We start from the raw sequence: 72089 nt of genomic DNA on the forward strand, positions 1-72089 counted from the left end.
ACTAAGGGGTTAAAACAAGATTTTTCAACCCTCATGAATTTAACTGATACATTATGAACTTCTTTATAGGTGTCGAGAAAGTTATATGAGAAGCTGTTACATACTGGTAATTCATAAAGCTCCTAGATGAACGAGTTGGTGTCTAATAGCATCAATTAGATAGGTTTGCAGCATCCAAACTCCAAGGACTCTCTCTCTCCTCCCTTTTGTTTTTTTATGCATATTTAATTTAATCGCATTTATATTAATACATCGGAAAGTTCATACTGTACAACAGTTGTATAAAGAGTAAGGTATTGGTGTGGTTGTTAATGACATCCTGATACATGCGGTGTCATTAGAAGCAGTGGAATTTCAAGAAAGATATACAGGGGTTTTCTTGTAGAAATATATATAATTTTTAAAATAATAGAGCAAGGATTGTTGTTCTCATAAATCTCAAACCTTGGTGGATTGAACCATAATCCATAAATCTTCTCTCTAATGAGAGTAGTACCATGTCTCCAAGTAGCAGCTCCTTCGTTAAAAAATGGTATTATTGGTTCAAAGAAGACGTAGCGCAGACCTGTCAAGTGTTAACAGCAAGTTGGCCTTGTTTTGCATCAAGGAAACAAGGTAAATACTGCCACTTTTGTAGCCAAAACAGTTGCAACAGAAGACCGCACTGATGAAAAATGTCTTTGCTAATAAAATAACAAAACATTTGGATACCTGCTGATGGATGAAAAGCACAGTATGATAACATTATATTAACATGCCAGATACTTGGTTACAAAAGCTTGAAATGATTAATTAGAGTACTTAAGTAGTAGCTAAGAAAACATCAACAAGGTTCACATAGTTAAAGGTAAAAACCAAACACATACAAAGGGAGTATCACCAACACTAAGAAATTGGCCCTAGATAATCACTCTCCAAACTGACCAATGCTTGAAACTCCCTTTATACCTCCAGCCACTTCGTTCCAATCACAATGAAACGGATCGCAACATCTTTTTTAATCTTTGACAGCTTGTCATTCAAGAAGACAGGATTCTCCCCAGTCACATACTTGTAATCTGGCATTTTCAGACAAGAGAGATAAGTATTTTCCACAGGTCCACATCTCAAGAAGACCCCATGCTTCAGCACCTTGTGGACAACGCCTTCAAGAATATCTCCTCAGAAAAGCTTGAATGTGACGCAGCTAGGATGGTTCCTTAGAAGCTTGACAGTGTCTCTTGCACATAGCAAGGAACAATCATGATCAAGGGGACCATTTGGATTGGACACCAGTTAACCTTGTCCGTCAACATCTCCAATAATCCAAAACTCTTGCCATAGCTACAAAAATCAAATCAGCCATATGGATCAAGTTATACTAGAGTAATTTAATAGAGCAATAACTTGAAATAATAAATCCAAAGTAGCACATTGGGAATCTATGGGTTTGGTTAGCCTCAAGCCTTAATTAACCCCATCCACAGGCTTGGGTCTTAGGAGGATAAATCGTTCAAAATAACGCAATGCAGAATTCACTTTGGTAGGAACATTTTAAAGCTTCATTCACTAAACAACCAAGAGTACAAAAATTAAAAGTACCAAAGAATCCTATTGCAATATACCAAACAGATGACAATGTCAAATAACTTTTTTGAGAAAAATGATGCTCAGATAGGTTAATGGCAATTAAAAAAATACAGCTGAACACAACAAAGCCATTATCCTAAGTAATTTAGTTGGCTACATTGATCCAATATTTCCATTTAGCTCTATTTAGAGTCCATGTACCCTGTTAAATCATTGATAATGGCAATAAGAAATAGAATACAGAATGAATGCATGCACTAAAATCTAGAGGTTTCTTTGAGGACAAGATGTATAAAATTTGATTTAAACAGTTTTTAATTATGTAAACAAATACTGCTGAGGTAAGGAGTTCTTTATTTAAGTTTCAAAGCATTCAAGAAAACGAGGTGGCTAGAAATACATTAGGACTAAGGCAGAGGCAGTCAGAAAAGATAAAAATCATAAAACAGACAATTGTCTAACAGAACATATAGCCCAAAATAGAGGTCAAGGTCAAATGATAACGATGGTAGGAATAATCCTGTAGGTGACCCAAGAAATTAGAAATTAAGTAATGTTGAGTTGTACCAAAGAAAATCAAGAATTTTCTCACAAGCATAGGCTTGCTCATGTCTTCACTTGTTCCCACAATATGAGTTATACTTGTTTTAAAATCAACTTCAGACACTTCAAAAAGAGGAAATAGTTTAAGCTTGCTACCCTGTCAGCACTCTACAGTTTTAGGTAAACAATTAGTGGACAATTTAGGTTGGAGAAAATAAATACCCCAATAATTTTGACAAGAATTATAAAAATCAACAATGCCACAATTTATGGTAGTTTTCATCATTCTGGGACTGAAATCAGTGATTAACTTACGATCAACATATAAAGTTACAAGAACGCCATAATTCTTAAGAAAGAACTGCAGATTATAGTTCCTAGCTTTTTTCGGTTAAAAAACTCTCTACAAAACTGATGCATCAAAATATTCTTGGCATTACCAGCATCTTATGCTGCAAGCATCCCGTGACAATACACTCAGTACAAAGCATACCAATCTTGGTGAATCTGAAAACTTTGATGTTCCAAGATTTGTACCAATTTACCAACTCCCCTTCCCACCATCCCCCCCACCCCCCAAAAAAAAGGAATAAAAAGAAACACACACACACACACCCCTACATAGAATTGCACTAACGCAAGGCCATGCCGTGCTGACAAGCACACAGTGATACTGTAGCTTGAATTAGAGGTGCACCCAACGTGTGCCACATGCATTATAGCCTATTGATAGTCAGTTAGCTAACTTAGCATTGTTGCTATTAGGTAGAGAAGTGCCAGAGGGGTCCACCAACCACCCATTGATATACATATTGGGACATCATTCTAACTCAAAAGCTTAAGCCAATAGGTTTGCACCCAAGTATACATATCAACTCTTCAGTTTCTATACTTCTTCTCAATACGGGAATCAATCCTCACACATGCACTCACAATAGATCTCCCCTCACATGTGATCCTCTTACCACATCAACCTAGCTTCCCATTGCGTGAGTCTTTTGCAAATCCAGAGCATTAGGAATTCAAGCTTTGCACAAAATGCAGTGATCAACAAATTCACACCAACCGCATCAAGAACAAGACAATCATTCAAACGCAAGTTGAACCATAAGTCTAAAGCCAATTTCTTGGGTTGAGAAGTGCCTCTGGGGTCCACCAACAGCCTATTGATATATTGAGGTACCTATTGATATATATTAGGGTACCACTCTAACCCAAAACCAAAAGCTTAAGCCAAAGGGTTTAGGCCAAACTGTCTAAGTCCATCAACAGCTGACTTCCATTACTTTTTCTCTTGATGTTGAACTCAACCCTCACATGTGCACTAAGAACAGTTGCTGAATTTGGTTTGGTTTGTTATTCCTCTTCTTGTTCTGTATGAGAGAGCCAACAATACTGCCTAGTCCTATTTGTAGCTCTAATCTTTGCTATTTGTGAGAAAGAGCTCTTTGGGTGAATTTGGGGTTGGGTTTTGTGATTGTTTTGGGTCACTATAGCAGTCCCTTTGTTAGTAGAATTTTCTCCTTAATCCCACCCATGGACATATATCTAAAGCTGAACCATGTAAGGTCTCTATGTTCCTGTGCTGTTGCTTGTTCTACTTTTTGAAAACACTCCATAAAATTGATTACATTCACATCACACACACACAAAGAGAGGGGGAGAGAGAGAGAGAGATCACCAGAAGTCCATAAATATCACAACAATGATAAAATTTTGGCCTCTCAGCCAATCCACCACCCCAGCGGCGGATCATATTCAAATTCATATCAACATGAAACTTGATGCCTGTTTTGTAACGTTCCTTTGAAAGACATAGTAACCCATCTGACAATATCCAATTACCACCACAGATAAAAATAGGCTGTATGTTGACCTTGAACAAACTGTAAAGCAAAAATTTATAGACTACATATCATAAAAACAATTCTAGAAGGCATATAAAGAAATATTTTCTACCTGTGGCACCATCAACATGAGGAGATTTTGTTTCAGCAACTGAAAATGGATTTCCTAAGGAAATAAGAAAATTTTTAAATTTAAATTTAAGCAAGTCAAGATATCCTAGTAACAAAAAACAAGATCACATGATAAATTAAAAAAAACTTGACATTTGCATTACTGCATCCAAAACCATTGTTTCTACAGTCTGTAGAATGCATATCCCTCACTTGGATAAGACGGCTGCTTAACAGAATGTAAGTGAAAAACTGATGCAAAATAATAGAGAAAGAAAAATAAATGAAGCTTTTCTGTCAATCTGACTGATGTGAAGGAATATATAATGCAATCCTTCAAAGAAGTCATACACAAGGCTTCACTCTTTATGTCATTGAAAAAGTGGGGGAGGGGGGTGAAGTAAAACTGGCCCATCGGTGCCTTTGTATCACATCTACTTCCTACAACCAGCTAAACAATTTAGGCACCCGGCCCTCCACACTTATGAACCCAGCACTAGCTCCTCCTCTTCCATCTCCTTGACTGCTCTTATGAGACCCTTTGTGATTCCATTGAGGTGCAATCCTTTCTCTTTCATTTCCTCTAGCAGCTTGTCTGCTGTTTCCCAATCTAAAGCCTTTAGACAAAGAGATTGGATCAACTTATTGTACTCATCAACATTAGGTTGAACGCCAAAATCCTTCATCTCAGCCAACAACTTCAAAGCCTTGTCAAACTCTTCAAGTTTAGAATACCCACGAATGAGTGTATGGTAAGTCACAGGGGTCAGTTTGGAATGCTTCTTTTTTGCTTCTGACAAGAGTTTACAAGCCTCCTCCATCTGACCACCATTTGTGTAACCACTCATGATGACAGTATAAGTGTACACATCCGGTTTCAATCCCCTACTCTCCATCAGCTTCTTAATCTGTATAGCTTCTCCCAGATCCCCAGCCTTGGAATATCCACTGATAACTGAATTGAAAACTGCATTTCCAGGGGGCGGACCCTCTGCGATCATCTTAGAAAGCAACTGTTTTGCCCCATCGACATTTTTCATCCTACACAAACCATGAATGATAGTAGAAAATGGCTTAATTGCATATTTCCGTGCTTCTCCTGAAAAATCATCCAACATCTCCAAAGCCAATTTCACAGTTTCATCCTCTCTACAGAGTGAACTGATCAAAAAATTAACAGAAGATCTAGGAGTAATTTGGTTCTTCTCCTTTGCAAATAAATATACCGAATGGGCATCCTTAGCCTTCCTCCCCTTACAAAGCCAAGATATGATCTTACCCACTTTCTCATTCTCAGGCAAACTTCCCTCATCAAGCATCTTTTCGCAAACAGACCAAGCCCAGTCAAACATTGATCGCCTAGATAGTGCTTCAATCGTGAAATAATATGTATCAACATTTGGGACAATCCCAAAATCCCCAAACTTGTTAAATACCTCCAAACTCGCCTTCCCTTTTCCCAATTTCGATAACAAAGCTATCAACTGATTGAGAATCTCCACATTCAACACACCATTCTCTTTCTCACCTATATCCTTAATCAAATCCCACAAAGCATATGCATCTTTCTTCTTAAGTTCACGACAAATTGCCCGCACAAGCGCATCCACCACACAGGTAGTCACCTTAAACTCAGATTTCTTCTTTAAACCCCACTTGAAAAACCTAATCAAATTCTCACCCAAAACAAGTGGGGTTTCCAGAACTTTCACCACAAACTCCTCATGTAGAGTCAAACCCATGTCATCAAGAGCTGACTCTAAAGACCCATCAACACTACTCTGCAATAAAGACAACACATTCTCCAACTGCTCCACATTAATCTCATAAACCTCCTCCTCTTCATCCCCATTTTACTCCCCAGTGGCAAAAGTATCAAACTGGGCATCACCAGATTGGTCTGAGACCCCAAAAATCTCATCCCAATCCCCAGGGACAAAACTATTATCAATACCAAATAAACCTTGCTCAGAAACCCCATGAATCTCAGAATTCTCCAACTGGGTATCACCATTTTCAACAAAACCCACTGAGGACTCCTCAAAATCAGTGGGGTTTGTTGAGGTCTGAGAGTAGAACCTGGGGTTTTGGCAAATAAATAATCTTTTGGGAAAACCCGAATTTGTTGAGAAAACAGGAAATTCAGACTCAGTTTGTGTTTGAGTTTTAGAAGATGAAGAAGCAGCAGGCACCTTGTGTTTCAACTTTTGAGTTGCATAGAGCCTCCTCCATACTGCTCCACCTTGTCTGGACGACACAGCAGCTCTTGCCACCACCACCGACCTCCACATCCTCTCTCTCTCTCTCTCTCTCTCTAAGAAAGATGATCGAGTATCAGTGTTTACACTTTACCCTACAAAGCTCATTTTCCAGCTTTGAGAAACTATATAATGTTTCCGGAATACCAGATCAGCATCCAGTTGGTGTTTCATGCTCCAATAAAAATTCGACACCTGTATAAAAATGACAAATCAGTAAACTAGCGCATTTAAATCAAACATGATCGATGTGTTTCGTCCAGTTGTCTTTATCTCTGTTCATGTGTCTTCTTCGAAGCTCCACCTCTTACTCACATGTTCGATGTCTTGCCATATGGTGTATATGGGTTATAGTGTTTGTATTTTTTAATTGAGTTTTGAGCCATGAACAGAGATAAACACAAAGCGGCAAAAATAGCAAATTAGCTATAGTTTTCAAACAATATAATTAGTAGTTACGGTTTATAAACTATATTTTTTACTAGCATCTCGAGTCCAAAAGACTCGATTTAGGGCTTAAAAATCGAGTCTTTTAGAGTCGATTTTCATAGTCTGCTGATGTGGCATTTTTTTCACGTGGCATCTACCTGAAAATCGAGTCTCTAAAACTCGATTTATAATGTTTCAAAATCCCCAGAATCCTATCAGTATTAGAAGAAAGATAGAGAAAAAAAAAAAAAAAACACACCCACAGCACAGCAGCCACCACCTGAAATCCAACAACGCCAAACCCAAACAGACCGGAAAAAAAAAAAAAAAAAAAACACACACAACCACAGCACAGCAGCCACCACCACCACCACCTAAAATCCAACAACACCAAACCCAAACAGATCGGATCCGCCACCAGAGAAAAAAAAAAAAAAAAAAAAACTCACTGACGACAATCGCGATCCACGGCTGAACCCATTCCACAGCCACCTACTCTGATTGGATCCGGCGCGTCCAAGTCGCGCGACCCAGGCCGCAACCATGGATCTGAGCTTGCTCGCTTTGGGTTTTTTTTTTTTTTTTGTGCGCTGAGTTTTGCTCAGATCTTCCTACGGTGGTGGATGAATTTTGATGTGGGATAGGCAAAATGGTGAGTTTTGGTGGTTGTTGTGCATTTCTGGGAATGGATGTTAAGAGACTTAGAGTAAACTTTTTTTGGTTTGTAAATCGAGTCTTAGATACTCGATTTTCAAGTAGGCTCCACGTGAAAAAAATACCACATCAGACGTGAAAATCGACACTCAAAGACTCGATTTTTAAGCCCAAAATCGAGTCTTTTAAACTCGAGATGCTAGTAAAAAATATAATTTATAAACCGTAACTACTAATTATATTGTTTGGAAACTATAGCTAATTTGCTATTTTCGCCACACAAAGCAAAGGGAAACATGTAATAAAGTGAGGGCCCATTACATATATGAGTAGTTGAAGTGAAGTGGGAAACACTAGAGTTAATTCAGGAGTTGGTTTTATTCTTGTTTGGTCGTAGGGTTCGGCTTGTAAACTGGAAATTCCATAAACACCCAACAATAAAAATTTTCAACTTGGGTTCAATTCTCAAATAAACAGTCTGAGGTTTACACTTAACAATAGGGAGCATTCCTATCAAAAAAAAAAAAAAAACAATAGGGAGCATATAATATGCAATTTGGAAAGAATCATAATATATACTAGCCTCTAACCACTGGTACTTAGAGGCTAGTATTCCGTAATTATTATCTATTTTTGTCAATTTTGTTTATGTATATGAGGATATTAATTTTTTTTTTTTTGTATAGAAAAGGCTTTATGTTATTAATTGGTTGAAAATTTATAAAACGTGGGTTTTTATTTTTTCCTCTTTTCTTTAAATATAAAAGTAAAAAATTTTGGAAAAAATTAAAAATTACTTCTAAATAATATCTAAATAATAGGCAAAATTTTAGGAATAAAAATACTTAAAACAATTTTTTTAAAAAAAAAGGAAACCAATGTTGAAGGACTCACCACCCTCAAAAAAAAAAAAAAAAACTTTGATGCAAATTTATTAACTGAGGACACGTAACACTTGATGCAAATTCAAAATGCATGGTTTGTTTGGAGTCTTTTTTGTCTTTTGGTAAGTTATTTTGGATCAAATTAAATTTTTACCAATTTTTTAAAATTTTAAAATGAAGTAACATTTTAAACTATCAAACATAAGATATATTTAAGGGTGTAGGTTTTTACCCCTAAAAGTTCTCCAGTATCATTCTTGCTTTAGCAAATTTGCGTATATAACAATTGCTTACAAAATCATCAAATGTGCAATGAAAGGCACAAAAAAGGACAATATTAAATTTCATAAGGTAGGATATTTACAAAAAAAGGTTTTTTAACAAGTACTTGATAGATTAACTATCATTTCGCTCACTTGAATTCATCCAATGTGTCTGCTATGCAATCTAACCAAATTGTTGATATCTCAATCTAAAAAAAATACAAAAAAAATAGAGAGTAGGGCTTAAATGTAAGAAAAACAACAAACAAAAATAATAAGAGGAAGAGAGGGCACTACTTAGAACACATACAATAAAATAATGAGTCAAACCCAATAACCACAAAAAAAAAAAAAAAATCAATATATATCATACCTATTCTTTAAAATTTAGTCATTAATTAGAGAAAATACTTAAACACCCATCAAACTGACCAAATAAAAAAAAGATAAGATAAGATAAGATAATGATATGGAAATAATAATGATAAGAAAGTGTAGTCCTTTTAGAATGTAAACCATGATAAAATAATAAATTTTTTTTGGAGATAAAAACAACCCTTTTTTAAAAATAAAGCAATAATTATCCTAGCATTTGAAATTGAGAACCTCATATGACCCGAAATCTACCGCATAAATTTAATTTCTCATTGGTAAACCAACACATGGAGAAGAAAATTAACACATAATCTAATAATCCAAGACTTTTTTTTGCTAAACGATAATCCAAGACTTAAAAAAAATCATTACTTATTAGCCACTTTGAAGTTTGAACAACAAAACCTAGAAACAAAAGCTCAAAACTATCAAAAAAAATTGAAGCTTTCACAACTGCCACACCCAAAATCAGACTTGCAAACCATAATAATTTAAGCTAAGGTGAAAAATGCTAGCTTTAGAGTTAAAAATGAACCAAAACTATCAAAAAAAAAAAACTCAAGCTTTCACAACTGTCACGCCCAAAATCAGACTTGCAAACCATAACAATTTAAGCTAAGACGAAAAATGCTAGCTTTGGAGTTAAAAACAAACCTATTCGATGTGGCCCTGTGGGAAATAGAAGACACGTTTGTTTTGAGCTTTTTCCTAACCTGAAGCATGTCTTTTTGAGAGAATCCCTTGCACCCAAAATCAGTTTACTCTCTCTCCTTCTCACGCTGATCTCTTCTGCCTACACATCAGTATGGTAATTCTTGTTATTGGCATTGTTATTATGACAAATAATGTAGAGAAGAACGAAGCCGAATTGTACTAACCTCAAAGCCTACACATCAGTGAAGAGTCATAAAAAATGAAACATCTTTTAATAGCGTCTTGTGAAGGCCTGTAAAACAATAGATCAGAAAATATTCCGTAAGTTTCGAAATAAAAATAAGCAAAACATGGCCAAATAGAGAGAGAAATTGAAGTGAGAAATGTAGAAATAAAAAAATGAGATCAGAGAGAGAGAGAGAGAGGGCTGAAATTTGATCTAAGAAAGAGCTTACCTCAAATCTATCTGTTGTTGTTGTTGTTGTTGTTGTTTGTAGTGAATTTGAAGTAAAGACGTGGGGGAAAGGAGTTTGAAAACACAGAATTGAGAGAATTGGAGAATTGAAGAAGAAGCAATTTTAGTTTGAAAACCAACGTGAGTGTATTGGGAGTGTGGTCTTGTTTTGTAGATAGTGTTTTACGTGGAAATTACAGAAGCATTTTTATCAAATTTTGCCCCTACTTAAATATAGGTTGTAGGGGTATTTTGGTACAAAAAAAAATCTGGTCCAAACAGGAGCAGTCCCTTAAATAATAGTATAGACTAGTCTTATCACACACGTTCCGCACGTGCAATAAGGCTCTTTTTTTTTTTTTAGTTGAATATAATTTTTCAATTTGAATTTATCTATTATTAATGAGGTTATACAGGAATGAATTTTTATAAAACTAAAATTTAGGATTTGAAATGAAGTAAACTGCTGGGTTTAGTGTATGCTAATTTTTAGGAAAAAAAAATTGTATCAAAGGTACGTGAGATATGTTTAGATAGAGAGTATGTTTATTTTTAAAGAAAAAAGTTTATCCGGTGGTTTTTTTTTCTTGTTTTTGAATTTTTTTGAATTACAATTTTAATCCTTTTTTTTTTAAGAATAAAGATTATTTAATTAGATTATGGATATTTTTGACATTTTTTTGAAGTCATAACTAATTTTTTAAATCCTCTTAATATATAGATATATATATATATATATTAAATAAGTAATTAGGCAAGTATCATATTGCAATGTACTAAGATACAATTTGTATAATATGATCCATCTAGTCTAATAAGAGCTTGTCACCTCAATTATTAATTAAAAAATAAAACTCAATATCAAGAGCCTTAGTAGCTAATTCAAGAGCCTTAGTAGCTCAATTAGCAGCACTGGCATTTTCATAACATCTAAGATTCAAATCTCCTCTTCCACATTATAACTATCTAATTATCAAAAATAAAAATTCAACTCAATTGTTCCTTAGCTAATTAATATCATTTTTTGCCAAATAGCAAAATTTTAGGAAAATTTTAAGAGAAACACATCCGGTCAAACTTATTTGGTTATGTAGCACTTTTTTGGAACTCCAATTTGTCAAACTCCAGTTAAACTCAAGTTCCCAAAAAAGTGCTACATAATTAAATAAGTTTGGTCACATGCGTTTTGTGATATTCTACACCTCTAACCCTAATGATTAAGTATGTCTATATCATTTCATTAATGATAATCAAGTATTTTTTTTAAGTAAATTAAAATTTAGAAATAAAAGAGGACACTTAAATTATGTAGAAGGCAAATAAGGGTGCCATTACAGAAAATTTTAATGAGTTGGGACTTGGTACAATCAGGCCAAAAAAAAAAAAATTAAAGACCACTTTGCAAATAAAATTTGAAGTGTCCAGCCATGAAACCTCTTGCTTCCCATCATGACACCATCAGCCTTCCCTCACACCACCTCCTACTTCCCCATGCTTGAAGGCTCCCACCATATGACACCTAATTCACTTGCTGCCACCTCCTACTTGCCCATGCAACCATCTAATTTTGCAATCTATTGCTGCCCAATTCGTCCAGAATCTTACACTATAGCAGCCAACATTTTTGATAGCTTACATGAATTGAATAGAAAAGAAAAGAGGCAAGTATTGTACTAGGCAGCACCTATTACTACCAATCGATATTGAGTTGAAATTGAGCAAATGATAGTTCCACGATTTGATTATTCCTTAATGAATAAGTGTACTTACTATTATTTCAATGAATTAAATGGCTGCAACTTCAATTGCTAGAGCCCTAAAGTGAACTTTGATTGGCATATGCTTCAAAACAATGAACATGAATTACAGTTGATTTCTAATTTCTGTTTCGAGCTTTTACACGAAAAATCTTTTCATGTTTCTATTCTGTACAGCCATGATACTTGAGTTATTTAGCTATTCCATAAGTTCTTTCAATGATTTCATTTAAGTAACAAATTGCTTCAAGAATTATACAAGCAAGTTACAGCTTGTGTACTTGATGATCGTCCTATGCTTTCTTTGATATGAAATTTTCTGCTAATGCTTGGATGACCGGACTGGTGGCCAGTTCCCGGTTCACGGTAATGCAATTATTTTTTTTTTAAATGTTTCTTTGTTAATGTGAAATTATTTTTTTTAATATGTTTCTTTGTTAATGTAAAATTATCAGAGATGCTACGTCCACAACATTTTTATAACATTTTCATAACAAATCACAGGTAGTTGTTATTGGTTCAAATTTGAACCTAACACGAAGATTACTTTTTTCCCTCCAACAATAACAACCAGTAACAATCTGCCACTTAAGATTTGTTGTAAAAATATTGTGAAAATATTGTGGACATATTATTTCTCTAAAATTATTGTGAATTTTTATTGTGTCCATATTAAAAAAATTTAATTGGAGATTGTGGTAGGTCCATAGGTATATTGGCATGCTAATTTAGGAAGGTGAAATATTGTGACATTTTGTTGTGTCTCTAACATTACTTTTCTATTTTTAGGGTCTTTTTAAAGTCAACATAATTGTTGAAAGAAAATTAGGAGTGACTTTTGAAAATTTTAACTTCAAAATTTATTACATATACTTTTCCTTGTGTGTGTGTGTAGAGAGAGAGAGAGAGAGAGAATTCCACATTTTTTAAACCGTAGATTTCTAAGAAATCTAGAGGGTGTTTGGTACATGTACTTAAAAACATGTGTTTTGTTATTTGAAAACATGTGTGGAAATACGTGTGAATGAAAATATGTGTAGAAATACGTGTAATATTGTTTAAAAACATGTGTTTTTTTTTATTTATAAATGGTGCACCAAACAGGGCCCTAACGGTTGAAAAAACATCATTAAATATTAATACTTTTCACTTTATTACCTCATTAATATTAGCATTTTTTTATATTAACATTTTTTTTTTGGCTCTCTCTCCTTATATATTTGTTAAAGTAAAATTATTGTGAATTTTTTGTGTTCATAACTGTAAGTGCACAATTGCACCTGACCCCAAGAACAGTTACGGGCTCAGGCCCAACGAGCCTTAAACAATGTGATTTGTAGAGTGTGGGCTTGAAACCCAGGTTAGAAGTGTTTGAGGATTAAATAGCAAGCCAAAGATTATAAACCCTTAAAAACAACAAAGAATGCTATAAGTCAATCTGCTCGGACGTAAGCCGAGAACTGTTCTTATATAATTTCTCTCTCTTTTTCTCTTTCCTTTAGGTTACAAAGAGGGGGATCCCTTTTTCTGTCTTAGATTGCTCTTTAAATACTACTCTTTTGAATACTTTGTACACGTATTGCTTTACCTCCCCTTTAGCCTAGATATTTCTTTCTCGGTTGCCTTTGAATAGTAACCGTCCAGAAGTTTCTCTTCCAATCGTTCGTGTGTCACTTCCCCATAAATGCGGCCGGGGTGGTAGGTGCGTGGTCTTTAATGTGGAGGTGGCAGCCTTTATCTTTGACATTTCTTCAACACCGTTGCTTCGGGGCATTCTAGGGTTTACCCCTTTAACCATTGGCCTTAACCGTGTCATCCCCTAATCTTTATCACGAAATCCCGAGTTCTTTCGGTGTCCATCCGAGGGTAAGTTCACCTCCTCAGATCCTCGGACCCTCGGCGTATGGGCCGACCCATAGTACCAATAAATTCTAAACCCAGTAGCAGGTCGGCCTTCCTTAACACGGCCCAAAAGGCCCACATTCTCATTAGGATCTTTTTGCCCCCCACAATAGCCCCTCAAAACTCTAATTTTCGACATCCGAGGAGAAAAATAGGGTTTTGATCTAACGAGAATCCACTCCCACCACTTACCAAGCGATGGCACGTGTGGAAATCGTTTCGCGTCCCAGAAGATGCCACTTGGCGGTTTTATTTTCAAAAACGCGCGCATTTATTATTGTAAGTTACTCTTTGTCTCCCATGTTCAACGGTGAGATGGGCATCCAACGATCCTCGTTACTCCACGAAATTTTAGGCGGGACAAATATAATTTCGAGGCCGCCTTTTCGCACGTCGTGACACTTCGGGAACCTGCGCCTTCATTTAATTCATCAGGGATCAATCCCATCAAAACACCAACAATCATTCTTTACCAGCAGAAAACCGTGGAAACCTGTACCTTCAACTTTGTAAGTTCTTGCTCTCTCTGTTTTTAACCTTTTATCCTCGGATACAGTCCTCATCGTCTTCGTAAACGTTCTCCCCTTTAGAGTTTAGCCTTTCGTTCTTTTCTAATGGGTAGGTTTAAGTGTCTAGTTGATACCGCCGGGGATGGAAGGCTTTAGGGCCAAATACCGCATTCCCGTGATGTAGGACTAAAATATTGCCCTACAGGCCGTGGCCGGTTCTAGGAAAGGGGGAGAGGTTATCATCCCAATGATAGCCTTCATAGAGGGTGGGATGACCCTCCCAATGAGACCTGTAACTAGGGAGTACCTTCGCAACCACCGGTTGTGTCCCGATCAGTGCCTCCCAAACGTTTTTAGAGTTTTGGGTAGTGTAGATGCTCTAAACGAGCAGATGGGTTTAAACCTCACATGGCACGATGTCGTATTCCTATATGAGTCCAATAAACTTTCTAAGGTAGGTTATTATATTAAGTCTCGGTCCAGCACCGTTAGGCTAATCTCCTGTCTGCCCAAATCCAACAAAGGCATGAAGGACGACTACTTGATCGTGTCTGGGAACTGGCACGACGGCCTCCACTGCCCAGTTGAGTGGGGGGATCCAGGTGCGATGCCGTAGGATTAATCTCCCCACAACACAACTTCTTATAACACACACAGAAATGCATATTCACTCTTACTTAAACTTGTTTAATATCTGTGTGAATCTGACCAGGTTTGTTTGTTTTGATGTCTTTTTTGCAGATAAGCAACACGTGCGTCCTCGTCTGAGTCACTGTAACGTCGCGGATCTAAACCGAGTACTTCGCTCCGAGGTGTTCGTCAGTGAGGACCTACAACTTAGAGCCGCCCATCTGATTTTAGGATACAATCCCATCTCCTCAGACTTCCAAGAAATAGAAAACGCCATAATCGCGGGAGACCGGAGACTAAGAAAAATAAACGTAGCCCGGCCGAACTTTTTAGACAACCGCGACCTCCCGGACGCTCCTAACACCGTTTTGTACAACCAAACTATAGCAGCAATTCCCTTTGCCGTGCACCCACAAGCAACTGTCGTTCCAGAAGAGCAGGTGTCCTCTTCACACACACTCGACGACGAGATAGATCAATTCCGTCTCGAAGACACCGAGAGACCTCGCGGGAACCAGTTTGTGGTACTTTCGGACGAGGAGGAAGAAGCCGCCGAGGCCTCTGGAATTGCAGGGTTTGTGGTTGCCTTACCCGAGGACGGATCCGAAGAAGACATGGGTAGAATGCAGGGCCTCCTTACCAACAGAGCTGCTAAGGTTGTAGAGAAGAAGACGGGGACATCCCAAGTTCCCCCAGCTTTACCACCTCCCCTCCTCCAAACGAGCCAAAACTTCCAGCCGAGGATCACAAGAAAAAGAGGAAGGGGGATACCGAGGGGACACTTAGTAAGGACCCCAAGAAACCACGACAACAACTCCCACCGGCCCAGCAGCAGAAGCTGGACAAAGGCAAGGGCAGGGCCCGCTTGGTTGAAATCGGGGAATTCAGGGACGAGGCTGAAGTGCGCCGAGCACCGACCACCTGGTCCCCCGATCTAAGACTGGACGGCGCACCCATCTCCCGCGCTCCGGTATAAGAGCGGTTCAACAAGGCCATGCCCACCACTTGGCCGAGGTTTTGGAACGCCCTCTCCTGCTGCCCAAGGACATGGAGACCTTGGAAAAAATGGGCCAGCCACAACTATTCCTCTCATTGAAAAGAGACTTAGCGCTGGTAAGTTTTTCCCTTTTTTTAGGAAGATTCCACTTTTAACAATATTTATAAGTAAGTTTGTTTTTTACTATTTCTAACTCCATCATCCTTTGTTACAGGCTATCCAGGAGGTCTTTGTAGCCGAGAAGTTTATAGAAGACACTCGGAAGGTAGCCAGAACTGAGCTCGAAATCAGACTGGAAACTGAGAAGTCCTTGGGCACAGCCCTTGCTGAGAATGAGAAGCTGACCTCGGAGGTGGCGGATCTGAGGAGAGAGAAAAATGGGGTCGAATCAAACTTGAAGACCATGAAGACCCAGATAGAAGGACAGCGCAAGCTCCTTCGTGAAAGAGATGAAGAGCTCTCCCAAGCTCAAAGGGAGTGCTCGGATCTGAAAAAGCAACCGGCGCCGACGAAGGAAGAAGCCAGCCTCCTTCCAACTCTCTCTTCAGTCGCCAAGCGAGTGCAAGTTTCGATGAAGGTGTAGCTACCACCGAGGAGCAGCTGATCGATGAGTTCGCGGCTTTATGCCTCGAATACTGTCAAAAAGTATGGGGGGAAGCTTTAAACGTAGCAGGAGTTCCCCAATCTTCGGATCTGAGGAAGTCCGAGAACGTTTGGCTTCCCCTAGAAATACGAGATTGAAGAGAGGCTCCCCGCTCGCCACCGCTACCCCCGAGACAACTCTTCCTCGCTCTACCTCCGTGGCCCCACAAAGAAACTCCCCGATCCTACGTAACCTTCGGTTCCAACAAAGAGAAGGAAGGAGGAGGGATGCAGAGAAGGACCCGAACCAGAAAGTGGAACCTAACGTCTTTCCGTGGAAGACGGATAAGGGAAAGCAAGTTTTGACACCCTTTCGAGCCGGAGGTCGAGGGAGACCGAGGGCACTAGTACCTCTCAGCAAGACCCCCCTACAAAAGCTTAGGGCCTATCTTTAGGACTTCTCTTTTTCTGTGTTTGAATTATATATATGTAATGTATATTTGATTAATTAATGAAGAACAATTTCATTTTGCTTTTCACTTGGGTTGCATCTGTTTTACTTTACCTTTTTTTTTGTATTTGTTATAAAGACTGCCATTAGCACATAATAAAAATTTCGCAGAGTAAACAAATCTAACTCCAAGGATTGCGCAAACATAACTTCCACATAATCATACGCACATTATTAAAGGTTTAACAAAAGGTGGTATGGTTGAAATGTTTAAACAGTACCTTTGATTAAAAAAAAAAGGAAGATCCTGTATAACGATTAAACCTTTGTTATGTACAGCATCCTTTCTAGTAGGATGTAAGGTCTGAGGGCCTTTCCTTACACAAATTTGCTTGACATTTAAGGATATAAGACTTAAGATCCAAATTAATAAACTGCAATGCATTAACACCCAGGCATAATCAGAACCTAACTTTAATCAAAGTCGTTGTCCAAAGATAAGTCTTAACCAATTTTTCGTTTAATTCTTAAGAATTGTAACTTCAAATGTTAATTTTCCCAAAGTATGAGGTCCGAAGACCCGGCATAACTAAGGTTCTGTTTAACAAACGACAAGACATCAATTTCCACAAGGTTTGTGATCCAAGGATGACACTTAACCAAGTTTCTGTTTGATTCTTAAAAATTGTAACTTCAAATGTTAATTTTCCCAAAGTAGGAGGTCCGAAGACCCGGCATAACTAAGGTTCTGTTTAACAAACGACAAGACATCAATTTCCACAAGGTTTGTGATCCGAGGATGACACTTAACCAAGTTTCTGTTTGATTCTTAAAAATTGTAACTTCAAATGTTAATTTTCCCAAAGTAGGAGGTCCGAAGACCCGGCATAACTAAGTTTCTGTTTAACAAATGACAAGACATCAATTTCCACAAGGTCTGTGATCCGAGGATGACACTTAACCAAGTTTCTGTTTGATTCTTAAAAATTGTAACTTCACATGTTAATTTTCCCAAAGTAGGAGGTCCGAAGACTCGGCATAACTAAGGTTCTGTTTAACAAATGACAAGACATCAATTTCCACAAGGCCTGTGATCCGAGGATGACACTTAACCAAGTTTCTGTTTGATTCTTAAAAATAATAACTGCGAGCATCAGAGCTACCCATAACTTTGAAATATTAATTGACAAAAGCTCATTTCATTAATAATAATACCTTCTAAGATTATTTACATTCCCATGGACGTGGTACAATTTTCGTTCGTCTAGGTTAGCTAGCCTATACGACCACTATGCCTCGCTATTGAAACAATGCGATAGGGGCCTTCCCTGAAGCTAGGTCCCGCCTACCCCAAGCTGGGTTCTTAGAAGTGCCTACAACTTTCCTTAATACAAGATCACCAAGCGCAAGTGGCCTTAGCCTCACGTGGGCGTTGTAACCCCGTTTTAGCTTCTGTTGATAATAAGCCATCTGGACCATCGGTGACTCGCGCCGTTCCTCAAGCAAATCTAGGCCTTTTTCCAGAGTCCATTGTTATTCTCGGGACTAAAGGAGCTGGTCTTTAAGGTGGAAAACCGTATTCCGGAGGTATTACCGCCTCGGCTCCATAAGTCATAGAGAATGGAGTTTCTCCGGACTCGCGCGGTGTGGTCCGATACGTCCACGAGAACATGAGGGAGCTCTTCTACCCATCTACCTTTCGCATCATCCAACCTTTTCTTTAGCCCACTTGACAATGACTTTGTTAACGGCCTCGGCCCCCCGTTTCCTCGAGGATAAGCTGGGGTGGAATACCTATTTATAATATCCATGTCACCACAATACTTCCTAAAAGCCTTACCGTCGAAACCGAACACCATTGTCCGAGATGAGCGTGTGTGGTATACCGAATACGGTAACGATGTTTTTCCGTACAAACTTCTTGGAGTCAATATCTCTTATATTTGCTAAGGGCTCGGCCTCAACCCATTTAGTGAAATAGTCTCGTTCCCACAAGAAGCCATCTTTTATTGCCGGCGGCTCTCGAAAATGGCCCTCTACAATGTCCAAGCCCCATCGTGCGAAAGGCCAAGTGGCGGAGAGAGGTTAAGAACCCCTCCGGGTTGGTGAATATTAGGAGCAAAACCTCGACACCGATCACATTTCCCGGCATAGTCTTGGCCTCCCCTTTGTATATCGGGCCACCAATAACCCCGAGTCGAGCTCGTGGGCCAAGGACCTTCCCCAAGGTGGCTGCCACAAATCCCTTCATGCAATTCTTCTAGAAGCCCCTCCGTTAAATCGGTGGTGTACACACGAACAAGTACGGTCTCCCGAAAAGGATCGTTTGTACAGCTTTTGATCCTGGACAAACCAAACGTGGCACCTTTCGGCGTATCTTATATCTGCTTCGGATTTGTCCTCGTGAAGGACATCATCCCTAAGAAAAGATACGACTAGGTCGATCCAACTAGGTCCAGCCTTATTAGATGGATACGAGGCGCGTTGGTAATGACAAGAGAGCTCTAGCAAATCCTCAACGAGGATAACCCTAGGTAAACCTTGAGCCGAGGACGTTGCCGGCATGGCTAAGGAGTCCGCATGGGTGTTTCCGCTCCGAGAGATATGAGTTAAGGCGAAGGAGCTAAATTGAGTTTGCCGACGCTTAACCCGGGCCAAATATTCCCGCATCCTTGGATCTCTAGCCTCCATGGTCCCCGTGACTCCGTCCGACCACCACGGAGAATCCGAGAAGATGTGGATTTCCCTTCCACCCATCCTATGCACCATTTTCATGCCTACCAAGACCGCTTCGTATTCGGCCTCATTGTTAGTAGCCGAGAACACCAATCTCAAAGATTTTTCGAAGACAATTCCCCTGCAGGGACATAAGAACAAGTCCAACACCGGATCCTCTCGATTAGCCACCCCATCCACATACATTTTCCAAATCGGAGGCACTAAGGCGGTTGTAATCACACCAACTGATTTTTCATCCATATGTGCTTCTTTTAGAGTTTCTTCCGCAATGGCTCGGCAAATTCCGCCACCAAGTCGGCCGAGGACCCGGCCCTTCACCGAGGTGCGAGGCTTATGCTTTACATCAAAAGCCCCTAGGATGGTCCCCCACTTTGCTATCCTTCCTGAGTAGTCGACGCTACGCGAACCGCCTGAGGGGCAATTCGTCAACAACCACCGTGTGGGACCGAAAATAATGGGGAAGCTTTCGCGTGGCATGAACCACGGCCGAGCGCTTTCTCTGGTGGTTGATAACGTACCTCGGCATCACCCAAAGACTTACTAACATAATATACCGGTCTTGCACCCCGCTATCATCTCTTATCGGGACAAGGCCGACCGCGTGGACGGCCACCGCGTATAAGCAAACAAAATCTCATGTGCCTGGACGAGAAAGAATGGGTGGCCGAGATAGATATTGCTTAAGCCGTTGAAAGGCTAACTCGCGGTCCTCGGTCCATTGAAACCCTTTCCACTTATTCGAAGTTGGAAGAAAGGACGACACCGGTCACCACCGAGATATGAACCCGTTCAAAGCGGCAATCATTCCGTCAACTTTTGAATTTCTTTTGGGTTCCGAGAGGCCGCAAGTCCCGAATAGCCTTGACCTGCACCGTTTACCTGCGCTCTACGTGTAATCATGTATCCCAAGAACTTCCCGCACCCCACGCCGAAAGAACATTTTGAGGCGTTGAGGCGCAACTTGTACCTTCTCGGTATCCGAAAGCGTCGGCCAAATCTTTCACATGTGAGGGATTGTTTTGCTTTTCACCACCATGTCGTCAACGTATACCCCAATGGTTTTCCCCATCTCCGTCGTTCGAACATTCTCGGTCATCATCCTTTGATAAGTAGCCCCAAGATTCTTCGCACCGAACGGCACACCTTATAATGGTAATTCCCCGTCGGCGTAATGAATGCGGTCTTCTCCCCGATCCTCCAAGTGCAAGGGAATCCGGTGATAACCCCGGAAGGCGTCTAAGAAACTCATCCGAGGATGGACCGAAAGTGGCATCCACCGCCTGATCAATACGTGGCATCGAAACGAATCTTTGGGACAGCCTTGTTCGCATCGCAAAGTCCACACATACCCTCCACGTTCCATTTTTCTTTTTAACGACAACTCGTACGGGCTAACCACTCGGGGTAGAAAACTTCTTTGATAGCCCCGCCCTTTCGAGTTTAAGCACCTCTTCCTTCACGTGCCCTCGAATGTTCCCCGGAAGATCGCCGAGGTGGCTGCCTTCTCGGAATGATAGCCGGGTTGACATTTAGGTGATGACAAATGAAGCCCGGATCCGTGCCTGAGCTTCATAAGGATCCCACGCAAAAACATCAACATTATCCTTCAAGAACTCTAACAACTCCATTTTCTCTGGTGTGGTAAAAGTACACCGACTTGGAAGAATCTCTCCGGTCATCGGCCACTGGAAACTTCTCTAATCCCTCGCACCGTGTCTCATCTCCTGTCACCACTCCGGATGAATCAGAGCCGTTAATGCTATAAACCCTTGTTGATCAAAGCCGAAGACTCGCTTCGATGCAAGACCGCAGCCGATATGCACCGCTAGTTACCGATTGGCTGGCGAGGATTTCCTCAACACATTCCCCCGAGGGGAATTTAACTTTAACATGTAAGGTAGAGGAGACGCGCTCCAAGCGCATGCAGCAAGGCTCCCGGCAAGGATAGCCGTGTATGGAGAGTACGCATCAACGACGATGAAGTCCACCTCCACCTCCACCGTTTCGAGCCGACTGAATGGGCAAACGGATCCGTCCCTTCGCACAACGGCTCCCTTCGAAGCTTATAAGTGGCGAGTCATAAGGAGTAAGGTCTTCCAACTTCAATCTTAACCCCTTAAACGGATCGGGGTACATGATATCTGCACCGCCGCCCCGATCTATCATCACCCTTCTCACGTCATAGTTCCCACTCCCGAGGGTAACCACGGAGCATCGTCACAATGGATGGTCCCTACCTTATCCTCCTCCGAGAAATCTAGGACGGGCAAAGTGCCACTTCAACCTCGGCCTGACCCATGTCCCTGGCCCGTTGATGGGAAACCGCCATCACCCAGTGGGACCCGAGCCGACCCGGCCGTGCGCCGAAGATAACATTAATTGTTCCCAAGGCCGGCCGAGATATATTGTTCCTTCCGTCGTTTGAACCAACTTGACCTGCCCGCTCTGGCCGACACAAGTGTCGCTTCAACTTTCCCTCACCGACGGCGCTCTAGATGGTTCCACGTGGTCCGACAGCTTTTCGGTAGCGTGGCCTACATCCCGATGATACCGACAAAGAGATTTTGGTTTCTTCTCGTAGTGGTCCCCCCGCCATCTTGCCCGGCCATCCGAAGAAAGGCTCTTTCTGAAATTTCTCTAGTAATCGATGCACCGGTTCTCGAACACGCATTTACAGCTCGAGGTGCCGCCGAGCCGGATTGCCCGAAGTAATCCCTCCTCGGCTTGTTGTTGTGGTATCTATCCGACCTGAAATCCCTTCTCTCCTGCGGGATAGCCTTTTCCTTTCCCTTCCCTTGCTGCTGGTCTTCTTCTACCCTCTTGTACTCATCAATACGATCCATAAGGCGGCGTACACTGCGGCGGACGGGCTTTTTCGTCAAAGACTTTCTTAGGTCGTGGTCAGTAGGGAGACCTACCTTAAAGGTATTAAGCGCCACCTCATCAAAGTCACCATCTATCTCGTTAAACATCTCCCAGTATCGGTCGAAGTATGCTTTCAGTGTCTCCCCTTCCTTCATGGCCATGGATAGCAGCGAATCCAATGGCCGAGGGACTTTGCTACACGTAATGAACCGCGAAGCGAATGCCCTAATCAGCTCCCCAAACGAGCCTACGGACCCAGATTTGAGACCGTTAAACCATCTCATAGCCACAGTCCCAAGCCGGAGGGGAAAACTTTACACATCGTAGTCTCATTGTGAGAGTGCACCGCCATCCTCTCGGGTCAAGTGACTCACGTGCTCCACCTGATCGGTCGGCCATTATAAATGGTGAAGGTGGGCCGGGTGAACCTCCGGAAGCCTCCCCTGCCTCAATCCTCCGCGAAAACGGAGATTTAGAGAGTTGGTGCAACGCCCCTACTCATGGTATCGTTACCTAAGCCCCTAGAACGAGGCTTCTTACGTCTCGCGAGTTGGTTGGGCACGCCCTCCCTCACCGAGGATGTCGCACCGCGGGAGAGCGCGACCTTGAGCTGTGGCCAGCTCCCCTATCCTCCTCTGAGGAAGAGTTAGATGAAGATGATGAAAACCTACGCTTAGCGCGGCGTAGCTTTCTCTTTAGACGGTTAATTTCCTTCTGCATGGATTTAGAACCCTCATCGTGGGTGGTGCTACCCCTTCATGAATATGGCCGGCACCTGGATATTCTGTATGGACACTCCCCTCACGATCTCTTTGATGTTCCAGACGTTCAAAATGATCTTCCGGCTGTGATCCCTGTGACTCAGCATGGTGAGCACCTAAGCCTGCCATAGTACCCCTGTCGCTTCTAGACTAGATTTCCCACAGACTTACAATTGGCGCCAAGAACAGTTACGGGCTCAGGCCCAACGAGCCTTAAACAATGTGATTTGTAGAGTGTGGGCTTGAAACCTAGGTTAGAAGTGTTTGAGGATTAAATAGCAAGCCAAAGATTATAAACCCTTAAAAACAACAAAGAATGCTATAAGTCAATCTGCTCGGACGTAAGCCGAGAACTGTTCTTATATAATTTCTCTCTCTTTTTCTCTTTCCTTTAGGTTACAAAGAGGGGGATCCCTTTTTCTGTCTTAGATTGCTCTTTAAATACTACTCTTTTGAATACTTTGTACACGTATTGCTTTACCTCCCCTTTAGCCTAGATATTTCTTTTCTCAGTGCCTTTGAATAGTAACTGCAAGTTTCTCTTCCACTGCGTTCGTGTGTCACTTCCCCATAAATGCGCCGGGGTGCAGAAAGGTGCGGGGTCTTTAATGTGGAGGTGGCGGCGCTTTATCTGACATTTCTTCAACACCAGCCTTCGGGCATTCTAGGGTTTACCCCTTTTAACCATTGGCCTTAACCGCGTCATCCCCTAATCTTTATCACGAAATCCCGAGTTCTTCGGTGTCCATCCGAGGTAAGTTCACCCTCTGCAGATCCCTCGACCCTCGCGTGCATGGGCCGACCCATAGTACCAACAAATTCTAAACCCAGTAGCAGGTCGGCCTTCCTTAACACGGCCCAAAAGGCCCACATTCTCATTAGGATCTTTTTGCCCCCCACAATAACAAAACTAAAAAATAGAATTAGACAAAGCCACAATGGGGATCCATTCCTATGCCCTTTTCTTAAACCAACCATATTTTTTTTTCTTCTTTAGAAGGTCTTAAACCAACCATATGAAAACACTTTTTGGTTAATAAATGATTAAATTCAAATGGTGCTACAATATTGAAGATATTATTTGCTTCAAGATACTCTGCCAAATCATGCACGAACCACCGGTTTTCTGTTCTCAAGATCCTTAATGTTACCAATCTTTTAAAATTTTTCTTTTAAATTGTTTAAAGAATCTAATATACTTTTGGTTTTGATAAAAACTCTATTCTTACTCAAAAGTTCATAATTTTATTTAATTTTTGTTTATTTATTTATTTAATTTTTGTTTATTTATTTAATTAATTCTATTGTATTACTTATAGATTTTCTTTTTTATATATATCATTAAGTCATGTATCGTGTAGACCCATTCTAAATGTGCATCCTAAGCTACAAAAGTTCTCGGATCAATACCCTGATAAAAATTAATTTGTCTACCAATTTGTTAATTCAAGCAATAATTTGAACAGCCACCTCTTTCCCTCCCCTCCTAAAAATCCTTCAGCAAATCGGTTTCCTTCGGCTTGAGCCTAAAGCTGTCACAATAACTCACGGTGACAATAGAACTTGGTTGGCCCTACAGCTACAAGGATCCACTCGTTCCTAGACACAAGTTGAACGTCACAAAATACATGAAGTGCTGTTTCTTATCTTTTTCTCAACCATACAATTCAGAACTTATACGGCATGTAATAACCTTTATCTAATTCCCATTGTCATTTTCACGTTATGGCTAGCTTTCTGCCCCACTGTTAGTATTAGTCTCTGGGTTAGAAACTACAACACAAAACCAAGACAATGGCAGCCACAGCATGCTTGAATTATGGAGCACCTGCCTCACTCAGTCTCCAGCAGAAACAGCAATCACCAAGGTCAAGAAACAACTGCTTGATAGATACAACAATGATGGGAAAGAGAAACATGATGATGATGGGGTTGAGAGGGAGATATAATAAAGCAAACAAAAGGGTTGGAATGGTGAAATGTAGTGGTATAGGGATAGGGGACTTCATAGGAGGGGATTTGGTGAAACCTGATCTGGGCCAATGGCTATCAGATGTGGAAGAGCACAAAGCCCTTGCAATTTACACCCCACATGAGGGAGGCTATGAGGGACGTTACCTTACTCGACTCAGATACCAGGGCTACTATTTTCTCGACCTCACTGCTCGAGGCCTTGGAGATCCTGAGACCACCCTCACCAAGGTTCACCCTGTTTGTCCTGTGAGTAAATTATGTGCCCAAAAACTCAATGTCAGTTCTGTTCTTTAGGACATACCAGTTTTTATATTTGCTTTGTTAAATTGTAGGCCCATGTAGGGAAGCAGCCAATTGCAAGATGGTATTTCCCACCAGAGGTTGATTATAGGCTAGCTGCACTACCTCCTAATGCCAAAGGACTTGTGGTCTGGATAATTGAAGCCCAGGTAAACATATGTGAAAGGATATGTCTTCCCTTACCACTAACATGATTAACAAGAAGCTCAACAAAGAATGCAATCAAAACTTATAGTTTCCTGCATTGCATACCTTTATTCACAGGTTCTGTCGAAGTCAGAATTGCAGTTTCTCGCTTTGCTTCCCACCCTAAGGCCTAAAGTCAGGGTTATTGCCGAGTGCGGAAACTGGTAGGTTATCCATACCTATAAGTCGTTTGTTTTGCATGTACAAAGGTGGTGTTTTGGCCAAATTAAACCAAAGCCTATCCTCAACAACACTTGAATTCTGGACTTTCTGCAATAGTTATTTGCTACAGTCTTCCTACACCTTAACCAGAGAATATTATGTCAACTTCTAATCTATGTGCAGGAGAAAGGTTGTGTGGAAGCCACTCAAAGAAATTGCAGGACTAACAGCAAATGAGAGAGCATGATAGCACAAGTCAACAAAATGGAAGTCAACACCTTTATCCTATGCCGAGCTTTAGTCTGATCTTCCCAGCTGAAGGCCTCAAAAGCTGTACTGCAGGGGTGAAACAAAGTCAGAAAAATATTAACCGAGTACAGGAAATAAGCAAGTCCTCACATATTATTTACCAAGTACTATATTCTTGTTGAACTAATGTTGTCAGAAATACAAAGTGCACACAAACACAAGAAGTTATTCTTGTTTCTTTAACAAGGATATTATGCAAGTAATAAGCCACACGCAAGTGGCTGTGGGGTTTGTAATATTGCTTACGTAGCAAAAAGTTATAACACATATATTGAAAGGTTATATGAAAATCTAATAATAAGATTAAAAGATAATAGATTTAACTTTTGTGAGACATTTTTACCATGTAGACAACCTCCATTGCACAATAAAAGATATATATCCAAATCATGAAAAAGAATATATGGGTTGTTACCACAAAAGCATCAATTTAAATTACAAGCTATGTTGCAGTGAAAATATATATCTATATTTCTTGAATAATCAATCATCAACCCTGTTAGTCTACATGGTAGCAATAGCAGAGTAAAACTCATCTGAAATCATTGCAGAATTGATTATTTGTGTACACAAATAACTAATTACACTACCATTTGTTCCATGGGAAAAGATTGAGAGAGCATAAAATTAGAAAACTTCATTCTAATCAATAACTGTACATCATCCCTCCAATTAATGTAGTATTTTGCATTGTGCTGGATCCATCCACTATACAATCTATAGGTAGATAGGTAGAAGTACTACTGTCAATCTCCTTTAATTTAATCTACTAGTTGTTCTTTTCCCCTTTAAAAATACATTTACAAATCAAAATTAGAACTTCTATTTGTAAAAAAAGTGGGAGAGAGGGGTGGGGGGGATGTCATGTGTCTAAATTTTCCTCTTCCCACGCCTTCTAGAGTCTAAATCCACAAGCTTTGATGATGATGGAGCAGGTAATGGAGCAGACAGACCAATGGACTCAGGGATGTCAAGATTGACCCCCATGGAAGGGCCTGCGGTTGCACGCTTGATGTCAATCTCATGAAATTGCTGAACTTCAAGTTTTACTTTGTCAATCTGCTCATATTACATTAGAAAAATAAGCATTAAATACCTGCTGATCTGAATCATCTGATACATTGGTATGTATGTCAGCTAAACTTAAAGAATACTAAAAGCATGAAAGTAAGATGATTGCCCTTACTAGTTCAATGTGATGAATGGATGAATGTGCATCAGCAAGTCTCCTTTGCATCTCCTCTTCCTTTTTCCTTTGATATTCAACATTTTCCATTTCATTTCCCCTCTCACCCAACTCTTGATACAAGGCTGCAAGAACAGTATATAGTAATAAGAGAAATGGATAATCAAATGAAATAAATTTGCAAAACCAAAGATTCTAGTTCAACTCAATTGTGTCAGGTACTAATGATATGCAAAATACTTTCAGATGCAGAGTGATGAATTAGAACACTGAATACAATTCTCGGATATTTAGCGTGTGTTTGGCAAAAATTATTTTTGCCAATTATTTTACTATTCAGCTTATTTTTGCTACTATTCATGGGTCCCACTGCACATTTTAATACTATTCATGAGTCCCACTGTACTATTTCAACTAACTTTTACCATTATTTATAGTACTTTCAGCAAAATAAGCGGATTCCAAACAGACTCTTAAACTGCAAAATTATAAATTCGTACCATGCCAATCAAAACAAACAATATACTACAGGAAAAAGTACACTGACCTTCCCTTAGAACACTGAACATAATTCTAACTTCTTTGGTCTAATATAATGCAAACAGTAAAGATTCGACAAAAAACAAGATTAATTACCAAAAAAGATTCAAGAATTGTGGTCTAGTTTTGATGAAGGGTCCTTCTTGACACTTTTCCCATGATACTTTTCTTTTATGAAGTATTAAGTTTCTTTTAGGTTAGAAAGTTGCTGGCTCAATTTTACTAAAGTTATACTAAAATAAGGTACTTCAGTAGTTTCTATATTTCTGGAATATGGGCTATACAAGAGGCTCATGAGAATTATTTATGTTTTAAGTACCTTTTCCATTAGGTTTAGAAGTTCTTAAGTACTTTTCTTTTGTCATTAGTAGCCCTAATATCTCTAGGAATAAGTTATTTAAGAGACCTAATCTTTCTAAGAAAGGGTTTAGCAATAACCTATATAAAGGCTTTACTGTAGTCAATAAAATTTATAGAGAGATCAAATTTTATAAAAATTTAAGCAGCTTATTTTAAGTCGTGAGGGTGTTATTGCCTTCTCTTTCCTAGAAGTAATTTCTCAGGACCTATCTTTTCCTTGTTTCTCATTCTATGCACTGTTTTAACACCAAAAAACCATCAAACTCATTCAAGTTCCAATTTTTTTATTTCTTAACCAACCTAAATCCTCAAACATCAAACCCTATTCAAGAAACCTTCAAGATCACATCAAGAACCCTAAATTTAGTTATGAATTCCTAAAGATCCTACCTCACATTAACACCATGCACACCGTTCTGAAACTCAACATCAGGGTTGCCATTTTAAAAAGATGCACAAGCATGTGGATTTGTCATGATCTATCAGGTAGTTCATTTCATACCTTATAGAATAACATCATATAAGAGTGATACCAGCCAAAAACCAAGAAATGATCAGTCCTAACCTGTGCATGCTACATGATGGGAAAATCCTTGTTGCAATGAGAAAGCTTAGTGGTCATAAACAATGTGAGAGATTATAGCTAATGGGATATACCTGTCAAAACAGAAAGCACCCAAATCTGAGTTGGGATATCATAAAGCTTCTTTGCCAATGTTAGGGATGATCTCAAGATCTCTCTAGACTGTACAGTGTCATGCAGGGCAAGCGCCAAACTCCCAAGGATAGTCAAATACTGAGAAACAAGTTGAAGATTCCCCAAATGATTGTGTGTCAACTGTAGTCCTTTGGCCAGTCGATTTCTGCATTACAGTGGTCATCTTATTTCAGAGAGAGAGGTAGAGTAGATTACTGTGTTGGTTGACGTAAAGAACTATAACAGTGAGATTTATTTTATAGATTTGTGTTTAGCTTACCTCCAGGGATCCAAGAAGATTGAAAATATATTTATAGAAAACAAAAGGAAAAAGGAGGATGCCAGGATTTGGCATAGAAATTGTGGTCAACATGCAAAGGAACTGCAGTTCCTTTTTTAATGTTTTCATTTTCTGTACCCTTTCTTTATCCAGAAGCTTGTGTTTTTACCCACAAGTTCAAACTGACAGTCATAAGATAGTCAGCAAGGGTATCGAAGGACTCATTCTGTGGAAGACTGTTCCATTTGGTCCTCCATGGCATTTGAAGGCATAAATTGATTGTCTGGACAATGATAGTATAAAGGGGAGAGTGGCAGAAATAGAGACTAAGAAAGACTTTTTTTGGGGATTAAAATATAAGGACCATCTCAAGTTTATGTATAAAAGGTTCCATTGATATTATGCTATAAGCTCATTATAACTGCTTAAGGAAATGAATTGGGCTCATTTCAAATCCCATGAAAACACAATAAATTGACTTTTCTCAATATCAAAGGAAAATTATTTTGAATATAAAGAAAAATGATAAACTATAATGGGGACAGAGGTTAATTAATGGCAGGTTAATTAATGGCAGAAACATCTACCGTGCTTCCTGTAGATCATGCTGTTTCATCAATAAAAAGCCGTAGGCAAAAAGAACACCCGTTTTCTCTCTAACTCCAACAAAAGACTCCATCATTCTGTAAACAGGTCCTATCAAATCAAGAGCCTGCTCATAAAATATTGTGTCAAAATATAATTCACTGCAAAAAAATTTACTGTGAAAATGCAAACCTTTACAAGAAATGTTTCACCTGTGAAGATGATTCAGCATCACCAATGCAAATGTAAGACACAGCTGCATATATTTGGCACATAGCTTGCATTGATTTGCTCTCTGTGAGCTGAACAAACAACACAAGTGAACATTTAATTTGGATTTCTTATTAAATTAGATTCACCTGTGGTTCAAGCACTTGCTAAACCAGATAAACATCCACACACACAGTCACACCTTAAGCTTTATTGAAGGCATTGAACTTGCACGTTCAAGAGTTTACCTTTGCTCCTTCAAGATAATGAAAAGCTGCTTCACTATAACAGCCTACGTAATGGGCATATTGCCCCCTAAGCATCTGGATAATGCTTTCACAAGCTTGTAAAATTGTTGGAAAGCGTATATACCAATTTTTCATCTGCACCAAAGCCTGCAAACAGAGAACAAATTACACTGGTTTGTTTTGGAATTGAAAATACATAGTGCACATTAGAAAAATTGGTAGCAAGTCAAAGTTCTAAATTTATTAGTATAACAAATCATACAGGTTTAGTTAAACTATAAGTTTCCAATCCAAACAATTGCCTGCACGCAACTATAGATTTATGAAGTGTTTAGAGATTCCATATCATGCACTACCCTATCAAGTATGGTGGGATGTGGGATTTTGCGCGAGGAAGTTGCCCCACCTTTAACTAAGCTTTGATGGGTAAGTGGTTATGGAGTTTTGGAGAGGAGGGTGATTATCTTTGGATACTTGTTATTGGTATAAATGTGGGGAAGCTTTTGAAGTGAGGAGACCGCAAGCATCTTTCCTTTTAGAAATAAAATAAACAAATCAGGATTTGGGATTCAAATTCTTATTAGCTTGATCTCCACATCACACATCATGCTTAAATCAGATTCTCTAACCATCCCCTACCACAAACCACAAAGAAAGAAAGGCAGAGAATTTTTCCCAACCTGTTGTAATACCTCTCTAGAGACTACACCCATAAATCTGTCCATACAAGAGTTTTTGTTTTGTTTTTTTGTTTTTTTAAATTGTTTGCCACGCATCAGATGCATTCTCACTGAAATTTTATTTATCTTATGTTAAGTTATTCCCAAATCTAGGAATAAATTAATATTTTTATTATTAATTTCATTTTTGGTTGGGGAGAGTCTCTCACCTAAGGACAGTGGGTTTAATGGGCCATCCCCATTCTTGATACAATTGCCATTCCCTCTTCGGATTTATACACCCACCTGCAGTTTTTTGTCTTGCTTCTTGCATTTTGTTGTTGTAATTGTAATGTTGTTTTTCATTTATCGATTTGGGAAAATTAACATAAGGATTTGTTTTTGCTCACTCTCTCAGCCTAGTATTGAGGTGGTGTCAGAGTTCACTATCTTCTCGATAGGTGAGGCCCTGCCACTGTGAGGGAAGGTTTCAATTTTTTTTCTCCACAATCCCAATCCAGTGACCGACCAAAGACCAGTGTTGGTTAAAGCGTGAGGCACACTTAAGCATTTGGAATAAACAATGTAGATTTTTGAAATCTAATTCCATTAAGTAAGAAATGATAACTGATTTTAAATCATATGGCACTATTTACACCTTTAGTTGAAAAACTAAATCTTCATCATGAAGCAGTCCCTCTCCATTCCAAAAACAAATGCAGAGAACCCTAATACCATCCACATAGCGTGTGGAATAAATCATGTCAAACACTATACAATCAATAACTAGGCTTAACGAAGATAAAATTAAAAACTAGGACAGAAACTTTGTGAACACATTAATGCAGTTTAACCTAATGATTCAATTATACCATTTCATATATTGCTATAAAGAATTTTAATATTAAACTCAAGCATGAATACCAGACTATATATTTGTATCTGAACAGAAAGCCCAAAAATTGACAGAGATATAGATAAAAGTTGGCAAGCCATTCCCCTCCAATACCCCATTTCCCCAAAAAAGAAAAATTTCCAAAGAAGAAAAGGAGACTAATTAAACATGGCAATAAGGAAGGCATAATAGCTACCTCTTGAGCTTCAACAAATTCAGACCGTGTGAGCTCTACAGCCACTTTATTTTCAAAGAACTGCATTAGTAGCATTAAATACACACCAGCCATCCAAATGGCAGAGTGTTGCAAATCCACCTCTGCACAAAAAAGTTTCACAAAGCTTGCATAACCTTAGGGTCATAGAGGAACTGAAACCATTTTGTTGTAGGCATCATCAAAAGCTAAAGCTCACCTTTCACACCATCAGTTATTCCAAGCTTCACCAGCTCCTCTGCAAGAAAGATAAATATTCAGATTTCTAAGCATTGTTGCAACTAATATGAAATTCGTAAATCCCAACTGACTAGCAACAAAGACCATATCAACTGATCAACTAGGTGTATAAGAACTAATTTTTCAAAGAGGTAAAGCCTAGGAACTTGTTTTACAATGATTGATGAAATCAAGTTACTATAAGAGCCTGATCTGAATTGAAGGGCCGTGTATGAATGGAGGATCAATTTCTAACAAGAAAGAGATGCAGAGAATTCATAAATTATAATAAACTAAGACCAAAGGGAAGAATGATGAACTGCATCTTAGTCCAAGAAACCAACCTTGGATGATATGCATTCCAGATTGTATCCTCTTTCCACACTCCTTAGAATGACCCTTTGGACGTCCAAAAATGACCACCATAAGATCAACTAGCGCATAGACAGCACTTTTTGGTAGCCACTCTCCATCTATAGGAGATGGTGCCAGCTCAAGCTTATCTTCCAATGTCCGTTTCACATTTCCAAAATATGCTGGCTCCAGATAATGCTGGCCACTTGAACTCAACCTAGTCTTACTTTTGAGCCGCTCTTGAAGCTGAGCTTGTTTTTCAGCCAATGCTGACCTATCCCTGTAATGAAGGTCAGACCGGGAGAGACTTTGATTTAAGGTGTTTATTTCATTTGTCAGCTCCTCTATCTCTCGTGTTTGCTGCATATCAGCCTTCACAGCAGCGTCCAATTTGTCTACATGTTGTGCAGCATTCTTGTAGTCACAGACACGAAATCGGTAGAAAACATGCAGCAGCTCATTGTAGAAGAGTAAACCAAGGCATTGTTGTCTCTTTATATTTGCAAGGAGGCAAGAGTGTAGTCATACAAACAAGAATTAGCATCACAGGAAATCAATGAACATAGGAGATAAAACGAAAACATTAAAAATGGTAAATGTTTCCAAAATTATCGCGTATTACAAGAAGTAGCATACAACAATAAATAAGATAACACTTACTTTATTCCGCTCAATCGAATCCCAGACCTGATCGCATCTATTAACAGCTTGCTCAACCAAATTCTCATCGTCCCATTGCATGAGGTGCACATGCAGTATGGAAGTTGCAAAGAACATCTATACACACGCAATTGGTCAAGCAACAACAGATTGCACAATCACACATCATATAACGCAGAGATAAATGCACTATCTAACAAAACATTGAAATAAAAGAGGAATGCAATAGCAATGTTTAAGTTGTAACCGCAAGTAGTTATTGTACAAGTACAAAATGTATGACTGTATGCCCTAATTTAAAGAATTTGAATTTATAATTATCATTGCCTAAAAGCATGTTTTTAAAACCCAAAACTCAAAAACTCCGTTTTGCAAAAGCAATATTTTAAATCCAAAACACCATTCCAAACGCAGGGAAGAATCAAAAACACAAGTAGTTGGAGACAGAGAACAAAACCTGCAATTCGGGATAAGAAATTTGAGCGGCACAGATATAACCGCTCTCTAAAGCAGCAATTGAACTCTGATAGTCTCCTTCGATAATCAACGCGTTCGCTAGCTGTGAATTGAAGTTGCAAGTCCACAACTTCACCGAAAGCCTTTGAATTCGAAACACAACGATTATAAGAAAATTGAAAAACGAACCTCAATTCACAAAAGGAAAAGGAAAAAAATTGAACATACTCGTTGCCAGAAGAAGTGGTGAGCTGAAGAGCCTTATTAAGAATCTGTTTCTGCGGCGGAATAGCTCCGACGAGATGGTAACACTGGCTGAGCAAGTTGTAGGCTCGGCACTTCAAATCGAAGCAAGAAGGAATGGAATGGAGGAGCAATTGGGAGCGCTCGAGGTGAGACTTGGCGTGAGTGACGTTGTGCGAGTGCTTGAGGAGAAGCATGGCGATTCGTAGGCGAGTCTTGACTTCGACGACGGGGAAGAACGATACGTGGCTCTGGCATATGGCTTCCAGACACTTCACCGCTTTGTCTATCTCGCCTTTCTCCTCGTGGAAATCAGCTAGTCCCCAAAGTCCCTCCGCCAATGCTTCCATCACTCACTGGAGTAGAAGGGGGGTTAGGGCTTGTTCTTGTTTGTTGAGGGAAAAGAAAAATCATTATATGTGAATTTTGTGAAACTGAGAGTTGAGTCTGCAAGTATTATTAGAAATTTCCATCTTCCCTCTCCATCATTTCCTCAAATTTGAACATAGGATTATTGGATTATTATTATTATTATTATTTCAAATTTACACTAGTAAAATATAATTAGTGCCAAAATTTGGTGTGAGAAGTGTGAACAACTTATTTAATCTTTGGAAAATATTTATAAAATTTGGTTTAAGAATTATTTTAAAAATATTTTTATTGAAAAATGATAAAACAATTAATTTAGTTGAAAAACTTTTTATATTTTTGTATGATATTAAAATTTTCTTAATATAATTTATTAGCAATTACCTTAAGAGTACCCGTAAATATAATTCATAACTTTATGTTGAAAGTATGCTAAAATATATTTATACTTTAAAGAGAAAAGAAAATGTAAATTTTTAAAAAACTTTAAATAAAAGCTTAAAAATAAAAAAAAAAAGTAAAAAACTAGCTTATAAGCTAGTTCCAAACACATTGATGTTTTTGACAAATTCATCTTAACCTCAACAAATTTGATGTGTAGCTCAAAAATTCAAATCCAATTCCTTATCTATTTATTTTTAAATGAGTATTCATAAACATTTATAGATTTTAAACTATCCTTATTTTAGTGTGTATATATTTTAATTATTAACAATGTGGTGAAATTCAATTAATTTATTTCAAATAAAAAGATAAGATTTTAAGAACCCTATAATTAAATAGTGAAAAAGTTTAGCTGGGCCAACTCACATGTTGTTATTGTCCACATGGTCCAGACTCAATTAAACAAGAATTCATAAACAAGACACAGTTTGGACTGGGCCTTCCCATTACAAACTATTCGGGCAGACTGATTTCTATTATACCCGCCTGTGGACTTATTTATATTGTTAGAGCATTCGTAGTAAATGTCAAATATTTGATATATTTGACATACTAAACACAAAAACAGAGCTTTATCAAATGTTGCAAATCACAAAAATTATGTCACATTGCTACAGTACCGTGGCAAAAATGCCACGATACGGACAACAATGGCATAATGAAATATTATTATTTTATTACATTTTTCTCTTTCTTCTTCCACTGATAACTCTCTCTCCTCTCAGTTATTTAATTGATTTTTTTCTCTCTCCTCACAATCTGTCTCTCACTCTCTCTCTCCCAACTGGTCTCTCTCTCTCCCTCTTCAGATCAGATCAGCTCCTCCCTCAACCTCAAACGTCTCTCTTTCTTTGCCCCTTAAATTAAACTCAAAAATCTTCCCTACCGATCTCAATCTCACCGATCTTGGTCTCGATCCCTGCCAATCTCAATCTCGATCTCACCTCTGTCAGCTCCTCCCTGCCGATCTCGATCTCGCCGCCTCACTTTCCAGTCCTCGCCGCCTCATGCTTCAGCGCTCACCACCAACATCCACAGCCCTCACCGTCGACCTTCAAATCGTTGTTTGAGTTTGGGTCTATTTGAATTTTTTTTTTCCCCCTCTTTTTTTGAGGTTTTTGGATTTGGAATTTGCTGGTGTTATTGATGTTATTGTTGTTGATGTTGTTGGTTTGTTGGTGTTGTTGTTGTTGGATTGTTGGTGTTGTTGCTGTCGATGTTGTTGCTGTTATTGATTGGCGTTGATCTAGTTGCTGTCGTTGATGATAATAGGTAGAGATAATATATTATTTTATTGTGTAGTAAATATTAATTTAATGTACAGAATTAAATTTTACAACCTCTGATAAATGGGATGTTGTAAAATGATGTGGTAAAATAATAAAGTAAGATTTTGATGTTGCAAAATGACATTTTTTTTGCAACATCTACCGTGGATGCTCTTATATTTAGTATTTTATGACAATTCCGAGTTGTATAATGAGAGGCAACAACCTTCGTACACTACACCTATTTGGATTGCGACTGGCGGTTGTGTGTTTGTGTTTTCCTCTTTTCTTCTCTTTTTTTATTTTTTTATTGAGAAGCACTCCATCAAGTGGGATGTTATTTGTCAATGGGTCCCGTGAATTATGCATAGAACCCACTATCTCTTTGGCAGCAAAATTTCCACTGAAATTGCACTATTCAGTGGGTCATGTGCACTGTTCACAGGACCCACAAATCTCTTTTTTCAACCAAACTTTCATTAAAAATAGGTCCTACTGTACTATTCACACATTTAAAAATTATTTTGCTATAGTATTTTTAGTTTTCAGTTTTCATCAAAATAAGCAGTATCCAAACGCACCCTTAGTTTCGGTTAATGCATTTTCATTTTACCAAATAATAATAATAATAATAATGATAATGATAATTAAAAAAAAAAAAAAAAAGGATTTGGAAGTTGGGCTGCACTCTACCATTATAAATATCGATCAACAACCATTGTACTATTTATCAAAAATACTACCATTAGTTAAAGACTATAATAAGAGCCTAGATGGCTTTAATACATCAAACAAAAATAGAAAGATATCTTATACATCTTGCATATGCATTTTCTCACTCATAATATGTAGATTCATAACTTGGTGTGGTTCAGATATTATGAGAAAGTTGTTGTATGCGTTAGATGCACAAAGTAATTATTATCATACTATTTTGTTTGTGAACTATCAGATTTTATTTTAAACTCTATCAAAATTGGTCAAAATCAAGTTTTGATCAGAAATTCGTAAAATGGATTGTTTGGATATCTGATTTGGGTAAAAGGGCTTGGTCAATTTGCTTTTGGAAATCTGTGAATGATTTTGAGTAAAAACTTTATACTTACAGTTTGGTGGTTGAAAAAATAATAATAATAAGGGAAAAAATTAAGTGGTCAAGGTCAAAGTCAAGGTCGGTAGTATTACATGTCAGGTAGTCCATAACATTTGATGAATGTGAATTTATTATCACCATCCATATTAATGAAAAATCAAAGCAATAAATGATATTTAATGTGCATCTGGATGCGGATAAAAAAACTAAATTATTTTACTATTTAACTTATTTTTGTTACTATTTATGAGTTTTACTATACATTTTTTGGTATTATTTATGGGTCTAACTGTACTATTTCAGCTAACTTTTACCTTTATCTACAATATTTTTAGCAAAAAAATTTTAATTTTAGCAAGATAAGTGATTTTCAAACAGAGAAGTTAATCAGGCAAAGTGTAACGTATAGATTAATGGATAGAAGACAGATGGAAGCATTAATAGCCCTCCATTCACTAAAGACAGTTTGTACATATTTTGGAGAATAAAGGAAGAGGTTATAAAACCCAAGAGGAACAAAGGTAAAGAGGTACACAATTTCATACTCACAACTATTAGCCATTTTACTCTCTAATTTGCGCAAGTGAATTTTTTAACCTTTCTAACTTGATTATTGGAGGGTCTCTGGCCAACACCACATTAAAATTCTCTTTTTTTGTCCATTATCTAATTTTCTTTGCAGTTTGATTGTTAGAAAAAACCCTATCATCGTCCATCAGATAGTTTGATTGTCGGAAAATGTCCTGTCATCGTCCATCAGAATAGACGAGAATACAATTGACGATTTTTTGCATCATCATCAACTAATATAATTACATCATTGTTTTAACTGGCAATTTTGGGTGGTAGATTTAAACTACACTTAGATAGCAAATGAGTATTACACATCAATTACATGATTAAGCATATAAGTAAAAAATGGTGTATTATCCTCACAAAAAAAAAATGGTGTATTCAACCGATGCCATTACCTCACCAAAGGGCATTACATTATACTAATAAGCAACCGATATGTTGTTACACCCAATAAACAATAAGTTAGATCAAAATGACCAATACACTCTCATTGCAACCAAGCTACGGACATCAGATTGTCTACATCAGTGGCGGAGTTAGAATTTTAGTCTAGAGGGGGCAAAATTAAAAAACGATATTAAAAGTAAAATTTATCTAAAAAACATTAATCAACAATAATAACAAAATAAATAAACAATTGTAAGCAAATATGAATATATTTCATATTATTAAAATAAATAAACAAAAACAACCAATTCATAGCTACTAAAAAATTTACAAATTAATGGAGTAAAAATATGATTAGTGTTACTTAAAAAATATAATGAATAAATGTTTGAAATTATTTTTTGTGATTGATGACATGCTAATTTGTAAGACATAAGTAGTAAAATTTGTAATATCTTCAGCATCATTCAAAGATAAAATACTGTGAAAAGTATCATAAATAGTAAATATGGTGTAAATAATGATATAAAAAAAAGAGTGAAATAGGTGGTTTGGTCACTTTCAAGTTTCAACAAGTAGAAGTTTTTTTTTTTCCCCTCCATGTGACTACTAATACAAAAAAAAAATTAAAAAAAAATATATATATATATTTATATAATAGTGGGGGGGGGGGGGGGGGGGGGGCAGGTGTCCCCCCTTGCCCCCCTCTGGCTCCGCCAGTGGTCTACATCACTTGTTTAAACTTTAAACCTCCAATAAATGACCAAGTAATAAAAAGTCCAAACAACAAAGTAAAAAATTCAGCCAAACTAACAGTACAAATGCCCACCATCATTTTATGTCTTCTTCAAGGAAAGAAGGAAACCATAAATGTGTTCCTTTTCATCCATCTAACTCTAACCTAGTCAGTTTAACCAATGACTGAAGGATACCTATGAACAACACCTAAGGATATGAGGCTATGACCCCAATAATGCAATCCTATATCCCTTCCCATTGTCGGGACTCTGGACCCAATTCCTCGTTTTGTTTTGTTTTTTTTTTTTTTTTCTATAGTTATTTTCTTCATTTCACGAGTTATTCTTTTCCTCTCACAATAAAGTTACATCTCATTCTCAACTTGGTTAAGCTTTTCTAATTCCTTGCAACAATTTTTATCTCATTCTCAATGCTCATGAATATGAAACATTTTAGGCTGAGCATAAGCCTAACTCTTTTTTGTTTTTTGTTTTTTTAAAATACAAGATAGAATTTCTACTTTAGTCTAATCTAAGTGTATATGTGTATGACCCCAATAATGCAATCCTATATCCCTTCCCATTGTCGGGACTCTGGACCCAATTCCTCGTTTTTTTTTTTTTTTTTTTTTCTATAGTTATTTTCTTCATTTCACGAGTTATTCTTTTCCTCTCACAATAAAGTTACATCTCATTCTCAACTTGGTTAAGCTTTTCTAATTCCTTGCAACAATTTTTATCTCATTCTCAATGCTCATGAATATGAAACATTTTAGGCTGAGCATAAGCCTAACTCTTTTTTGTTTTTTTGTTTTTTTTAAATACAAGATAGAATTTCTACTTTAGTCTAATCTAAGTGTATATGTGTATGAAGCTCTCTCCTAAAGACTCAAATCCTGACCATTGCCCCCCACACCTCACAAGCACTTATACTTGTGGAGTGACTACCGCACCAAAGGTGCGTGGTGGTGGCATAAGTCTAACTCATTGAAATTTGATAATAATGTAAGAAATATGCTTGGCATAACTCTGTCATCAAAGAACCATAAAATTAATAATTCCATCATTCTCACAATGTAATGTAACCCCAAAATGTAACAGTATTAGGTGAAAAGACACTAAATTTTAAAGCATTTGAAGATTTATAAAGTAAGGAATTTAGGGAAAAATAATACTCCTATTTCACATACATAAGGAAAAAAAAAAATCGACTCATAAATCCCATAATGCCATAACACGTGGAATCACCTAACAACTTGCTTAGAGGAGAGAAAGAAATAAAATAGAATGGATTGGATAGTTAAAGAGATAAATTTCATTTATTCCCATGTTGAGGAGTTTCGTGTATGCATTCTTCTCAAAAGTGGGTGGAAAAACTCATTTCTTTTGTTAATTGAGAGGGAATTACGGTTCTTATTCTTGTTTATTTAAAAAATAAATAAAATATTATGGGCATAATAGTTAAAATAAGTAGAAATTGGGGAGGGGGAAGAGAGGGGTTTCAAATCACAAATATAAGGTATGACAAATGATATCATTACTTCTGAGCTATCATTTAAACCCCAAACATAGTGTAAATATAAGAAAGAAAAGAAACTTACAAAGTTTTTTTTAATATATATATCATACCTATTTTTCCAATCATGAGTGCGCATGAATCAAGATCATTTTCACAAATCTGATCAGCTCTTCAACAACAAAATGATCTTTGAGTGAGCATTACTAACAAAGTACACTCAAGTCATACTCAATTTGGGTGAAAATTAGTCGTAAGATCTTCGATACAAGGCTTTTAACATGAAACTTGGGTTTATTTTGATGATCTATTATGTTTTTCTTTTACGGCTGGGGTTTAGGTGGTTTAAAAAAGTACAACACAAACAACTTCAAGGCCCAAAGTTTTACTTTTTAAATTGGGTAGACAAAGTGAAACCGCTTCAAATTACAAGTGAGTAAAGTGTAGTTTTTTTTTTTTTTTAAATACATCCATAAGCTTTAAAATTGATAAGGAGTCCCAATTTTTTCAACAAAGTTCTAATCATTGACTCCATAAAACTTTTTTTCATGGTTATAGTTGTAAAAGGAATCGGCTAAATTGCTAATTTGCTCCTCAAACTATTGAATAAAGTTTAATTTTGTCCCTCAACTATAAATTATGTCAATTTCATCCTCTAACTAATGATAAAAATTCCGTCCCTCTATTTTCAAAATCAAGTCAATTTCATCTTGTTACTCTTCTCCGTTAAGATTCTTAATGAGATTATTTGACTTAAGAAATGGATTACATGTCACATGCACACCTAAAATAATCTTAGAAAATAGATCTACTTAATAGAAAATTAAAAACATACAACTAAGTTTAAAATAGTCAAATAAAATTTCAATAATTTATTAAATTACCATTATTACATTAGAATAATTGTTAAATGATTATGGTCACCATATTCTAAAAATTTAAAATTTTGAGACAATCAATAATTTATGAAAAATTAGGGCCACAATTTCATAACAAATTCGAAGTGACAATCTATTAACGGTAGGTAAAAATGATGTTAGCGATAGGCTTAAATAAGACCAGTAGAAGATTGCCACCTAAGCTTAGTTGTGAATATCTTGAGGTTGTTGTACTACTCGTAATTTATCATAGTTTTAAAACAAGGGGTCCTAAGTTTTAATCCTATCTTCACTAAACCTCGCATTTAAAAAAAAATTAAAAATTAAAAATCTTACCTATTAAGATCCACTTGCCTTAATAAGTGGTTCCTAATAATTTTCTTGTTTTTGTAGTCTTTCTTTTTAAAATTTTATTACAATCTCAATTTGATTTGATTTATTTTTTATTTAAAAAAAGTCACACACGTCACATGTATCCTGCTAATTCTTGATAAAGAGGTCCAAAACTATGTTCTAAGTGCATTTCTTTTTCCATTTTTTGACTAAGAAGATACTAATATCACGGTAATGCAATTAATTTAATAATAATTGATTGGAGGGACCACGCTCATTTCCTTTTCAATATTGGAGGGACCACGCTCATTTCCTTCTTTTACGAGAGTGCAACACATTTATTATTGCAATTTATTAAACCAGTAGTCAATATATGCTACTTAAGAGGATATTTTTGACTGAACAGAATATTTATTAAAAAAAATCATAAATAACAACCATAAGCTACAGTCTCGATACTCTTCTAGATGTACATCCAAAATCATATACTACTTTTTTTTTTTGGAGGAGAATCAATATATAGTTATATTCTACTTAGGAGAATGAATATATAGTTATATACTACTTAAGAGGATATTTTTGACTGAACAGAATCATTTTATTTATTAAAAAAAATCATAAATAACAACCATAAGCTACAGTCTCGATACTCTTCTAGATGTAAGTCCAAATTCCAAAGTCAAAAGGTTCTGGTCATGATACTCATACTGCAACGCAATTTCGCAAGTGATTTTATTTTCTTCTAATCTCTTGACTTTTACTTTAATGTTAGCTTTTGACTGAGGATTTAAACCTTACAATTCAATCATAAATTTTCTGTTAATTTTCATTGATCTCTTTGTAGACTTATTCCTCTTCTTATTCTTATGTCATTACTTGGAAAATGCAGAAATGGTAGCTAAGTAACTTCTACAGCGAACACTTGCTATCCCCATCAATCCTCCATTATTATTATTTTTAAAATGTTAAAACTACAATAAATTTGACTATAATTAGTCTCATCTCATTATTAAATATGGTTTCTAGAGTTGGCTGGCTGATATAGTATTTTGCAATGTCTAGCGAATATCTGATATCTCACGATTAATGGCACATCAGTTTATAAAAATTTTATTTTGAGTAATGTTACAATCACAAACTATTTTACAATATTTTTAAAAACTGGGGGCTTTACACCGCAGTCCCACATCGGCAAGAAATTCCTCCCACTCATGGTTGCTCCAGAAGCTTATAAACCATGAGTAGGAGGGATTTCTTGCCGATGTGAGACTGCGGTGTAAAGCCTCCAGAGGGTGAAGATCCGTACGTTGCCATGTCGCCTGAAATGAAACCGTGAGGGACTGGCTCCCCAAAGCGGATAAGTCCGATTAGTGTCCTCACAACTGTTATTGTGGGCAACTTTTTATTGGCTTCCATCTAAACCCACCACTAATATCACTTTTTTATTTACCAATAATCATTGACCACATCAACAGTTTATAATTTTTTTTTTTGTAAAAACATTATATCTCTAGCATTACGTTGTTAGTTTTAGGTAAACAATTTATAAAATAATATATATAATAAAGTTTGTAATATTTTCAATTTCATTTTAAATAATTGGCACACATTCATTTCAAGCAGCTCATCATTGGCCTGGGATGATAAGTCTAAAACCTCTAAAGTCTAAACATGTTAGGAGAGTTTGGTTATCTTGCAAGTTGCAAATTGGCAATGGAACAATTAATTAATGTGGGCAGTCCAAATATTAGACAATTTTAATTGTTATATAATCAATCATCTTCTTCTAAATTTTATATATATTCGATCATCAAGTATTTCATTTGGTTGACATAAATACTGTCACAGACTGGTAGAAACCAAAAGTCCAAAATGGCTAATGCCGTTAACTTGGGGGTTCAGGGTTCAGTTCACCAATCCTTTTTTTTTTTTTTTTTGAGGGTTCACCGATCTTGACCGACGTGGTTTATTAAAACTGCAAAGTGCAAACCTATCGATTTTGTGCACGTGTCTCACATTCTTGAATTAGTTGTTAGACGTATGAATGACTTGGAATAGTTTGAGTTCGACCGCGTGCTCACATTTGATTCTTTCATACCAAAAATTATAAATTAATTAGTGCACTAGTAAAGTATCGTGAGTTTTAGTTAACTCTACTGGTAAAGTCTCTGATGGTTGTATAAGAGATTTGGAGTTCAATCATCGCCCACACCAAAACTGATTTTTATCTTAAAAAAAACTAGTAAATATAAGCCTTACAAAGATTAGGCCCTTTTGGATATTTATGATCTAGCTCCACATTAGACTCCAAAATTAAGAAATAAAAATATTGTGCATTTAAAATTAAACACAATTTTTATTATAAAAATATAAATAATTAGTCAAATTATTTAAAAAAAATAACACGTTACACATACATAAAGTATGGATACAATTAAAATTAAACACAATTTTTTTTTCATGAAAAGATAAATAATTAGTCAATTTTTTTTTTAAAGTAAATGTAATTAGTAATGTGGGGAGTAAAAAGACCCAAGCGGGCATTTGGGCCTTTGGGCTCTAGCAAGGAGGGCCGATCTGTTCTTGAGCTAAGAATTTGTTAGTACTACGAATCGGCCCATACGCCGAGGGTCCGAGGATACATCCGAGGGTGAGTTTCTCCTCGGACAGACCTAAGAGAACTCGGAGATTCACTACGAAGGTCAAGGCAGAATTTCGGAAAGACTGTTGGTTAAGAGGGGGAAACCCTGAACCTTCTAGATACACCGGTGTTAAAAAAATATCATGAGCAAAGGCTGCCACCTCCACATTAAAAACTTTGCACCTACCTCCCTGGCCGCATTAATGGGGAAGTGACCCCTGAACAGTAGAACTGAAACTTATGGTTACTATTCAAAGGCACTAAGAGAAGAAATATCTAGAGGGGAGGGGATTTGAGTGACACGTGGATAAAACATCAGAAAAAAGAAGTATTTAGGGGGGGGGGGAGTCTGTAACCAAGGGGTGGTGGAAAAAGAATTGTAATCTTTAAGAAAGAAAGAGAAATAATACAGAAGTAGTCCTCGGCTCACGTCCGAGGAGGTCCATCTGCAATTATCATTCATTATTTACAAGTGTTTGCACACCATAGTCTGTTATCAAGTTCTCAGTACCTCTAATCTAGATTTCAAGCCCACACTCTATAAATTTCATTGTTTAAGGCTCATTGGGCCTGAGCCCATAATTGTCTTTGGGTCCAGGTGCAATTGTGCACTTACAAGTAATATATTAAAATTCTTATCTAGATTTAATACTACTTATGATCATTTTTTTTTCTAATTTTTAATATGATAGAATGTGTGGTGATCTTTGTTGTGTACGTGGTGATTTTTATTGAGTATATGTCATTGATTTTTTTGTTTTAATTTTATAGTTCATTAATATTAGATTCTTGGTATTTGCAATGATTAACTCACTTGACACAAATATTAAAAAAATTTAGTGGACACATGATACAAACTTAAGTGGATAATTATAATATGGTCCCCACATAAATTTAGACACATGATGCAAAATTGGATTTTAGTTTCAAATTTTAATTGAACTTTCTTTGAGCTTTGCTTATATATATATATAAACTAGCTTGTAACCCTATGCATATGCATGGATATACTTAAAAGATATACATTAAGATGCATAGTATAATTCTTACATATAGTTTAAATATTATTAATAGTCATTCTTATATTTTTTTTAAACTCTTTAAAAAATCTTGTAAGAATATTATTAAGTAGAAAATGTAAAATGTTTGCTTTTTTAATTTTTTTATGTTTATTAATTCTAGACTCTTTGATTTTTGTATGCAATAACTCACTTGGATAGATATTTATAATGTACTCCCACATTTGACTCCGAAATTAAGAAAATAAAATTCTTTTTAAAAATAAATAATTAGAACACATGGAGCAAATTAGGCTTCAGTTGTAGAATCTAATTAGATTTTCTCTAAACTTTGCCTATTAATATATATATATATATATATATATATATATATATATATATATATTGATGTGAGGAATTCAAGATAATTATCCTGCAGAATGTGTTAAGGATGGAATTGAAGAACTTGATTTCTAGCTGAATTCGAGGCCAGCTGGTCCTCCAAAAAATAGAGAAGGAAAACAGAGAAGAAAGTGTACTGAAATGAACAATTTTCTTATTAATTTCCCTCTTTACACCTCAAACTTCCCTTTATAAAATCCCCTTCCCTTGCACAGCTACCACTAACAGCGAAACAACCAATTCCCAACTAACTTCTAACTACCTTGCCACCATCTCACTAACTCAATCCCCCGCAGCAACAAAAAAAAAAAAATCATACCATATAATACTGCACTACAATGTACAAGAGTATTTCTAACAGAATGCTTCTCTTTACATATGAACGAGAGGACTTTTTATATGCATTCATATAGTAATATTTTTGGGTAGAAATATGACATAGTAATTTGCAGATGAGACTTGAGTCTTTAATATATTATTATTTAAGAATATATACTTTAAGTGCACAATTGCACCTGGCCCCAAGAACAGTTACGGGCTCAGGCCCAATGAGCCTTAAACAATATAATTTGTAGAGTGTGGGCTTGAAACACAGGTTAGAAGTGTTTGAGGATTAAATGACAAGCCAAAGATTGTAAATACTGGAAAAACAACAAGGAAAATTATAAATCAACCTGCTCGGACGTAAGCCGAGGGCTGTTCTTATATAATCTCTTTCTCTTTGTTTTCTTTTTCTTTTTAGATTACAAAGAAGGGGGGTCCCTCTTTCTGTTCTAAGTTGCTCCTTAAATACTCATCTTTTTGATACTTTATACACGTGTTGCCCCAACTCCCCCTTAGCCTAGATATTTCTTTTCTCAATGCCTTTGAATAGTAACCAGAAGTTTCCCTTCCACTGTTCAGGTGTCACTTCCCCATTAATGCGGCCAGGGTGGTAGGTGCAGGGTCTTTAATGTGGAGGTGACAGCCTTTATCCTTGGTGCTTCTCTAACATTGGTGCTTCTAGGACATTCAAGGGTTTACCCCTTTTAACCATTGGTTTTGACCATGTCATTGCCTAACGTTTATCATGAAGTCCCGGGTTCTCCGGTGTCCGTCCGAAGAGAAATTCATCCTCGGCTGGATTCTCGGATCCTCGGCATATGGGCCGACCCGTAGTACTAACAAGTTCCAAACCCAAGAGCAGGTCAGCCTTCCTTAGCATGGCCCAAATGCCCACATCCCCATCAGGGTCTTTTTACTCCCCACATATACTACTACTTGTTTACTAATTTTGAATTTCTTCTTAGTAAAGACTTCAAATAAATAAAAATAGAAACAATAAAGATAGAAATAAAAATGATTTAAAAAAAAACACAATTAAAAAAATGGTAAATTACAAATTACACCCCTAAAATTTGAAGGTGTTTGGCTTTCACGCTCTAATATTTCAGAATTTGGACTCCATCCCCTGAAATTTGGAAGTGTTTGGATTTTATATCCTGACGTTTTAGAATTTGAATTTTACTCTATAAATTTTAGAAGTGTTTGGATTTTATTCCTTAAAGTTTGGGAGTATTTGGATTTTACACCCTAAAGTTTCAGAATTTGGGGGTGTAAAATCCAAACACTTCCAAACTTTAGGGGGTGAAATTCAAATTCTGAAACGCCAGGGTGTAAAATCTAAACACTCCCAAACTTCATGAAGTAAAATCTAAATTCTGAAATTTCAGGATATAAAATTCAAACACACTCAAACTTTAGACATGTAATTTGCAGTTTACTCTTAAAAAAAATAATACAATTAGGATTAGGATGACCTAAAAGAGTTTCGCATCATGAACTATGTACCACGCACAAAACTTAAATGAGATCGACATAAGGAAATGTAACCAATGTTTATTGGAAAAAAACAATCCCAAAGATTTGGGACCAAGAATTTTACTGATAGCAAAAAAATATAATAATTAAAGAATATTATGATTTTTTTTAACCGATGTTGTGAAGGTATTTATTTAGAAAATACTTTTAAAAATTCTTTATGAGAAAATAATTGATTTTTTAGGATAATTTTTTACATTTAAAATAAAATTGGTATTGAAACTTTTTAGAAATGTTTTATTAACAAATGTCACGTGGAAAATTGGACCAGTAGTCTAGTCTTAGGTTTATTTGTATTAGGAGAACCAACCACAAGATTCTAAGGGATTCCAAGGACCGCCATACTCAGAGCTGTAGCTTTATGTCTTCCAAAATATGACCCCACTCCGATAATGAAAGCAATATCAGAGGATCTTTTGCAATCGAATGCTCCACATTTCAACAAAATATGTTGAAAATTCCTATTGAATGTAATTTTTAATTATCATAACATTATGATGATGCAGAATGCTTGTTTCTCTAAGTTGAGAAGCGTATTCAAAGATTCTTCTATTTTTTTTTTTTTTTTGGTAAAGGTTAATATTTTACATCTATTATAATATAATTTAGAAAAAAAAATTTCAAACAAATAAAAATGATAAACTTTAGGAATAAATAATAATTGTAATTTTTTTTAACGTGAAGGGAAAAATATTCTAAATATTAGGAGTTTTCTTTTTGAATTCAAAATGAAATTTATTATTTGACATTTATAACTCTATTTCTAAATGAAGTTGCCCTTCATTAATAAGGATATTTTTTAACAAAAAAAAATCTAGTTTGAAGTGGAGACGGGAGAGAATTCTCTTTGTAGACAAAAGTGAAGAGTCTTTAATATATTATTTGAAAAATATATACTACTTTAATAAAATTTCACATTTAAAGGAAATGTAAATTTTTTTATAATTTTTTCATAATTGGATAATTGTAGAAGGGATATCGAAACTTAAGACATTATTGTTGAAAATATTAATTAAGCTATAAAGCTTCTGACAAAAAGTTATAATTATATGATGTGCTCCATTGTACCAATTCTATAGTAATTATTACGGAAAAGCTTCTTTTTTTATTCTAATATTAAAACAAAGAAGATTGAACCACCATTGAATTTTCGTGGTCCATTATCTTGTTATAGCACATAAAATCTAATCTTTTAACCTACAAAAAGTTAACCGTACTTACAACAGTGTCAATGTTATGGGTTTCGACTTTGACCACACCGGTACTGCGATTTGCTTACTTTGGCGCCCCTAAATCTAATGAAGCTTATATTATCACCATCTCTAGCCTATGAGGTCTTTTTGAATTCATAGGTTTTGACAATAATTGCAATTAACTTTGACATTGTTTGTCGCTCATAGTTCAATGAATCGATAAGACCAAAAGTTGTGACTTGGATACCAATATTTCAACATTGTAAGGCAATTCCATTACCCATTAGCCCCAGAGAGAGAGAATGTAAATGTAAGAATTTTTTTGAGGCTGTGGAAAAGAATAATCATCACTTAGTTTAGGAGAGTGGCTATTATTTAGTAACTACTTGTTGACTAGGGCAAAGCGAGGGGGTGAGGGCCCTTCAGTGCCAAAACTTAAAATAAAAAAAGAAAAAAGAAAAAGAAAATTAATACTAAAAAAAACGAGAAGAAGGTAAAAAAAAATTAAAAAAAGAGATATACATATATAATCTTTATTTAATAATGTCACGAGTGAAGGTTTGAATTATTATTTAATAATGTCACGGGTGAAGGTTTTAATTATGTAGTTAATGGGAAGGTTTTTAATTTTTTCTATAAAAAGGAAACTTTTAAACTTTGTTAGAGTTTCTTGATGCTCTAAATTTTTCATTCATTTCATGATTTTGACTGCATTAGTTGTTCCACATTGTTACATTATTGCTTCATTACAATTATTTATACAAGTACTAACTAGGTCGGTCTCAAGTTTCAACATTACGTTTGTAAGTTTCAGATTTCAATGAGATGCTCTTTGACTTAATTAAGGATTTCACACCCGGCTTTGATGGGTCATTACTTCATTTGCATACTTTAACTTCATTTTGCTGCCACTTAGTTAAGTTGTTGACATCAAAATTTTCAATTGCATGAGATTTTGACACCTAACACTCCACCTATTTGAATAGCAAATTACTTTTCAATAAATAATATATTTTCCTTCATAATAATTTGTGTATGAACAATCAAATTTAGAGCTAAATTACAAAATAATATAAATTTGCGTAAATCACAATTAATGTTTATTTAACTATCAAAAAATTATTTCATTTATAAATGAAATTTTGACTTAAAATAAAATAAAATCTTAAAACAACTTATTCATGGGAAAAATAAACTGAACATAAAAAAAAAAAATATATATATATATATATATATATGTAAGCGCACAATTGCACCTGGACCCAAAGACAACTACGGGCTCAGGCCCAATGAGCCTTAAACAATAAAATTTGTAGAGTGTGAGCTTGAAACCTAGATTAGGAGTACTGAGAACTTGAGAACAGGCTAAGAGTTACAAACACATGTAAATAACAAAAGATAATTGTAAATTGGCCTCCTCGGACGTAAGCCGAGGACTACTTCTGTATTATTTCTGTTTCTTACTTAAAAGTTACAATTCTTAGTTTCTTTATTTATTGCAGAACCCCCCTTCTCTTTGGCCTTCACCCCCCTTAAATACTTCATTCCCTGATACTTTTTGGAAAGTGACTAGAAGTTTCAGCCCTACTGTTCAAGGGTCACTTCCCCATTAATGCGGCCAGGGAGGTAGGTGCAGGGCCTTTAATGCGGAGGTGGCAGCCTTTACTCTTGATATTTTCTTTAACACTGGTGCATCTAGAAGGTTCAGGGTGTCCCCCTTTAACCATTAGTCTTTCCAGAGTTGTGCCTTGACCTTCATAATGAAATTTTGAGTTCTCTCGGATCTGTCCGAGGAGAAGCTCGCCCTCGGCTGTATCCCCGGAACCTCGGCGTATGGGCCAATTCGTAGAGTTTAATTCTGGAGCAGGTCGGCCCTCCATGCTACAGTCCAAAGGCCCATATGCCCACTTGGGTCCTTTTACCCCCACAATATATATATATTTTTTCTTATATTAATAATCAGGGTCGGCGCCAAGTGTGATTCAGGGTGGTCGCAGGACCACCCTGACTTGAAAAAAAAAATTATATACCTTAAAAAATAAGAATTTTAAATTGAAATGGGTTCTTGCCCACCATTAAAAAAAAAAAAAAAACTTGAACATCCTAAATAAAAAATTTGAGTCCATTAAAAATAAAATTTGACCTCTCCAAAATTTTGGTCAGTTGAAGATTGAATTAAAAAATGATGAGAAATGTTATGTTCACAATATTTATACAACATTTTCATTAATAAATCCTAAGTGTCAAGTTGTTATTTGTGAACGAAAAAGTAATTTTAGTGGTATGTAAATTAAAACCGATAACAAATTGCCACCTAGGATTTGTTATAAAAATATTGTAGACGTAACATTTCTCAAAAATTGTCCAAACAAAAAAATTAGCTTGAAAGCCCAAGTCAAATGTTTAATTGTGATGTTTTAAATTGTTTACGAAAGACATATTTTAAAATCACTATTTCAATAAAAATGCATATTTTCAAATAGCTAGTCAGTTAGTACTTTTATTAGTCTTTAGTTGAATTTGTTGGATTTATGTAACACATCTTGTGCATACACACGCATTAAAATAATGTCTCAATATTTTATTGAACATAATTAATTTAACGGTTTAGTGCTAAGTTGAATATACATAATGAACTTATTATTCATCCTCTATTCTTTTGCTATCACATGTATTGCAAGATTCATGTTCTAGGAAAATTTGTATTGACTTGAATAATATATTCTTTCAGATCCTAGGCTATAAAAAAATGTCTCATCTTTTTATGCTAATGATCGGGATAAAAAAAAAAAGTGTGTATTTACAATGAAGTTCTAGTTGGGACAATTAAAAAGTATGATGTATTTTTTTTATTGTTACTTATTTAGGCAAAATGTTGGTAATTGAATGAGATGTCAGTAGCTTAGTGATTATTTGGTTAGGTACATTGAAAATATGTAGCTGAAAGCATTAATAATGAATCTATCATGCAATGATTTCAAAATATGAAAAACTCATAAAATGAAATTTTAAAACTTCATGTATTTGCACTTTTTTTTGTGAAGTAGATATATTCAAGTTTTATTTGTATTAAATTTTATTTACTTTAAGTTTTTTAATGACTACCCTGACAACAATTCTTGGAGCCATCATTAATTAATATACGTTCAAATGTATGTTCACATGTCCATATAACTTCTGCCTGATATCCAATCAAAATTAAAAGTAAGACCTCAAATTCAACTGCATACCAAATTTTTCTCCAAAAAAAAAAAAAAGAGAAAAACTACCATAAAGTTTACTACAAAAAAATTTATAAATTTGATGTAACATTAAAAATATAATTAGACATTATTGTTGAACATACTATTTTGGCTCTAAAGCTTCTGACAAAAAGTTATAATTATATGATGTGCTCAATTGTACCAATTCTATAGTAATTATTACGGAAAAGCTTTTTTTTTTCTTTTTCTAATATTAAAACAGAGAAGATTGAACCACCATTGAATTTTCATGGTCCAATATCTTGTTATAGCACATAAAATCTAATCTTTCAACCTACAAAAAGTTAACCGTACTTACACCAGTGTCAATGTTATGGGTTTCGACTTTCGACCACACCGATACAGCTATTTGCTTACTTTGGCGCCCCTAATTAATGGAACTTATATATCATCATCTCTAGCCAATGAGGTCTTTTTGAATTCATAGGTTTTGACACTAATTGCAACTAACTTTGACATTGTTTGTCGCTCATAGTTCAATGAATCGATAAGGCCAAAAGTTGTGGCTTGGATACCAATATTTCAACATTGTAAGGCAATTCCGTTACCCATTATCCCCAGAGAGTGAGAGTGAAAGTGAGAGTGAGAGTGAGAATGTAAATGTAAGCATTTTTTTGGGGCTATGGAAAATAATATAATAATCATCACTTCGTTTAGGAGAGTGGCTATTATTTATTAACTACTTGTTGACTTATTCAGCCCAAAAAAAAGAAAAAAAGAAAAAGAAAAAGAAAACTACTTGTTGACTTGGGCAAAGCAAGGGGTGAGTGCCCCTCAGTGCCAAAATTTAAAAAAAAAAAAAAAAAGAATAAAATATTATTTTAATCTCTAAACTTTACCAAAAGTTTACTTTTCATTCTTAAACTTTAAAAGTTAATTTTTCGTCCATAAACTATTGAAAAGTTCATATTCCGTCCCTAAATTATTGAAAATGTTTATTTATGTCCTTAAACTTTATTAAAAGTTTGTTTTTCATCCCTAAAATATTGAAAAAGCTCTTTTTTAATTCTTATTTTTGTCTTTATACTATTCAAAAAACTCTTTACAAAGTTTAGAAATAAAAAAAAAGAATGTTTTAAAATTTAAGGACCGAAATAGTATTTTACCCTAAAAAGAAAATTAATACTTAAAAAAAGAAAAAGAGGTAAAACATTACTGTTATCTTTCAAATAAATATACACTATAAAAGAAAGATTTTTTTGCATATAGGGGTATGTTGCTGTAAAAAAAAAAAAAAGGATGTGTGTTTAAAGGTGATGTGCAATGCATATGACCAAGTAGACCTTTTTTTTTTGTGGAGAAAAATGACCAGGTAGACCTTAGACACTAATCATTTTCTTTTTCCTGCCACATATTCATGTATACAATAAAATCTTTCCATATATATATATATATATATAATCTTTATTTAATAATGTCACGAGTGAAAGTTTTGAATTATTATTTAATAATGTCACGGGTGAAGGTTTTGATTATGTGGCTAGAGAAGAGAATATGTTACTGTTCTTGATGCTCTATACTTTTCATTCCATTCATTTTCGTTGCAGTACTTGTTCTACATTGTTACATTGCTCCATTACAACTATTAACAGATGTACTAGGTCGGTTTCTCAAGTTTCAACATTACATTTGTAAGTTTCAGATTTCAATGAAATGCTCTTGGACTTAAAAGTATTTCACATGATCCATTACTTCATTTGCGTGCTCCTTATTTCAACTAGGGGTGTCCATGGGTCAGATCGATCTGGGTTTGGACTCAACTCGGAACCGACCCAATGTTGTCAGGTGGTAGGACGGCAGACCCGCTGTTGACCGCAAAAAACCACGGGTTGTGTCGAATTGGGCTCGGGTGGACAGCAATTAGATCCGACTTCGACCGAAAGACACAGATAAAAGACCAAACTTATTACAAATTTCACAAATTTGAAAGAACAAATCTACACTAAAGAACGCATCAACAAACCCAAACACCAGTAGCCCACAAATCCGAAGAACACAAACATAAATAGAGAGAGATGATAACAGATCTGAAGAGATTGAAACCCAAATACTAGTAGCCCACATGCAGGAGACTAAAACGAATAATAAAGAGAGAAAATGATTGAAAATCAAACCTAAGAGAGATCAAAGATGATTGTAGTTTGGTGATGGAGGAGAATCATAGATCGGCGATGGTGGATGTTCACAGATTGGAAGATTAGAATCGCAGATCAGCGATGGTGGATGTTCGCAAATCGGCGATGGTGGATGTTAGCAGATCGACAATGGTGAAGTAGAGGTGTTGGCTGTAGAGAGATTGATTGATCGAGGAAGTGTGAAAGATCTAGAGATTGAGAGAGAACGAGGGAACAGAGAGAAACTGAGGGTGGGTCTGATTCGTTTGAAATGGAGTTTGGAGGGAGATTGTAAACTAAGTGGTGGGTTATAATATCACGGTCGGGTCGGGTTGATCGGGTTTTGGAAGGGAAGACCCGCCACTTGACCCACCAGAATCGGGTTGGGATGGAAGGGACCTGCCATCGACCGCTAGGTAGTTGGGTTAGGCAGCGGACGGTTCGGGTCCGATCGGTTTGGCTGTGTGAGATGGGTTTGCGGTTTTGTTGGACATGCATAATTTCAACTTCATTTTGCTGCCACCTAGTTAAGTTGTTGACATGCAGTTCTTCAACTGCATGAGATTTTGACACCTAACACTCCACCCATTTGAACTACAAAATACTTTTCAATAAATAATATATTTTCCTACATAAAAATTTGTGTATGAACAATCAAATTTAGAGCTAGATTACATAATAATATAAATTTGCGTAAACCACAATTAATGTTTATTTAACTATTAACAAATTATTTCATTTTATAAGTGAAATTTGACTTAAAATAAAATAAAATCTAAAAACAACTTATTCATGGGAAAAGTAAACTTAACATATAATATATATATATATATATATATATATATATATATATATATATGTGTGTGTGTTTTCTTATATTAATATTCAGGGGCGGCACCAAGTGTAATTCAAGGTAGTTACAGTGTTGGAAAAATACATGTTTGTATTGCATACAAAACATACATAACGGAAAATTAACGGATCTACTTCATTTGCAATTGTTAATATGTACTCTGTAAATTTCAGAATTCAAGAACAAGAGAGCATACCTTGGTGCGATAAAATTCAAAACCAAAGATTAGAAGTACTTGGGAACACTTTTAATCTTCACTCTAATTTCACTTAATGCCCAAGAAGTGTGGTCTTTCAATCAGTTTTCAAGGGAGAATAAGAGAGTGACTTACACTCACATACACACCATTTCATTCCTTATTCAACACTTATGAAATTCTGTATGTTTCTCTCCTTATTTCTAATTGATTATCTAATTGGGCTAGCCTTTTGAGCCATTCCAATTTAGCTTTAGTATGTGGCTTGGAGTGAGATCAAAAGGGAACAAATAAGACTCTAGCTCCAATGGACCTTGCGCTATTTAGTCAACTCTTGACAAATCCAAAATTACCATTAATTATATTTAATACCACTATATAAATATAATTGCAATCTAGGCCTTATTAATAAATTACATCCCAAGACTTTATTATACATGCAACCTCTTCATAAAATATTTGTAGTAAACTAGTAATACAAAGTCATGAATGTTGACTATCACTTTGAAAATTATTACATCTTAATCATTGAGTACCCGGTTTAATTCTTTAAGTTATTCTTCATATATTTATGAAATCAAATTTCATAAATATATACTTTAGTAACTCCTTACTAAAGTTTATTAAAGTAGTTAGGCCTAACATTCTGAATAACCAAACCCATTAAACTTATTTCAATGGAATATTTTATATCTCCATTAAGAGATTATGAATTTCATCTTGAAAATATATGTTCCATCAATGCTAAATGCGGCTGCCTAACATACTAAGATTTTAATCGTGACTTTAGATCTCATTCTTGATGTGTCAAAGTAACATACACCTCATGATCAGGTCCATTACTCTCTCAAGATTAAGAGTTCTTGTAAATAGAAATCATGAAATTTATTATTCATTTGACAGTTGTTAGGAGAATAATAAATCTCACAGCGGTCCAGTTCAATATGTCTTAACTCTTAAAACATATCAACATATCAACTAAAAGTCTCCACTTCCATAATCAAGACAAATCGTCTTAGTTGATATGTTATAACTTTCACAAATGAAATGCCCAATTTCATCACTGACTACGAACTAAAATTCTGAATTTACAAAGAACTTGTGATCTATATCTTCTGTGACTAAATCACATACTATGCATCTCATGGACTATATGATAATGTCCAAATATTCATGTTACCATTATTTTAGATAATAATAAAACAACTTTATTAATCACAACATTAAGTCATATCTAATGTCATACATAGCATCATACAATAGGATTTAAGGACACTAATCCTAACATATAGGACCACCCTGACTTGAAAAAAAAAATTATATACCTTAAAAAATAAGAATTTTAAATTAAAATGGGTTGTTGACCACCCTAGGGGAAAAAAAAACCTTGAACATCCTAAATAAAAATTTGAGTCTATTAAAAATAAAATTTCTCCTCTCCAAAATTTTGGTCAATTGAAGATTGAATTAAAAAATGACAAAAAATGCTATGTTCACAATATTTCTACAACATTTTCATAATAAATCATAAGTGTCAAGTTGTTATTGGCGAACAAAAAATTAATTTTAGTGGTATGTAAATTAGAACTGGTACCATATGGCGACCTATGATTTGTTGTGAAAATATTATGGACGTAACATTTTTCAAAAATTTTCCAAACAAAACAATTAGCTTGAAAGCCCAAGTCAAATGTTTAATTGTGATGTTTTAAATTGTTTATGAAAGACATTTTAAAATCACTATTTCAGTAAAAATGCATATTTTCAAATAGCTAGTCGGTTAGTACTTTCTTTAGTTTTCAGTTGAATTTGTTGGATTTATGTAACACATCTTGTATATACACATATGCATTAAGATAATGTCTCAATATTTTATTAAACATAATTAATTTAATGATTTAATGCTAAGTTAAATATACTGAATGAACTTATTATTTACCCTCCATTCTTTTGCTATCACATGCTTTGCAAGATTCATCTTCTAAGGAAATTTGTATTGACTTGAATAATATTCTTTTAGATCCTATGCTATAAGAAAATGTCTCATCTTTTTATACTAATGATCAGGATAAAATAAAAAGAGTGTATTTACAATGAAGTTCTTGTCAGGACAATAAAAGAGGATGATGTTTTTTTTTTGTTACTTATTTAGGCAAGATGTTGGTAATTGAATGAGACATCAGTAGCTTAGTGATTATTTGGTTATGTACATTGAAAAGATGTAGCTGATAGCATTAATAATGAAGCTATCATACAATGATTTCAAAATATGAAAAACTCGTAAAATGAAATTTTAAAATTTTATGTATTTGCACTTCTTCTTTTTTGTGAAGTAGATATATTCAAGTTTTATTTGTACTAAATTTTATTTACTTTAAGTTCCTTAATGACCATCCTAACAAAAATTATTGGAGCCGCCATTATATTAATATATGTTCGAATGGACATGTATATGTTCATGTAAATTCTGCCTGATATCCAATCAAAATTAAAAGTGTAAAAGTGAAATAATTCTTTAAGACCTCAAATTCAACTGCATACCAAATTTTTCTTAAAAAAAAAAACCGAATACAAAATTATTATCCTTTTTTACATGTTGCTTCCCAACTACCAAGTCTCGTTCTTAGTATTTTCATAGTGGTTTCTCAAAAAAAAAAAAAATCATAGTGGTATGATATTAATGTCTAGGCGATAATGATATCTCTTTAGACCAAAAGAGCCGCCGAGTCTTACATTCTCCTTCTGTGTTTAGATACATCATACTCCTTTCCTGGAGAAAATGGTCTTTTGTCATTTTTTTTTTAAATATCTAACAAAATGCCCCTGTTTGAAACTATTTAAGGAAATACCCATGTTTTGAAACTCGATTTTCTAAAAATCGAGTTTCAATTTAAAACTCAATTTTTGGACAATCGAGTTATAGTGAACTAAAAATAATAAATAAAAAAATTTTGTGGAACTCGAGTTCCATTCAAAGAACTCGAGTTCATGAAACTCGAGTTCCTTGAAAATATTCAAGTGGAACTTGAGTTCCATGAACTCAAGTTCTTTTAATGGAACTTGAGTTCATGGAATTCGAGTTTCAGAATTTTTTTTTCTAAATTCAATTTCACTATAATTCGATTGTCCAAAAATTGAGTTTTACATTTGAAATTTGATTTTCTAAAAATCGAGTTTCAAAACAGGAGCATGTCCCTAAATAGTTACAGACATGAGGTATTTTACTGGAAAGTTTGTGAGAAAGAGGTAAAACCCCATTTTGGCCCTCCTTTCCTTCTTGCTGAATTATATAAGGGATTGCTTGCTGAATTATATATAAATATAAGGGATTGTTAATGGGTGTAGTATTTGTTAATAAATTATTTTATAAAAATTCTAATATTATTTTTATGAAAAATATAAAAAATTTATCAAAAAAATCAACTGTTTATTTATTTTTTCATAAAAAATTTCTAAAAATATTTTTTCCTAGAACATTTATTAATTTTTTCCATTATATATATATATATATTTTTTTTCTTTTGTTTGAAATAAGTAGAGAATGTTGTTAACCCGCTGTAACTTAAACCCTTTCTTTCTTTAACCTCAAAGCACACGTACGGAGTTGTCAATTCAACTAAAAGTTTACAATACCTTGACAATTCTTTTTTTCATTATATAATACCCCTTTCACACCAATAATAATGGTTTCTTAGGAAAGTGTAGTGGGAACTTGGAACTCATTTTACCCATACATTGAGGGGGCCACATAGCAAGGTTTTGCAGTTGTGGTTGTTTAGCTGTTTATGTCAGATATGAATTTACCATGAATCTGATTTCGTTATGACGAAATTGTCCTACCTCGCTGACTATATATACAGGTCTCTTGAGCTTCTTGAAAAGACAACCAAGTTTAACATTTGAAAGCACAACATTTGAAAGAGCGTTAAAGAGGAAAAGAGAGAAAAGGGAGAAGAAGAAAAGAGTTGAGCCATGGAGCTACAATTTGAATCAAAGACAGTCATTTCTCTTGCAGTGCTTGGTTTCATTGGATTGTTACTACGCTTGTATAATGGGCTGGTGGTGAAGCCAAAGAGGCTTCGATCTATGCTAAGCAAGCAAGGCATCGATGGACCAGCACCAACTTTACTGCTCGGAAATATTAGGGAGATAAAGAAGGCTCAATCCACCACAGTGAAGACTCCCACCAGTGAAGCCCCTGTTTCCCACAACGTTGGTGCTGTTCTCTTCCCCTTCTTTGACCAATGGAGGAAGCAATATGGTATTTTTCACTCATCAATATCATATCATCACTGCCATCACCACCATTATCATCATCATCATCATCATCATCATCATCTCTTTATTATGTTAAGATAATATAGAAGTGATTATATCATAAAAAAGTTAAAACTATTATCAATTTTATAATTAACGCATCACTAATCACTAAAAAAAATGCCATCATCATTATCGTCATCGTCGTTGTCATCATCATCATCCTCTCTTTATTATGTTAAGATAATATAAAAGCGATTACATCATAAAAAAGTTAAAACGATTAGTAGTTTTATAATTAATGTATCACTAATCACTAAAAAAAATATTATGATATTTATTTATTATATTATCGATGTGACATCAATCATATTTATTCTATGTTAATTGTAAGCTTTTTGTATTAAATTTGGTAGTAATTGTAACAATTTTCTTTGAGATATTCATTTACATTGATGTAGGGAATACTACAAATTTACTATAAAACCTTTATAATTGGGTGTGTAAACCAAAAAAAAAAAAAAAAATTAACATCTATTTATTATGTTTTTGAAACTTATTAATCTCATTGATTCTCACTTCACTTTATAAAATTTATGTAGGAAAATTTGTAGAATCATTAGTATTTTATATTTTATTTAGCATGTTGTTGAATTGATAGGAATCATATTCATTACAACAACTAAAATTTTTAGTTGTTTTAATATATATTTTTTCTTGTTTTGTGTTTAAAAATTGACATATTGGTTGGTAGGAGTTATAATTAAAATATGTAATATCTCTAATTAGAATCACTTGGTAACTGTTCCTTTTAATTAGATAGGTACAGTCCAGTCTTTGGTCTGAAGGACTTGAGGTGGTCAAATTAAGTTGCCAACATTGAACTTGAATAGTCAGTTTCATGATTTTCATCTAGCTTCAAAGAAAGACTCAAGAAAAGAGTAGTCAGTTTCATCATTCAGTTTTCGCAATTTCACACTTCCTACCTACAATATTGCGTTCATACGGCTTATCATGAAAATGACAACTTCTTGCTTAAGAGTTAAAACGAATTTTGTAACCACTTGAAGCATTGTTGTTTGATGCGTGTTTATGTTCAAATAGGTCAAGTATTTGTGTTTTCTCTTGGGAACACACAAATATTATTCGTTACCCAACCTGACATAGTGAGAGAGATATCCACATGTACATCCTTGGACTTGGGAAAGCCTTCATATCAACACAAAGATCGTGGTCCATTGCTTGGACAGGGCATTTTAACTTCAAATGGGGCTGTTTGGGCACACCAGAGGAAAATACTTGCACCTGAATTATACATGGAGAAGGTTAAGGTATATAATCATAATTAACCAACCATTTTGTCATGGTAATTTTTTTAAAATGTGAACTCAATCGTTTAGCTATTTGTAGGGAATGATGAACTTAATTACCGAGTCGACGATCACAGTGATAGACTCATGGAAGAGTAGGATTGAGACACAGGGTGGAACTGCAGACATAAAAATCGATGAGTATATGAGAAGTTTCTCTGGAGATGTTATCTCAAGAGCCTGTTTTGGCAGCAACTATTCCAAAGGGGAAGAGATTTTCGTGAAACTAAGAGCTCTCCAGGAGACCATGTCTAAGAAAAGCTTAGCAACTGGGATCCCTGGGATGAGGTACGAGGTTTCTTGTGTGAAATTCACAATATTGATGTTGTTTGTTACCACATTACGCTGAATATTACAAAATCTATGAAACGATGATATTGCCAAAGTTATATAGGTAGCTTAATTCCAGAGACTTTTCAAAGTGACAACTTAACATATCCGCCTGAAATAGAATAAAAAATAATCGTCTCTGTTTTCACTTGAAGAAACCATTTTACTGTTAATATTATATATTTTTTTATAATCTCTGTCATTGTACAAACATAAAATGAATACATTTCAAATCTTTATCCCGAACTATAAAATGAATACATTTCAAATCTTTATCCTGAACTATAAAATGAATACATTTCAAATCTTTATCCCGAACTATAAAATGAATACATTTCAAATCTTTATCCTGAACTATAAAATGAATACATTTCAAATCTTGGGAAGCAAGCATGTGTGGCAAAAGCCTCTCTAATAACTATATATTGGAAAATTGACTCGTTTCACCAAATGTATATGTTACAGATATCTCCCCACAAAGAACAATAGGGAAGCATGGGCGTTAGAAAAGGAGGTCCGCAATTTGATACTAGATGTAGTGAAGGAGAGACAAAATGGTACTTATAATGAGAAGGATTTATTGCAAATGGTTCTGGAGGGTGCAAAAAATAGTAAGCTCAGCCAGGAGGCAACAAACCGCTTCATCGTTGACAACTGCAAGAACATCTATTTGGCTGGGTTTGAGACCACTGCAGTTTCTGCTACATGGTGCCTCATGTTGTTGGCTTCAAATCAAGAATGGCAAGACCGTGTCCGTGCTGAGGTTCTCAGTATCTGTGGGGGTGCTATTCCAGATGCTGATATGCTTCGTAAGATGAAACAGGTATTGTACAATTAGATGCACTAGTAAATGGGTAAAGCCTCTTGTTGTTGAATAAGTGACTCGTTTCAAATCTTGCCTACACCAACAAGAAACCAATTGGTGTGGCCTGATAGTAAAGAGCAATATTCGAATCTTTTCTAATCTAAAAAAGAAAGAAAAAAGAACCTGGTATTACTTAAAATTTTATACCGTTAATAAGAGTTCAGTTCATATTCTTTAAAATGTGAACCTTGATGTTCAACATTCTAAGTCTAATATGCATTTAGAGTGAAGACATTTTCTCACTTTAAATTTCAATTTGCATATGCAGCTAACAATGGTGATTCACGAATCATTGCGCCTTTATCCCCCAGTAAGTGTGGTGTCAAGGGAGGCCTTTAAGGACATGAAATTTAGGGACATTAATGTCCCGAAGGGTGTCAACCTTTGGACCATGGTGTTGACATTGCATACTGATCCAGACATATGGGGACCAGATGCTTACAAGTTCAACCCAGAAAGATTTGCTAATGGAATTGCAGGGGCTTGCAAACTTCCACACTTGTATATGCCATTTGGAGTTGGGCCCCGAGTGTGTCTTGGACAGAACTTGGCCATGGTTGAACTCAAGATACTTATAGCCCTCATTTTGTCCAACTTCACCTTTTCCCTTTCTCCCAAATACACTCATGCACCCGCTCTTAGGTTGGTTATAGAACCTGAACATGGAGTAGATATCTTGGTGAGGAAGTTGTAAGCTATGCCCTATGATTGGGTTGGTCCAACATAAAAAAGAAAGAGAAAATAAGAAGAAAAACTTGGTTTATTTTATGTATTGACTTCATATGGGGAAATTGGATTGCCTGCTGTGACAGATAACTATTGAGAGAAGCATGTTAGTTTTTTGTACTTCCAATCTTTTACATTACTTGTTCTTATGGTCGTACTACTGAAGTAATGAATAAAGATTGATTTTATTTTTTGTTGTTCCATGAGATGAGAGTGAGGTATTAATTGGACTCATTGAATTTGTTTGGACATGGTAGGTTATAGATTGACCCCGGTTAATTAATTCAATTATCCAAATTAATTATTTAGATCAAATTACATGCAAATCATGGAGATACCAACAAATCACCAAATAAAATAATATGCAGCGGAAATTAAATGACATGGTGATTTGTTGACGAACGAAGAAAACCTCTTGCAAGGCAAAAACTCCACTAGATAAATTTCAAGTCACCACTTCTTAGAATCCACTAATAAAAAACAAGCGGTTTCAAGTAGAAGACTTCTTCCTTTACACGATCCCAATATGTGACTAACTCCAAACAACTAATTGATTGTTGTTGGCTGCAAAACTTTTTACTTCAAAGCACATTGAAGATTTAGAAGCACTTGGTTACAAAATCATAAGGCACACAAACACAGTAGCTTCTCGCAAAGTGTATGAGTTCTCTAATTAAATCTTTGTGTGTTTGATGACTTTAAAATAAACCTTTTATATGGTCTAGGGTTGTAGGGAGAAAAATTCTAATCATCCAAGTCATCATGGGCCAAAATTCACATCTAAGAATTCTAAACCTTGATAGATGCTAGTGTCAAGACTAGTATCGAGAATTATTGAAACTGTTTTTCTTCACTTGTAGACTTCACATACTTCTTGAGATATTAAACCCAACTAAGATCTACCCAATTACAGGTAAAGTGCGTTTTGTCAAAGTATAAGCTAATACATAGAAAATATGACCCTAATAGGACACATATGTAAACGTATTAGGATTCTCTCCATTTGAAATTGATTGACTTTATCGACATTAAGAACAATGAACAAACAAAAAAAATTGTCACAACTTATATATTGAGATGGTAAATTGTGGTTAGTAAAACATTACTTTTATTAGGGCCACTATTAACAACTCTTTTATTATACGCTAATCAAAACTTGTCATCTCAAGAGATGTGAAAATTTTTATGAAATTTGTTGTGTCATATTAAATATTATAATTCTAAAGGTGTATATAGTTCCACACCATTTGAAATCCAACATGGTGTGGCATTATCTATAACTAGAAGGTTGCCCGCGCATTGCGCGGATAATGCTGTAAGCTTTTATGTAAAATGGTTTTTGAAATTTTTGTACATATATTATAACATAAATGGTGGATATTTTCATTGCTAAAATCACCTACAATTATAGTAGAAATTTCAGAGCATGTAGGCATATTTTGTTGTCTACCATCAGTTGATCGTAAACCAATTAATTGCAAGCATACATTATGCATATCAAACTCCTTGAACCTATCCCTTGTTATACGAAATGCCTAACTAAGGCGTTGACCCTATGAAGCATCTTCAATTGATCGTAAACCAATTAATTGCAATCATACATTATGCATATCAAACTCCTTGAACATATCCCTTGTCATACGAAATGTCTAACTAAGGCATTGACCTTAAGAAGCATCTTCAATAATATTTTAACTATAGCAGTGTTAAGGTTGCATAGTGATTCACGTCTAAGCAAAGCAACAAACACACTTTGATATTGTCAAGGCTCTTGCGGACAGTCATACATGATACTTGACCAATAAATAAATAAAGCAAGTAGTTTTAATGATGGTTGAGGTAGACATGATTCAATATATTTAACAATTTTTTAACCACTGTATACTCTTGGTGCGATACTCACTCTACAAGTATAAGTACTTATGGGGTGTGGGAGGCAAGGGTCGGGATTTAAGTCTTTAAGAGGGACCTTCACACACATATACACTTAGATTAGGCTAGAATAGAAATTCTATCTTTTATAAAAAAAATAAAAAAATAAAACAATTTTTTAACATAGGTATACCAGTATAATATATTTAACAATTTTTTAATACCATTTTGAGTTTATATAGATTCTAGGCTAACCTTCAAATAATGGAGACACCACATAATTTTTTTCTGCCCACTTAGTTCTTAATTTGTACATTTGGGGTTCTATTGTTTCTTTCTTTGTTCTTATTTTTAACAATTGAGTTTCTGTCATTTAGTAGGACATAGAATATGTGTAGATTGTGGTGATTATTTTAAAAATTTGCTACCAAATAATACTTAACCCCTCAATAGGTAAAAGAAAATTATTCACCTAAAAATAATAACTTCGTTCTTACCTGTAGCTAATTTAATTTGTTTCACTTATGTCAATTATATAGGCTGTTACATCATACAACCAAATAAAAATTATAAATTTTCTGTCAAGCATTTTATCAAATACTATGGATTCAAAATAAAATATATGATTACTCTTGGGCTCTTTGCACTTTGAATCCCACAAAAGTTTTGCCTCCATTGGCACTTTGAATGTGACCTAATCCATAGAGATACATGTATTTGTGCTCCGACTACATGTGGCTTGGAGGAGCTTGATTTATTGATTAAGCTTCTTCCTCATTGATCTTTCTACCTGCCCAACAAAACCAGATTAGTTACTCAGCCTGTCTTTGCCTTAAGGTCTAAATATTACCCAATTCAACTAATTTTCTTAATCACATCCTCATGTAACATATTTAAATCACTCACCAAAAGCCAAATCATAAATTACAAAAACAGTGTGGCTCAGTAAAAATCTTAACCAGTAAACAGTTCAAATGAAAAGAAACAAACCATCATCTAGTTCGATTATCAAAAACCCATTACCAAACAACAACAAAGAATGAACAAATTGAGTATTAGTATTTTGTACGTCTTAGATACTGAAGAAGGGTTTGATAAATTAGGGGCTAGTGGCATTTTCTCCTTGTGTTTAGTGACTTTAGTCCCCGGCCAAAACATGGTAAAGTTGAAGCTTCAATCTACCCGAGTCTATCTTCCCTTAAACATTGCAAATCGCAAACTTAGTATCCCAAATAAAATTTTGGAAAAAGAAAATTGAAAGAAAGAAACAAAGAGAGAGAGTTGGCAATATTTATTTATTTACAGACACTAAGAAAGGAGCTTTTGTCCATGAACTCAAAGAGGAATCATTGATCCATCAATATATAATTTTCAAAAGAAATAGGTACAATACTGTGCATTTAATTGAAAGGGGAAGTGAAAGAGTTTTTTGTTTGTGTTTTTGCTAGAAGAAGTGAAGAGTTAAGACTTAAGAGACGTAGAAAGAACTGAAGAGTTAAGAAAGAGAATGAATGAAATTTAAAAAATTTAAGATGGGTTTGATCTCAACAAAAATTACTTGGAAAGTATAATATTATTGTAAAGGTGTAATAGTGCAAAGCTTGGTCTCACTTTGCCAGGTGCTTATTCATAGTGTGCATTTAAATTTGAACGGGGAAGTGAACGTTTTTTTTTTTTTGTCCGGAAGAAGTGAATAGTCTTTTTTTTTTATGGAAAGAAGTGAAGAGTTAGGAGAGAGGAAGAAGTAAATTGATTTTTGATGAAGCAATAAGTGCTAAACATAAAAGCTGCATTGTTTTAATTTTTGAAGTTGGAAAACATCATTTCATAATAAAGAGGATTGCAAATAACTCATATAGAGCGCCACATGGCAGAACCTCATGCACTCTCGCATGAGGTTTCTGCTTTTATATATATATTGATGTCATATACCCAAAAAAATAAAATCTTAATCATAAAATGTACTTTCTCTATCCACATCAGTATGGAAATTTGTGGAGGGTCTTTTTGGTGAAGTATGATGTTGACTTCTTTACTGCTTTGTTTGTTTCAGTGAAATATCTATATTTTCTAGTATTTGGTATGCTAAAAAAGGCAAGCAATGATATATGTTTTCCATAATTGAAAGAAAAACATAGCTTAATAAGAACCAAGCCAGTATCAAATGGATGTAATAGCTTCCCCTTCATTCAACAGGTTTTAAAATAAGTAAACACTATTATAGAATAAAAGGGAGCCCAAAAATGTGGGGGTAGATTGCAATTAAAACAGAATTCTCAGAACTCACACAGTCACTTAATACACTTGAAGCCCCTTATACATCCTAGAACACTCGGTTAAATTTAGCAAATATAAAAATGCATTTATGAGTTTTAGAATATACAAATAAGGATATACCTTTCTTCTTCAACTTTTTCTTTTTGATGAACAAAAGGTGGGCAAGGGCAATCATTGTGACTTATCCCTTGGACGTGACCATAGGGACACTCCCGCTAAAGAATGTTAGATTGAGTCATAACTACTGTGGTCTGGGATGACCACAGACCTCACTTTAGCACCTCGAGAAAGCTGGTAATCAGGGGCTCTTCAGCAAAGATACCCAAATTCCTCCTTAGGTACTTGCCCAGGCTCAAACCAAGGACCAAAAATCTGATTCACGGATCCCAGCCACTAGGCCACCCCTCTCGGGGCACCTTTCTTCTTCAACTTATTACTCACTATTCCCTTGTTTTCATGAAACTAGTTAATGTCTAACTTTCGTCAAGTTGTGACTTGTGAGCATTTTATCTTTCAAGCTTCCTTTTTTTGGGGGGGTTGCTGCATGACTGAAAGATGCAATATTAACCTTGCTCATCGCTTGTGTGGACGTGAATAGTGGCTTTGGCTTCCCCAACTTAATCCTGGTCATCAAGAAAGCTCGATCAATTCAATGCATGACAAGAGAGCAAAAAGACCCCCAAACAAATAGAACCACGTTCTTTTCAATATTTGCTCATTCCCAATACCTTGATGAAATTGCAAAACATTTACTATGGGAATTTATTAAACCAAAGAGATACTTTAAGAAGACATTTTTGACCAAACAGAAATTATTTCTTTTCTAAAAGAATCATGAATAACAACCATAAGCTACAGTCTCATCGACAAGCTTCTAGATGTGCATCCAAAGTTGATCATACTGCAACACAAGTGATTTTCTTTTCTTCTTATCTCTTGACTTTTACTTTGATAGGAGTTAATTTTTGACTGAGGATTTAAACGTCACAATCCAATATCACTGAGAACTAGAGGACTTTTACTTTGATGATTTAATCTTTGGGGGAAAATGCTAAAGCTATAAAATATTTTACAAACGGCTGATGTAATAGGTGATTATTAATAAGTAAAAAACTGATATTAGTGGTAGGCCCAAATGAGATTCGGCAAGAACTTACCACATTAATAATTCGTAAAAATATTATAAAATAGTTTGTGGCTATTGCATTACTTAATTTTCATTGATCTCTGAATCTCCGGCACTTCAGTTTTGTAAGACTTATTCCTTCTCTTATGTTATTAGTGGGAAATGCCAAAATGGTAGCAACAACGAAGATGTGTGTTACCGCCGTTGATCGTCGTTGACTGCAACTGCAAATTTGTTAATTTATTTGCACGTGTCTCGCCCATTTTTAAATTCAGTTCTTTCTAATGGAAATTCATATTAACTCTGAGTTTATATAGTAAGGACTAAAAGATAATTATCTTGCAAAAAAACCTGTCTACATATGAACAAGACAAATCTTATATGCATACCATTCGAATATTCGATATTCTTTTTTTTTTTTTTTTTTTCTCATCAAATGAATGGCACATTCTTCTGGAAATCCTTTGTGATAAACAAAAAAAATTTCAATTTTTTTTTTATGTGACATACTAATTTATAGAAAAGAGTCTTTAGTATATTATTTAAGAAATGTATACTACTACTTGATTAATAATTTTTCACATTTAAAGAAAATATATTCAATTGTAAGAGCATCTGCAGTGGGCCTGCAAAATGCCAAATGTGAGGTACATTTGACATTCAGGCCTAAAACATGCTCAGTAGCTGGAAGGCCAAAATTGGGAAAGTCTAAATTATTTTGGCATAGTACTACAGTACCATCTTAAATGTAAGATGGTATTGTAGCTGAATAGGATAAAAATAATAATTTTTTAATACTCTCTCTCCTCCTTTTTAACCCCAAAATTTCTCTCTCCTCTCTCATTAGTTCTCTTCTTTTCTCTCTCTACCTTCTCTCTTTCTCATATGTTCTCTACTCTCTTTAGACCTAAGACCCCGTGCTCTCTCTGTTGACCCTTTCTCTCATCTGGTGGTTGTGGGTTTCTCTATCTCTCTCTTTGGTGGTGGTGGGTTTGTGATTGACGTGGGCATGGGTCGACATGGGTTTTGACCAAGGTTGTTAAAATCGGGATCTTACGTAGGATTGTGGGAGGTAGGTGGGATCGTAGATCGTAGGATCGGATTGTAGATCGTAAGATCCTACATTATTTGCGAAAAAAACAAAAAATACACATTGGTATGTTAAATAATCACATAAATTATATATTCATTGATATAATTACCATACATCACAACATCCATTTGTAAGCATCATTTAAAGAGGCCAAAAACCTCAAAATGTGACACTATTGGGATATTTTTTATTTGGGTCCAACTGACACTTTTTCTTCATTAGAGTGGAAAAACTTGGTCTATTGGAATTTTATTTTTCATTTAAGTCCAACTGAGTCTTCTGTCAAGTTAAAGAATATTACAAGAAACTAAGGTCGTTTGGGTTCGTTAGAATCGTACGATCCTACCGATCCTGAACGATCGCAAAAATCCTTGAAGATCCGGATCGTTTTGGGCAGGTGGGATCATAAAATCGTAGGATCGTAAGATTCAAATCGGGATTTTGACAACCATGGTTTTGACAACAGTGGAGATCGTGGGTCTTGACGATGATAGAGATCGGCATGGTGGAGATTGGGGGGTGGCGAGATTAGCGTGGCGGAGATCGGTGGGTGGTGAGATCAATGGATTGGGTTTTGATTTTGCTATGAATTTTGGGTTTTGATTTTGCTATGAATTTTGAGTTTTGATTTTGCTATTGATTTTGGCTAGATGGCGAGACTAGGCTTTGATTTTGCTTAGAGAGAGTGACACCAGTGGTGGACTGGTATTTTGTTGGTGTTAACGTGTATAGTATTATGGGCTTTAGGCCCGACTAGATTACTTGTATAGCACACACTCTTGTACTACACTCTTACTTGTATTGCACTTATATTTACTTGTACTGCACTCATATGCCTTCTATATAAAGACACTCTTGTATATTGTTTCAATGAGAAATACATTACTATTACATTCAGTATTTCTAACATGGTATCAGAGCCACTGCTCTGACCTTTTCTTAGCAGTCTTGTCTTTATTGGTGTAACTCCATTCTTAATATCGCTTCCGCCGTCACAGCAACTGCCACAGCCTTTCGCCGTTGAACCTCCAAGTCTTCCAGACATCGTCCTTGGGTTCTGGACCTGTAGTAACCGCCGTTGAGGAGTTCTAACACTGTAAAGATCACTGCCTTTTTTGGCACCGCCGTGAATATTGCTCCGATCACTTTTCTGAAGGTACCACTAAGATCGACTTGCCCCGATCTACACGTTCGTGGAAGCCTCAAAGCCATCGGAGATTGCACGTGCCCCCACGCGCTGCTCAAAGAACCTGTGCTGCAGCTCACGCGCTCCACGCGCGTCACACGCCGTTATCCCTTCCAGGCTGACGTCATCTGTGACGTCATCGGTACATGTCAGCCCTAGCTTACGTTAGCATCTAGTCACTTGCTGACGTCAGCGCCACGTCATCTGCTGACGTCATCACCGAGTGGACCGTTGACCGGGCGTTGACTTTGACAGTTGACTTTTCGGAGTTGACTTTTTCAGTCCAGGTTCTCCTTACTTAGTTTTTCACGTAGATTTCATTTTTGCAATCTATTTTTGCATATTGTGTCTCTAAATGGAAAAAAAAATGATGTTTTTCTTCCTCACCCCATCAATACTGTATTGGAGGGGAATAAGAATTACTTATCTTGGTCTCAAGCTATGCACAGTTTTCTTAAGGGTTGCATGCTCTGGCATTATTGTACTGGTGCAATCACTATTCCTGTGAAGGGGGCAAGTGAAGAAGATACTGTCTTCCTCAGTCGCATGATTGAATGGGATAGTCACAATTACATGATCCTAACATGGATTTGAAACACTTCCATTCCCTCCATCTCCAATCTGTTGGGCAGCTTTGATGATGCAAAATCAGCATGGGATATGTTGGCCAAAAGATACTCCACTACTCACGGATCCATGAAATATCAGTTAGTGGTTGAATTGCATCAACTCAGGCAAGAACCAGGACAGTCCATCAATGACTACTATGATCAACTTCGCTTCATTTGGGACCAAATTGAATTTTTTGATCCAACCTGGGCATGCTCAAAAGATGCTCAACAATATGCTGCTGTTAGAGATGAATTTCGTCTCTATGAGTTCCTGATGTCACTTCACAAGGATTTTGAGCCCATTCGAGGTCAGCTTCTTAATCGCAGTCCTCCTCCCTCTCTTGATACTGCTGTGAACGAGTTAGTAAGAGAAGAAGCTCGCCTTGCAACTCTTCAAGCCCAAAATAAGTTTAATGTTCTGGCTTTTACTCCTTCTGCTCCACCCATAGAGCAACCTCAGCAATCAAGTGATCCCTTTGGCTCTACCCATCGTCGCAAGCATAACAACAAAAAGATCTGCAACTATTGCAAGCGTCCTGGCCACACTATTGAGACTTATTACCGTCGCAACAAATTTACTGCTGCAGTTGCTAATACTGAGTCTACTCCACCAATGCCTCCCATTTCAGCTAAGTCCTAGTCTTCTGGATCCACTATCAACCTCCCACCCACTGAACTACAGGAGATCATAGCTCAGACTATTCGTATGGCTGGTAATGCATCTTTTTCCACTGCTCTCTCAGTTTTACCCGGTAAGCCTCAAACTTGGTTTTTTGATTCTGCCTGTTGCAATCACATGACACCTCACTCGTCTTTATTCTCCAAACTTAACACTGCACCACATCCTCTAAATATTCATATAGCTGATGGTTCCACCATGCATGGGAATAGTCTAGGTTTTTTTTCGACCTCCAACATCTCTGTTCCTAGGGTTTTCCATGTACCTGACCTATTTTATAATTTGTGCTTTGTGGGACAATTAGCTGAACTAGGATACCGCCTTATTTTTTACTAGTCTAGGTGCATTATACAGGATCCGAGGACGGGACAAGAGCTTGGGACCGGTCCTAGAGTTGGGCGTATGTTTCTCGTGGACAATCTTCATCTTCCACCTATTGCTCCAGTGTCTGTTGTTGCTGCTGCTGTTACGGTTTCTTCCTTACCTTTTCTCACACTTTGGCATTCTCGTCTTGGTCATACACCCTCTTCTCGGGTACAACAGTTAGCTTCTAAGGGTCTGTTAGGTTCTGTGTCCAAAGACAATTTTGATTGTACTTCATG

At 35.9% G+C, this 72089-nt stretch overlaps 4 protein-coding genes across 4 annotated transcripts; 2 read left to right on the top strand and 2 right to left on the bottom strand.

The window, feature by feature from the left end:
- Positions 1-4350: 4350 nt before the first annotated feature.
- LOC142608004 (small ribosomal subunit protein mS80 (rPPR6)-like) lies at positions 4351-6419 on the bottom strand. Its single transcript, XM_075779702.1, has one exon. It carries the CDS (start codon positions 5810-5812, stop codon positions 4553-4555), a length of 1260 nt encoding a protein of 419 aa, XP_075635817.1. The 5' UTR covers positions 5813-6419; the 3' UTR covers positions 4351-4552.
- Positions 6420-24899: 18480 nt separating this feature from the next.
- LOC142607679 (NAD(P)H-quinone oxidoreductase subunit N, chloroplastic) lies at positions 24900-26492 on the top strand. The gene is made up of 4 exons (XM_075779265.1): positions 24900-25454; positions 25541-25657; positions 25773-25858; positions 26040-26492. Exons 1-4 carry the CDS (start codon positions 25029-25031, stop codon positions 26101-26103), a joined length of 693 nt encoding a protein of 230 aa, XP_075635380.1. The 5' UTR covers positions 24900-25028; the 3' UTR covers positions 26104-26492.
- Positions 26493-26783: 291 nt separating this feature from the next.
- On the bottom strand, positions 26784-34449 carry LOC142607678 (sister chromatid cohesion protein SCC4). Its single transcript, XM_075779264.1, has 12 exons — positions 33957-34449; positions 33730-33871; positions 33273-33389; positions 32603-33104; positions 32239-32277; positions 32022-32143; positions 30272-30418; positions 30026-30115; positions 29816-29940; positions 28909-29114; positions 27352-27476; positions 26784-27224 (listed from the first exon to the last, which is right to left on the bottom strand). Exons 1-12 carry the CDS (start codon positions 34319-34321, stop codon positions 27036-27038), a joined length of 2169 nt encoding a protein of 722 aa, XP_075635379.1. The 5' UTR covers positions 34322-34449; the 3' UTR covers positions 26784-27035.
- Positions 34450-58964: 24515 nt separating this feature from the next.
- Positions 58965-62844, top strand: LOC142608330 (cytochrome P450 714C2-like). The gene is made up of 5 exons (XM_075780085.1): positions 58965-59356; positions 60457-60683; positions 60763-61010; positions 61518-61875; positions 62186-62844. Exons 1-5 carry the CDS (start codon positions 59068-59070, stop codon positions 62609-62611), a joined length of 1548 nt encoding a protein of 515 aa, XP_075636200.1. The 5' UTR covers positions 58965-59067; the 3' UTR covers positions 62612-62844.
- Positions 62845-72089: the final 9245 nt, after the last annotated feature.

Source organism: Castanea sativa, chromosome 8 (assembly GCF_040712315.1).
Source record: "Castanea sativa cultivar Marrone di Chiusa Pesio chromosome 8, ASM4071231v1".
Lineage (NCBI taxonomy): Eukaryota > Viridiplantae > Streptophyta > Magnoliopsida > Fagales > Fagaceae > Castanea > Castanea sativa.

Excerpts from the sequence above, each read along its gene's own strand:
- LOC142608004 (XM_075779702.1), bottom strand. The coding sequence starts at position 5,812 with ATGGGTTTGACTCTACATGAGGAGTTTGTGGTGAAAGTTCTGGAAACC.
- LOC142607679 (XM_075779265.1), top strand. The coding sequence starts at position 25,029 with ATGGCAGCCACAGCATGCTTGAATTATGGAGCACCTGCCTCACTCAGT. Across the intron at positions 25,455-25,540 it reads AGGTTCACCCTGTTTGTCCT|GCCCATGTAGGGAAGCAGCC; the intron begins GTGAGTAAATTA and ends GTTAAATTGTAG. Across the intron at positions 25,658-25,772 it reads TCTGGATAATTGAAGCCCAG|GTTCTGTCGAAGTCAGAATT; the intron begins GTAAACATATGT and ends CTTTATTCACAG.
- LOC142607678 (XM_075779264.1), bottom strand. The coding sequence starts at position 34,321 with ATGGAAGCATTGGCGGAGGGACTTTGGGGACTAGCTGATTTCCACGAG. Across the intron at positions 30,419-32,021 it reads AATTTGTTGAAGCTCAAGAG|GCTTTGGTGCAGATGAAAAA; the intron begins GTAGCTATTATG and ends CTCTGTTTGCAG. Across the intron at positions 29,941-30,025 it reads ATGCTGAATCATCTTCACAG|GCTCTTGATTTGATAGGACC; the intron begins GTGAAACATTTC and ends TTTTATGAGCAG.
- LOC142608330 (XM_075780085.1), top strand. The coding sequence starts at position 59,068 with ATGGAGCTACAATTTGAATCAAAGACAGTCATTTCTCTTGCAGTGCTT. Across the intron at positions 59,357-60,456 it reads CCAATGGAGGAAGCAATATG|GTCAAGTATTTGTGTTTTCT; the intron begins GTATTTTTCACT and ends ATGTTCAAATAG. Across the intron at positions 60,684-60,762 it reads TATACATGGAGAAGGTTAAG|GGAATGATGAACTTAATTAC; the intron begins GTATATAATCAT and ends AGCTATTTGTAG.